This window comes from Sapajus apella, unplaced genomic scaffold (genome assembly GCF_009761245.1).
Source record: "Sapajus apella isolate SASKATOON/1434 unplaced genomic scaffold, GSC_monkey_1.0 scaffold159, whole genome shotgun sequence".
Taxonomy (NCBI): Eukaryota; Metazoa; Chordata; class Mammalia; order Primates; family Cebidae; genus Sapajus; species Sapajus apella.
In genome coordinates, this window is record NW_022437099.1 from 2,374,558 (window position 1) to 2,443,794 (window position 69,237).

General features: G+C 49.8%; 3 protein-coding genes across 18 annotated transcripts in view; all 3 read left to right on the top strand.

Moving 5' to 3' along the window:
* The first annotated feature begins 23,785 nt into the window (after positions 1 to 23,785).
* ZDHHC4 (zinc finger DHHC-type palmitoyltransferase 4) lies at positions 23,786 to 37,886 on the top strand. 6 transcript variants are annotated; one of them, XM_032266464.1, is made up of 9 exons: positions 23,786 to 23,873; positions 24,914 to 25,089; positions 26,910 to 27,033; positions 28,133 to 28,206; positions 28,910 to 29,088; positions 29,970 to 30,095; positions 32,064 to 32,308; positions 37,028 to 37,105; positions 37,212 to 37,886. In XM_032266464.1, the coding sequence occupies exons 3-9, from the start codon at positions 26,917 to 26,919 to the stop codon at positions 37,503 to 37,505; spliced, it is 1,113 nt and encodes a 370-aa protein (XP_032122355.1). In that variant the 5' UTR covers positions 23,786 to 23,873; positions 24,914 to 25,089; positions 26,910 to 26,916; the 3' UTR covers positions 37,506 to 37,886. The 6 variants fall into 6 exon arrangements, with proteins under 6 accessions (XP_032122355.1, XP_032122357.1, XP_032122356.1 ...); XM_032266465.1 differs by having other exon boundaries at positions 23,862 to 24,094; XM_032266466.1 differs by lacking the exon at positions 24,914 to 25,089.
* Positions 37,887 to 39,002: 1,116 nt separating this feature from the next.
* Positions 39,003 to 58,445, top strand: CUNH7orf26 (chromosome unknown C7orf26 homolog). 7 transcript variants are annotated; one of them, XM_032266539.1, is made up of 7 exons: positions 39,008 to 39,487; positions 40,696 to 40,917; positions 43,804 to 43,969; positions 48,370 to 48,897; positions 51,332 to 51,371; positions 57,226 to 57,286; positions 57,654 to 58,445. In XM_032266539.1, exons 1-7 carry the CDS (start codon positions 39,296 to 39,298, stop codon positions 58,170 to 58,172), a joined length of 1,728 nt encoding a protein of 575 aa, XP_032122430.1. In that variant the 5' UTR covers positions 39,008 to 39,295; the 3' UTR covers positions 58,173 to 58,445. The 7 variants fall into 7 exon arrangements, 6 of the variants coding, with proteins under 6 accessions (XP_032122436.1, XP_032122430.1, XP_032122431.1 ...); XM_032266540.1 differs by having other exon boundaries at positions 48,472 to 48,897; XR_004265024.1 differs by having other exon boundaries at positions 39,245 to 39,487; positions 57,226 to 57,538; positions 57,654 to 57,723.
* Positions 58,446 to 65,994: 7,549 nt separating this feature from the next.
* The window catches only part of ZNF853 (zinc finger protein 853), a 9,433-nt gene continuing 6,190 nt past the window's right edge, over positions 65,995 to 69,237 (top strand). For 2 of the 5 annotated variants that reach the window (XM_032266548.1, XM_032266550.1), the window contains exons 1-2: positions 66,001 to 66,581; positions 67,545 to 67,662. In XM_032266548.1, the coding sequence (XP_032122439.1) occupies positions 66,570 to 66,581; positions 67,545 to 67,662 (130 nt within the window). In that variant the 5' untranslated portion in view covers positions 66,001 to 66,569. Of the gene's footprint in view, positions 66,582 to 67,539; positions 67,663 to 69,237 lie in introns of all 5 variants that reach the window. The other 3 variants (XM_032266549.1, XM_032266551.1, XM_032266552.1) reach the window with 3 other exon arrangements.

Below are 69,237 nucleotides of genomic sequence, written 5' to 3' on the forward strand. Positions count from 1 at the left end.
CTGGGCCACTGTCTCTTCCCTCACCTCCCCTGGAAGCAGGAACGCAGGGTCTTAACCGGGAATAACTGGGCTAGCTCAGATCATGAGAAAGGTATCTCTGGGTCCCCGATCTCAGATGAGTGGATGCTGTGCCCCCAGCCCGGGTCCACTCACCTTTCTCGCTGATGACTGCAGTGACCCCGGAGTTCAGAGCACAGTGCTCACGGGACACCCAAGGACACTCGCTTGCAGTCAACCGTCTGCTGCTCAGGGCCTTGGCATCTGTTACTGATGCACCCGCGGTGACAGCTGGAGTTTCTAAGGCAAAGTGATCCTCTGGGTAACACGAGAAGGCCCCAGTTACCAGGTGGACCAGCAGGATGGCTGGATGGGCTTGGCCAGGGCCCAGGCCGGCTGGCCCCGGCTGCTTACTCCTGGTGGAGGTGAGCCACGGCTGGGGCCCATCCCATCCACGAGGTCCCAGAGCATGTTTGGTAGGTCAAGAGGATTCAGCGGTGTTGCTTTGGGGTGGGTGTGTCACTTGGTTTAACGGGAACAGTGATGCTGGAGGGGACTGTGAGACCCAAAAGGGCATGGGAATCCAGTTCCCACAGAGGACACCAAAGTGGGAGACCTACAGGCTGAGAATATTGGCAGGAGAAGGGGAGACCCAGGCTAGCAAAAATTGTCTTGAGGCCAGGTGCAGTGGCTTACACCTATAATCCCAGCACTTTGGGAAGCTGAGGCAGGAGAATCACTTGAAGCCAGGAGTTCAAGACCAGCCTGGGCAACATAGCAAGACCTCATCTCTAGAAAAAAATAAAAATAAAAATTAGCCAACCGTGGTGCACACTGTTAGTCCCAGCACTTTCGGGGGCCAAGGCAGGTGGGGCTTGAGACAAGGAGTGTGAGAACAGCCTGGGCAATGAGGGAGACCCCATATCTACACAGAAAATTTAAAAATTACAGCCGGGCACAGTGGCTCACGCCTGTAATCCCAACACTTTGGGAGGCTGGGGTGAGTGGATCACTTGAGGTCAGGAGTTTGAGACCAGCCTGGCCAAGGTGGTAAAACCCCATCTCTACTAAAAATACAAAAATTAGCCAGGTAAAGTGGGGTACACCTGTAATCCCAGCTATTTGGGAGGCTGAGGCACCAGAATCAGTTGAGCCTGGGAAGCAGAGGCTGCAGTGAGCCAAGATGGCACCACTGTACTCCAGCCTGGGATGACAGAGTAAGACTCTTTTTCCCCACTCCCAAAAAATTAAAAATTAGCTGAGTGTGATGGTGCATGCCTGTGATCCCAGCTCCTCAGAAGGCTGAGGCAGGAGGATCACTTGAGCCCAGGAGTTGGAGGCTGCATTGAGCTACCATTGGCCACTGCACTCCAGCCTGGGCACCAAAGCAAGATCCTATCTCCAAAAAAACCAACCAAACAAACAAAAATAAATGATCTAAATGCAGGGAAAAGCTAATTACCTAAGTAATTTTGGAAATGAATCAAGTTTATACAAGTAAAAGCAAAAGGAATTGCATATTGCACTGTACTCTACTCGGTAAAGTTTTTTCCCACGGGGTACAGGGAAACAATTCTGAAATTGTACTATATGTGCATGCTGAAATTGAACAGTTAAGTAAGGGGACTTGGCTGGGTGCAGTGGGTTATGCCTATAATCCCAGCACTTTGGGAGGCTGAGGTGGGCAGATCACCTGAGATCAGGAGTTCGAGACCAGACTGGCCAACATGAGGAAATCCCATCTCCACTAAAAATACAAAAAAACTTAGCTGGGCATGGTGGCATGCACCTGTAATCCCAGCTACTCAGGAGGCTGAGGCAGGAGAATCGCTTGAACCCAGGAGACAGAGGTTGCATTGAGCCGAGATTGTGCCACTGCATTCCGGCCTGGGCAAGAAGAGCAAAACTCTGTCTCAAAAAATAAAATAAAATAAGTGGATGGTGGGAGCCAGGTTTTTTTTTGCTAGAGTGAGAGGTCACAGATAAGTAAAGTAGGGGAAGCTAGAATGACTCGTGGTTCTGGATTAGAGTTGGAGGCATCAGGCCTGATGCAATGGCTCACGCCTATAATCCCAGCACTTTGGGAGCACTGGTTAAACCTGAATTCATACTGATGATCCCAACTTTTTTTTTTTTTTAGTGCAAGCGATTCTCCTGTCTCAGCCTCCCCAGTAGCTAGGATTACAGGCACCCACCACCATGCTCAGCTAATTTTTGTATTTTTAGTAGAGACAGGGTTTCACCATCTTGGCCAGGCTGGACTTGAACTCCTGACCTTGTGATCCACCTGTCTCAGCCTTCCAAAGTGCTAGGATTACAGGCATGAGCCATGGCACCCGATCTTTTTTTTTTTTTTTTTGAGACAGAGTTTCACTCTGTCACCCAGGCTGGAGTGCAGTAGCGCCACCTCGGCTCACTGCAACTTCCACCTCCCAGGTTCAAGCAATTCTGGTGCTTTAGCCTTCCAAGGAGATGGGATTACAGGCGCGTGCCACCAGGCCCAAATGATTTTTTTTTTTTTTTTTTTGACGGAGTCTCACTTTGTCATCTAAGCTGGAGTGCAATGGTGCGATCTCAGCTCACTGCAACCTCCACCTCCCTGGTTCAAGCAATTCTCCTGACTCAGCCTCCTGAGTAGCTGGGATTACAGGTGTGTGCCACCATGCCCAGCTAATTTTTGTATTTTTAGTAGAGACGGGGTTTCACTATGTTTGTCAGGATGGTCTCGAACTCCTGACCTTGTGATCCGCCCACCTTGGCCTCCCAAAGTGCTGGGATTACAGGCGTGAGCCACCATGCCCAGCCTCATTTTTGTATTTTTAATAGAGATGGGGTTTCACCATGTTGGCCAGGCTGATCTTGAACTCCTGGCCTCAAGTGATCCACCTGCCTCAACCTCCCAAAGTGCTGGAATTACAGGTGTGAACCACCATGCCTGACCAACAACACAAATGTTCCTGATACCAGATGGGGAGGTGGGGGCTCCCCTAAACAACAAGCAATTCTCCAATGGACACCAGGTGAATGTCCTGTAATTCTGTATTTGGAGATGGGACCTAAGGAACTAATTAAGGACAACTGTGGTCATAAGGCTGAGACCCTGATCCGATAGAATTAGTGCCCTTAAAAGACACCAGGCCTGGCTTGGTGGCTCATGCCTGTAATCCCAGCACTTTGGGAGGTCGAGGTGGGAAGATTGCTTGAACTCAGGAGTTTAAGACCAGTCTGGGCAACATGGCAAAACCGCATCTCTACAGAAAACACAAAAATTAGCTGGGCATGGTGGCATGTGCCTGTAGTCCCAGCTTCTTGGGAGGCTCAGGTGGGAGGATCACTTGACCCCAGGAGGTTGAGGCTGCAGTGAGCTGTGATTGGCCACTGCACTCTAGCCTGGGCAACAGAGCCATACCTTGTCTCTAAAAAAAGAAGAAGAAGAAAAAAAAAGAGAGATACCAAAGAGCTCACTTACTGTCTCTTAGGGTGTGGCAAGAAGAGATCATTGAGGACGCAGTAAGAAGGCGGCAGTCTACAAACCAAAAAGAGCCCTCACCAGGAGCGCAATTGGCCAGAACCTTGCTCATGGCTCTCCTGTTTCCAGAACTGTCAGCAAATAAATTTCTGCTGTTTAAGCCACTCAATCTCTGGTGTTTTGTTATGGCAGCCCAAACTAAAACAAATGGAATGGGTAGTGCTATGGTCTGAATGTTTACATTTCCGAAAATTCATGGTTTGAAACTTAATTTCCAGTCTGATAACAATTAAGAGGACCTTTTTTTTTTCTTTCTTTTTTCGAGACTGAGTTTCTCTCTTGTTGCCCACCGCAACCTCTGCCTCCCGGGTTAAAGCTATTCTCCTGCCTCAGCCTCCCAAATACCTGGGATTACAGGCATGTGCCACCACACTTGGCTAATTTTTTTGTATTTTTAGTAGAGACGAGATTTCTCCATGTTGGTCAGGCTGGTCTCGAACTCCCGACCTCAGGTGATGCACCTGACTCGGCCTCCCAAAGTGCGGGGATTACAGGCATGAGTCATGGTGCCCAGCCAAGGGAGATGTAAATTAGAAGGATTAGTGCCCTTATAAAAGAGGCTTCAGGGAGGCTGTCTGTCCTTTCACTATGTGAGGACACCATAAAAGATACCACCTATGAGGAACTGGTTCTCACCAGACACCGAATCTACCTGCACCTTGATCCTAAGCCTCCCAGCCTCCAGGATTGTAAGCCATTAAGTTTGATTATTTTTATTTTATTTTATTTTTTTCTGAAATGGAGTCTTGCTCTGTCACCCAGGCTGGAGTGCAGTGGCACAATCTTGGCTCACTGTAACCTCTGCCTCCCAGGTTCAAGCAATTCTCCTGCCTCAGCCTCCTGAGTAGCTGGGATTACGCACCACCATGCCCAGCTAATTTTTTGTATTTTTAGTAGAGATGTGGTTTTACCGTATTGGCTAGGCTGGTCTTGAACTCTTGACCTCAGGTGATCCGCCCACCTCAGCCTCACAAAGTGCTGGGATTAGGGGCATGAGCCACTGTGCCCAACCAAATTTTCATTATTTATAAATTACCCAGTTTATGGTATTTTTGTTACAGCAGCCCGAATGGGCTAAGACAAGTGGGTTGTATACTTACTTGAAGAAGCTGCCAAATCATTTTCCATAATGGTTGTACCATCTTACATTCCCATCAGCAGTATCAGGTAACTCCATATTTTTAGTATCTTGGAGAGACATCAGTGTGTGAATGTAAGAAGACAAAGAGCATGCCAAGTCACCCACGTGACCGCCACTGTTTATGTCAATTACCATGCAGTGCAAATTAAGCAGCCTGTTAAGCGTGTGGAACTGTGATCTCATATGTATTCTATTACAACATCAGACTTTTTTTCAGTGAGGATATACTGTGAACTCACCAGCAGTTTATAATGTAAATGATATAAGAAAACACATATAGACAAATCTATCTCACACACACACACACACACACACACACACACACACACACACACTAACCTGGAGAGCCTCTTTGGGTAAAGCATTTCTGGAAAACATCCCAGCTCAAGCTCAATTACGGTGACCTAGACAACATAATGAGACTCCATCTCTACTAAAAAAAAAAAAAATTAGGTGGGTGTGGTGGTGCCTGTAGCCTCAGCTACGAAGGCGGCTGAGGCAGGAGGATCACTTCAGCCCAGGAAATTAAGGTTGCAGTGAGCTGAGATCATGCCACTGCACTCCAGCCTAGGTGATGGAGTAAGATTTTGTGTCAAAAAAAAAAAAAAGGCCAGGCGCATTGGCTCACGCCTGTAATCCCAGCACTTTGGGAGGCAGAGGTGGGCGGATCATAAGGTCAGGAGATTGAGACTATCCTGGCTAACACAGTGAAACCCCGTCTCTACTAAAAATACAAAAAATTAGCTGGGTGTGGTGGCACGCACCTGTAATCTCAGCTACTCAGGAGGCTGAGGCAGGAGAATTGCTTGAACCCAGGAGGCAGAGGTTGCAATGAGCTGAGATCACACCACTGCACTCTAGCCTGTGCAACATAGCAAGACTCTGTCTCAAAAAAAAAAAAAAAAAGAGAGAGAGAGAAAAGAGTAGCTCCTTGTGGCCTACTAGAGCACTGCCTTGTCTGTAAAATAAAATAAAAAGTAGAAAAACAAAATAGTCTTGGTGCAGTGGCTCACGCCTGTAATCCCAGCACTTTGGGAAACAGATCACGAAGTCAAGAGATCAAGACCATCCTGGTCAACATGGTGAAACCCATCTCTACTAAAAATACAAAAATTAGCTGGGTGTGGTGGCGTGTGCCTGTAGTTCCAGCTACACAGGAGGCTGAGGCAGGACAGAAGAATTGCTTGAACCGGGGAGGCAGAGGTTGCAGTAAGCCGAGATTGCGCCACTGCACTCCAGCCTGGCGACAGAGCAAGACTCTGTCTGTCAATAAATAAGTAAAATAAAATTTGAACCAGAACTCACCCTCTTTTCACCAGTTTTCAGACTACCACGCTGGTGCAAGCGGCCATCATTCATCTCTTGGAATGGTTCCAACACTTCCTCCTTGATCTTCCCTTGCCCCCTGCAGTCTGTTGTCAACGTAGCACCCAGAAGGAGCTGTTAGAGAAGTCAGGCTGGGCACGGTGGCTCATGCCTGTTTTCCCAGCACTTTGGGAGGCAGAGGTGGAGGATCCTTTGTGCCCAGGGTTTGAGACCAGCCTGAACAAGATGAGGAACTCCATATCTGCCGCCCCTCCCCCCACCATGCCAAAAAAAGGAGAGTCAGATCCTGTAGTTCCTCTGCTCAAATTGTTTTTTTTGTTTGTTTTGAGGCAGTCGCCCAGGCTGGGGTGCAGCCTTGGTTCACAGCAACCTCCACCTCCTGGGTTCAAGCAATTCTCCTGCCTCAGCCTCCCAAGTAGCTGGGATTACAGGTAGCCTGCCACCATGCCCCGTTAATTTTTGTATTTTTGGTAGAGACAGGGTTTCATCATGTTGGCCAGGCTGGTCTTGAACTCCAGACCTCAAGTAATCTGCCTGCTTTGGCCTCCCAAATTGCTGGGATTACAGGCTTGAGCCACTGCACCTAGCCTGAAACTTGTTTTTGTTTGTTTGTTTGTTGTTTATTTGCTTGTTTGTTTTTCTAGAGGAAAAGATCTTGCTCTGCTGCCCAGGCTAGTTTCGAACTCCTGGACTCAAGCGGTCCTCCCGCCTCTGCCTCCGTAAGTGTGTTGGGATTACAGACATGAGCTACTGCACCCAGCTCGTATGCTCAAATTGCTCCCCATCACTTAATCCTCACCTGGCCTGCAGGACCCCACCCAATCAGGTCTTTGCACCTCTCGGACTTTTCCCCCTGCTAGAGGACCCTTTTCCTGCTCACTCCTTGCTGAGGCCAAGCATTGAGCTCCCACCTCAGGACCTTTGCACAAGTTCTTTCCTCTGCCTGGACCATTCCTCCCACATGTCTGCATGCCTCCACCTCCCCACTCCCAGTCTCTGTGCAGATGTCTCCTGTTCCACAAGCCTACCCAGACCCCCTCTGCTCCCCTTCCCTAATTTCACTGAGGGGAGTGGAGGAGGCATCTGACATGCCCCCAGGTGTCCTATGGATTCATCCTGTTTATTGTCCTCTCCAACCATGAGAATGCAAACTCTAGAAGGGCAGATATTTCTCTCTGCTTTGTTTATTGCTGTATCTGTGGTACCCAGAATAATGTTTGTCAAGCCACAGATGCTTAATAAATATTTGTAAAATGAATTAAGACATTAATAAACTCTACACTGTGGCCCCATCCCTTTAACAGAAGAAGTACATCCTCCTGCCCAGGCTGCCCTAAGTAATCTTTTTTTTTTTTTCTTTTGTAAAGGCCAGGTGTTCCTATGTTGCCTAAGCAGGTCTTGAACTCCTGGGCTCAAGCGATCCACCTGCCTCAGCCTTCCAAAGTGCTGGGATTACAGGTGAGAGCCATGAAGCCTGACTTTTTTTCTTTTTTTTGTTTTTTTTGTTTGTTTCTTTTTTTGTTTTGTTTTGTTTTGTTTTAGCCATCAGAAGGCTCAATCTTTTTTTTTTTTAATTAGAGAATTCCTAAGTCTCATTTTTTTTTTTTTTTGAGATGGAGTTTCGCTCTTGTTACCCAGGCTGGAGTGCAATGGCGCGATCTCGGCTCACTGCAACCTCCGCCTCCTGGGTTCAGGCAATTCTCCTGCCTCAACCTCCTGAGAAGCTGGGATTACAGGCACGCGCCACCATGCCCAGCTAATTTTTTTTTAGTTTTAGTAGAGACGGGGTTTCACCATGTTGACCAGGATGGTCTTGATCTCTTGACCTCATGATCCACCCGCCTTGGCCTCCCAAAGTGCTGGGATTACAGGCGTGAGCCACCGCGCCCGGCTTTTTTTTTCTTAAGAGACGGGGTCTCTGGCTAGGCATCGTGGCTTACGCCTGTGATCTCAGGACTTTGGGAGGCTGAGGCAGATGGATCACCTGAGGTCAGGAGTTTGAGACCAGCCTGGCCAACATGGTGAAACCCCATCTCTACTAAAAATACAAAAAATCAGCCAGGCATGGTGGCAGGTACCTGTAATTCCAGCTACTTGGGAGGCTGAGGCAGGTGAATCTCTTGAACCCAGGAGGTGGAGGTTGCAGTGAGCTGAGATCCCACCATTGCATTCTAGCCTGGGAGACAGAGTGAGACTCCACTAAAAAAAAAAAAAAAAAAAAACAGAGAGAGACAGGGTCTAGCTGTGTCTCCCAGGCTGGGGTTACAGTGGCATAGTTATTGCTCACTGCAGCCTCCAACTCCTAGGCTGAAGTGATACTCCTACCCTAGCCTCCTGAGTAGCTAGGACTACAGGTGAGCATCTTCGTGCCAGGTTAACTTATTATTATTATTGTCATTGTTTTTATAGAAATGAGTAATCGCTGTGTTGCTCAAGTTGGTCTCAAACTCCGGGGCTCAGGTGATCCTCCCACTTCAGCCTCCCCAAATGCTGGGATTACAGGTGTGAGCCACTACAACCAACCCAGGAATCTTTTTTTTGAGATGAAGTCTCCTTTGTCACCCAAGCTGAAGTGCAAAGGTGTTATCTCGGCTCACTGCCACTTCCGCCTCCTGGGATCAAGCGATTCTCCTGCCTCAGCCTCCTGAGTAGCTATGCTTACGGGCAGGCACCATCACGCCTGGCTAAGTTTTGTATTTTTAGTAGAGATGGCATTTCACCATGTTGGCCAAGCTGGTCTTGAACTCCTGACCTCAGGTGATCCACCCACCTCGGCCACCCACAGTGCTGAGATTACAGGTGTGAGCCACTGTGCCCGGCCAACCCAGGAATCTTAAATCTCTTAAACAGGCCCCGTGTGGTGCACAGGGCACGTTATTTTGTGATTATTATTATAATCACTAGTATTATGCTCTTCTGACAACTCAATCAGGTTTCCCAATGTTGCAGTTTTTCAAAATAAACTTTTTGTGTTAGAGTATAGTTGTTTTAGGTGTACATTCAGTTACTGAGGAACATCTTGGTTGCTTCCAGCTTTTAGCAATTCGGAGTGAATCTGCTATAAACATTTACATAAAGACTTTTTCTTAGACATAAGTTTTCAAATCAATTGGGTAAATACCTAGGATCATGACTGCCAGTTCATATGGTAAGCCTATGTTTAGCTCCATAAGAAACTGACAAACTGTCTCCAAAGGGGTTGGATCACTTTGCATTCCAACAAACCACTCCACATGTCTACAGGCAATGGGTATTGTTTCTGCTGTTGGGTGTGAGGGATTTCAGCCATTCTTTTTGTTTTTGTTTTTGAGATGGGGTCTGGCTCTATTGCCCAGGCTGGAGTACAGTGGCAGGATCTTGGCTAAATGCAACCTCCACTTCCTAGGTTCAAGCGATTCTCCTGCCTCAGCCTCCTGGGTAGCTAGGATTACAAGCACCCGCCACCATGCTCAGCTAATTTTTGTATTTTTAGTAGAGATGGGGTTTCACCATATTGGTCAGGCTGGTCTGGAACTCCTGACCTCAAGTGATCTGCCCACCTTGGCCTCCCAAAGTGCTGGGATTACAGGCATGAGCCACCGTGCCCGGCCCATTTTAGCCTTTCTAATAATAGGTATGTTGTGGTATCTCCTTGATGATCATTTATTTTTCTTGTGATCATCCGCAAACTCTGCAAACTCTGCCTCCAGGTTCAAGTAATTCTCCAGCCTCAGCCTTCTGAGTAGCTGGGACTACAGGCACATGCCACCACACCCGGCTAATATTTGTATTTTTAGTGGAGATGGGGTTTTGACATGGTGGCCAGGCTGGTCTCAAACTCCTGGCCTCAGGTGATCTGCCCACCTCAGCCTCCCAAAGTACTGGGATTACAGGGGTAAGCCACCATGCCTGGACTTTTTCCCTCTTTATAGAGGCAGTGTCTGTCTATGTTGCCCAGGCTGGTTTTGAACTCTTGAGCTCAAGCAATCCTCCTGCCTTGGCCCCCTAAAGTGCTGGGATTACAAGTGTGTGCCATAGTGCCTGGCCTCATCGATGTTTTAATTAGCTGGATGTGGTGGTACATGCCTGTAATCCCAGCTACTCAGAAAGGTAAGGCAAGAAAATCTCTCGAACCCAGGAGGCGGAGGTTGCAGTGAGCTGAGATTGTGCCACTCCACTCCAACCTGGGCAACAAAGCAAGACTCTGTCTCAAAAATAAATAAATAAATAAACAAAAAGAAAATGAAAAAAAAAAAAAAAAGAAAGAAGGAAATTAGCTGGGCATGGTGGTACACACCTGTAATTCCTGCTACTCTGGAGGCTGAGATGGGAGGATCACTTGAGCCCAGGAGTGTAGGGAATCCATGAGCCCCACACAGTGGTACCAGAATGTAGGGATTCATAAGCCCCACGTTGGGCACCAGAATGTAGGGAGACAGCCCTACATCACCCATGGGTACACTGAGTTCAATGATGACAAAGGAATGAGGAAAAAAAACAGATTAAGAGAGACAGTGGGTCCACGGGGCCATCACTTATTACTCTGGAGGAGGCAATGAAGGTCCTGAGTTCTGATCATCCACACTATTTATTGGTTACAATCACTTTGATCTATAGGGCAGGGGTGGAGTGATGGTGGAGTGAATCAGTGAGCCGGAAGTGAATTAGTGAGCTGGAACTGGTATGTCATCCTAAGGATTGGTAACAGTGGTGGTTTGGGAGTTTCACAAAACAAGAACACGTGGTTATCTTTAACTTATTATCCATGTGCTGCTGGTGGAATTCAGGCCTTATAAGGAGCCTATAAGTCTGGCTACGTCATAGTGCTACGAAGGGGTTTTACGTCCTTGAGCACAATGTTTACAGTAACAGAGCCTAGGTCACCCTGCACCAGAACATGGGGCATGGAGAGGCCTTCCTCCTCAAAGGCCTTCTGCGGCCTTTTGCAGTTTGTTGTTCCTTGTTTATATGTTACTCATTACCAATTCATGTAGGCACTCTGTAAGTCCTTTCTTCTTTGCTGCTTTTCCCAACACAGGAGGTCGAGGCTTCAGTAAGCCATGATCTTGCAACTATATTCCAGCCTGGGTGGCAGAGTAAGACCCTGTCTAAAAAAAATTTTTTTTTAATTGTCTTGATTGTTGAGTTTTAAGAGTCTATGTGGTGTATTTTGAAAACAAGTTCAAGGCGCGGTGGCTCAAGACTGTAATCCCAGCACTTTGGGAGGCCGAGGCGGGTGGATCACAAAGTCAAGAGATCGAGACCATCCTGGTCAACATGGTGAAACCCCGTCTCTACTAAAAATACAAAAAATTAGCTGGGCATGGTGGCGTGTGCCTGTAATCCTAGCGACTCAGGAGGCTGAGGCAGGAGAATTGCCTGAACCCAGGAGGCAGAGGTTGTGGTGAGCTGAGATCGCGCCATTGCACTCCAGCCTGGGTAACAAGAGCGAAACTCGGTCTCAAAAAAAAAAAAAAAAAAAAAAAAAAGAAAACAAGTTCAAATCCTTTTCTGTTTGTCTGTTTTAGATACAGAATCTTGCTCTGTTGCCCAGGCTAGAATGCACCTGGTCTAGAAATAGGACTTTTAAACAGGTAATTAAGTTAAAATAGGATCATTAGGGCCAGGCGTGGTGGCTCACGCCTGTAATCCCAGCACTTTGGGAGGCCGAGGCGGGTGGATCACGAGGTCAAGAGATCGAGACCATCCTGGTCAACACGGTGAAACCCCGTCTCTACTAAAAATACAAAAAATTAGCTGGGCATGGTGGCGCGTGCCTGTAATCCCAGCTACTCAGGAGGCTGAGGCAGGAGAAATGCCTGAACCCAGGAGGCGGAGGTTGCGGTGAGCCGAGATCGCGCCATTGCACTCCAGCCTGGGTAACAAGAGCGAAGCTCTGTCTCAAAAAAAAAAAAAAAAAAAAAAATAGGATCATTAGGGTGAATCCTAATCCAATCTGACTGGTGTCCTCATAAGAAAAGGAAAGTTTTTGGGAGGCCAAGGCAGGAGGATTGCTTAAGCCCAGCCTGGACAACATGGCGAGACCCTGTCTCTACAAAAAATTTAATAATAACCTGGACATATTGATGCATGCCTATAGTCCCAGCTACTCAGAAGGCTGAGGTGGGAGAATCACTTGAACCCAGGAAGTGGAGGCTGCAGTGAGCCATGATCATGCCTCTGCACTCCAGCCTGGGCAACAGAGACTCTGCCTCTAAAAAAATAAATACATAAAAATAAGAAGAGGAAATTTGGACACGAACAGGCACAGAAGGTAGACCATGTGAGGACACAGCAAGAAGGCAGTCATCTACAAGCCAAGGAGTGAGGCCTCAGGAGGAACCCACCCCGCCAACACCTTAATCTCAGACTTCCAGCCTCCAGAACTGCGAGAAAATAAATGTCTGTTGCTTAAGCCACGCAGTCTGTAGTATTTTGTTAAGATATCCCCAGCGAATGAATGCATGGCCACAGTGAAATTTTATCAGAATATGGCTAAATGGCACTTTATTCTGGTTTGTGTTGAGAGCCTGGGTAGGCTTTGGCCAAGGACGGCAAAGGAGGACAGACAGGGAATGAGTGGTAAAACCAGACATCCGTTTAAAATTGGCTGGCGTCTCACTCTCTTCCTGCCAAGTGTACCCTGTCACATCCAGCCTCTCTGGACTGAGGAGACAGGGTCCAAACAGATGAATTTTTTTTTTTTGAGTAAGAATCTTGCTCTGTCACCCAGGCTGGAGTGCAGTGGTGCGATCGTGGCTCACCAGAATGTAGGGATTCATAAGCCCCACGTTGGGCACCAGAATGTAGGGAGCCAGCCCTACAGCACCCATGGGTACCCCGAGTTCAGTGGTGACAAAGGAATGAGAAAAAGACAGATTAAGAGAGACAGTGAGACCAGGGGGCCATCACTTATTACTCTGGAGGAGGCAATGAAGGCCCTGAGTTCTGATCATCCACACTATTGGTTACAATCACCTTGATCTATAGGGTAGGGGTGGAGTGATGGTGGAGTGAATCAGTGAGCCGGAAGTGAATCAGTGAGCTGGAACTGGTGTGTCATCCTAAGCACTGGTAACAGTGTCAGGCTCAAGCTGTCCTCCTGTCTCAACCTCCTGAGCAGCTGGGATCAGAGGCATTCACCACCATGCCTGACTGATTTTTTATTACTTCTAGAGAATGGGTCTTGCTATGTTGCTCAAACTCCTGGGCTCGAGTGATCCTCCTGCCTCAGCCTCCCAAAGTGCTGGGGTTATAGGAGTGAGCCACCTCACCCGGCCCAAGCAGGGGATTTGTATCTTGCAGTCAGACACTCCTATCCAAAGCCTCTGTGTCTGTTTCTGTGTCCTCAAGACCTCAGATGACAAAGGAAAAGGGATGAGTGACAGCTTGCAAGGTTGGGGGTTGGTCCAGATGATTGTCCACCACAGTGACTGACAACTGAAGTTGATCAATGATTATTTTGTATTTTGGATGGAGTCTTGCTCTGACACCCAGGCTGAAGTGCAGTGGTGTGGTCTTGGCTCACTGCAACCTCCGCCTTCCAGGTTCAAGTGATTCTCCTGCCTCAGCCTCCTGAGTAGCTGAGGTTACAGGTGCCTGCCACCATGCCCAGCTAATTTTTTATTTTTAGTAGAGATAGGGTTTCACCATGTTCACCAGGCTGATTTTGAACTCCTGACCTCAGGTGATCCACCCACCTCAGCCTCCCAAAGTGCTGGGATTACAGACATGAGCCACTGTGCCCGCCACTGACTGATTTTTTATTACTTGTAGAAAAGGTATTGCTATGTTGCTCAGGCTGGTCTCAAACTCCTGGGATCAAGTAATCCTCCCACCTCAGCCTCCCAAAGTTCTGAGATTACAGGCGTGTACCACCATGCCCAGTGAATTTTTGTATTTTTAGTAGAGATGAGGTTTTGCCACATTGGCCAGGCTGGTCTCAAACTCCTGACCTCAGGTGATCCACCCTCCTCGGCTTCTCAGCTTGCTGGGATTACAGGTATGAGTCACTGTGCCCGGCCAATGTAACAGCATTTTGAAGGCAGGCTTGATGGTTAGCCCTGGGCTCTGCTATGGCTTTCACCAACAACCCGCGTAGCATATTAGCGCCATTAATACCAGCTACTGTAACAACCAACCAATAATCTCAGTGACTTTACATAATGAAGTTTCATTGATGACCACATCAAGGTCCAGTGTGCTGGCCTGTGACCCCTGGTGTCTGTGGGAGCCTCTCTGAGCCCTGTCACTTCCACCTCAAAGTAAGAACAGCCCATGGGTATGCCTGGCTTCAGCTTGTCTTAGGTTCACATTCTCTTCTTCTTATTTCCCTTTGTAATCTTTTTTTTTTTTTTTTTTTTTTTTGAAGTCTTGTTCTGTCACACAGCCTGGAGTACAGTGGTGCGATCCTGGCTCACTGCAACCTCTGCCTCCCAGGTTCAAGCAATTCTCCTACCTCAGCCTCCCAAGTAGCTGGCATTACCAGCATTAGCCACCATGCCCAGCTAATTTCTGTATTTTTAGTAGAGATGGGGTTTCACCATGTTGGTCAGGCTGAACTGGAACTCCTGACCTCAAATGATCTGGCCGCCTTGGCCTCCAAAAATGCTGGAATTACAGGCGTGAGCCACCGCGCCTGGCCCTGCTTCTAATCTCTTTAAAGTTATGTATGTATATATGTATGTATGTATTTGAGACAGGGTCTTGCTCTGTTGCCCAGGCAACAGAGTGCAGTGACATGATTATGGTTCACTGCAGCCTCAAATTTCTGGGCTCAAGCCATCTTCCCACCTCAGCCTCCTGAGTAGCTAGGACTCAGGAGTGCACCATCGAGGCCAGCTAATTTTTGTATCTTCTTGTTACTGAGGCTGGTCTCGAACTTCTGGCCTTGAGTGATTCTCTCATCTTGCCCTCCCAAAGTGCTGAGATTACAGGCATTGGCCACTGTGCTCAGCCTCTTAGAATTAGTTTACCTTGTTTCTGTGCGCCTCTGTAAGCCATCTCTAGTCCTGCCTAGAATAAAGCAGGTTGACAGAAATCAATGTAGTGTGCCAGGCATGCTGGCCCCTGTGATCTCAGCATTTGTGGATGCTGAGGCAGGAGGATTGCCTAAGGCAGTTAGTTGGAGACCCGTCTGGGCAACATAGCAAGATCCTATCTCTAAAATTTAAATGAATAAACTGGCCAGGCGTGGTGGCTCACACCTGTAATCTTAGTACTTTGGGAGGCTGAGGTGGGCAGACCACTTGAGGTCAGGAATTGAAGACCAGCCAGTCAACATGGTGAAACCCTGTCTCTACTAAAAATACAAAAACTAGTCCGGTGTGGTGGCAAGAGCCTGTAGTCCCAGCTACTCGGGATGCTGAGGCAGGAGAATCAATTGAACCCAGGAGATGGAGGTTGCAGTGAGGTGAGATCTCGAACTCCTGACCTCAGGTGATCCACCTGCCTCAATAAATAAATAAATAAATAAATAAATAAAACTTAAATAAAGAGATAAATAAATATAGTGGACTATGCTTTGACGTTTGCCCTTCTTGTTCCTTCTACCTGCTACTCTTCCCCTCAATAGTCATGCTAGCATTAGCTGGGTATGTGAGTGTATGGGGGTAAAGTGGGGGGAGATTTAAGAGCTACCTTTGGGCGGGCGAGGTGGCTCATGCCTGTAATCCCAGCACTTGGGAGGCCAAGGCAGGCGGATCATGAGGTCAGGAGTTCGAGACCAGCCTGGCCAACATAGTGAAACCCTGTCTTTACTAAAAATACAAAACATTATCCAGGCATGGTGGTGGGCACCTGTAATCCCAGCTACTCGGGAGGCTGAAGCAGGAGAATTGATTGAACCTGGGAGGTGGAAGTTGCAGTGAGCTGAGATCACGCCACTGTACTCCAGTCTGGGTGACAGAGTGAGACTCCATTTCAAAAAAATTTTTTTTCAATGTCAAAGTTGGGGATTTTGGAAGGGAAAAAAATATTTCAAAAGCTTCTGTGTTATACCATAGAGTGGAACTGCTTGCACCAGAACTAATTTTTTTCATCCCCAAGAGCAGTAAAAGTCAGAGCCATGGGCAAAGAGGGTAAGAAGGAGGGTAGGCCAGGCACAGTGGCTCCCACGTGTAATCCCAACACTTTGGGAGTCCGAGGCAGGTGGATCACCTGAAGTCAGGAGTTTGAGACTAGCCTGGCCAACATGGCAAGACCCTGTCTCTAGTAAAAACAGAAACATTAGCCAGGCATGGTGGTGTGCACCTATAATCCCAACTGCTCAGGAGGCTGAGATGTGAGAATCACTTGAACCCAGCAGGCGGAGGTTGCAGTGAGCTGATATTGCACCACCGCACTCCAGCCTGGGCAACAGAGAGAGACTGTCTCAAAAAAAAAAAAAGAAATAAAGAAAGAAAGAAAGAAAAAGGAGGGTAGAAGAGGCAGATTTGCTGTCCCATTGGAACCTGAGTCACAGCAGTTACACTGAGTCCAGTTATGGAGATGTAATCACCCAAGGGGTTCACCTTGCCTGCTGCCTAGACAGAGCCAATTTATCAAGACAGGGGAATTGCAATAGAGAAAGAGTAATTCATGCAGAGCCGGCTGTGCGGAAGACCGGAGTTTTACTCAAATCAGTCTCCCTTAGCATTTGGGGATTCAGGGATCAGAGATTTTACAGATGATATGGCGGGTAAGGGCTTGGGAAGTGGGGAGTGCTGATTGGTCAGGTTGGAGATGGAATCATAGTGGGTCGAAGTGGGGTTTTCTCGCTGTCTTTTGTTCCTGGCTGGGATGGCAGAACTGATGGAGCCAGATTACTCATCTGAATGGTGTCAGCTGTTCCATCCAGTGCACGGCCTGCAAAATATCTGAAGCACTGATCTTAGGTTTTATAATGGTGATGTTATTTCCAGAAGCAATCTGGGGAGGTTCAGACTCTTGGAGCCAGAGGCTGCACAACCCCTAAACTGTAATTTCTAATCTTGTAGCTAATTTGTTAGTCAGACAGGTCCCCAGGAAAGAAGGGTTTTGTTTTTTTTTTTTTGGGAAAAAAATTTTGTTTTTCCCAAAACAAATTTTGTTTTCAATTTTGAATTCAATTTTGTTTCAGTCAAACCATGAGCTGAATTCCTTCCCAAAGTTAGTTCAGCCTATGCCCAGGAATGAATAAGGACAGCTTAAAGTCAGTTAGGTCTGATTTCTTTCACTGTCATAATTTCCTCAGTTAAAACTTTGCAGTGGTAGTTTCAGAGACACCAAGGAGGCTGCATTTGACAACATGACTTTGGGATCAGCTGTATGTGCTCTCCCTTGATGCTGTAATTGCCTGATAGGCTCTTCTTTCGGCTACAGAGACAGAGTCAATTTACTGAGACAAAGGTATTATGGTAAAGAAAGCTTAATGAACACAAGGCTAGCCATATGAAAGGACTAGAATTTATTACTCAAATCAGTCTCCCTTGAAAATTCAGACTAGTGTTTTGTAAAGATAATTTGGCGAGCAAGGGGCTAGGAATGGGGACTCCTCATTGTTTGCACAGGGATGAAATCCTAGGGGGCTGGAGCTGTCTTCTTGTGCTGAGTCAGTCCCTGGGTGGGATCATATAACCAGCTGAGCCCATTTACCAGTCACAGTGGCACCAGCTGGTCCATTACAATACAGGATCTGAAAGTTACCTGGAACACCAATCTTAGATTTTCCAATAGTAATGGTATCTATAGGAGCAATTGGGAGGTTATGAATTTTGTGACCTCTGGAACAATGGCTGGTTATCATTTAAGTAGGCCTACATTTTAGTGGAGTTCGGATTCCTCCCATAAGCCTAATCTTTAGCTGTTTATTAGTTTTACAAAGGTGGTTTAGTCCATGAACAAGGAAGGGTTAGTTATTGGGAAGGGACTTTTATCATCATTTTAAACTAATGCTGGATGCAATGGCTCACACCTATAATCCCAACACTTTGGGAGGCCGAGGCAGGAGGATCACTAGATCCCAGGAGTTAAAGACCAGCTTGAGCAACATAGAGATAACCCGTCTCTACAAAAAGTAAAAAATAACCATGCATGACGGTACTTGCCTGTAGTCCCAGCTACTCAGGAAGCTGAGGCTAGAGGACTGCTTGAGGCCAAGAGTTGGAGGCTGCAGTGAGCCATGATCTGGCCACTGCAATCCAACGTGGGTAACAAAGTGAGACCCAGTCTCAAACAAAATTTTTTTTTAATAAAGTTAAACGAAATTCCTCCCATAGTTAACTTGGCCAATATCCAGGAATGAACAAGGGCAGCTTGGAGGTTAGAGGTAGGATGGAGTCAATTAGGTCAGATTTCTCTCACCGTCATATTTGCAAAGGCAGTCTCAGTCTCCACCCCACTCTTGGGAGTATCATCAGAGAGAGACGGTTTGGGTAAGGCATGCCAGCTGCTGCAATGAGCAAGCTCACTGTCTCTGTGTGTGCAACAACCACCCAACACTAAGTATTCCAGATGGCTCTCCCTCTAGTCCTCTTGCTTCCAGCTAGTGTTCAAAACCCCTTCTGATACTGCAGTCTCAGAGGGATCCCTCTCCTCCAGGCAGCTGAGCTTCCAAAGCCTTCCTACTTCATTCTGGAGGCCCCCAGCCAATGACGTAGCATCTCTAGCCAGCTCTGCAGAGGTTTGTTGGGCCAGAGGAGTTATGAGAACCTGGAGGGCTACAGTGAGCCATTCCCTGGGGACATTTCACAGAGTCTGTGGGAGGCTCATTCCAGGTTTCTTCCATTGGCCTCATCATTGGAGCCTCCCTAGGGAGCTGGCAGTGCATGCCCTCCTTGGCTTCTATGATGTCCCCCTTCCCTGGCTCTTCTCCCACTTCTTTTGCTTTATTTAATTTTTTTTTTTTGAGATGGAATCTCATTCTGTCACCCAGGCTGGAGTGCAGTGGGTTCGATCTCGGTTCACTGAAACCGCTGCCTCCCGGTTCCAGAGATTCTTCTGCCTCAGCCTTCTGAGTAGGTGGGATTACAGGTGCCCACCACCACGCTTGGCTAATTTTTGTATTTTTAGTAGAGACAGCATTTCACGATGTTGGCCAAGTTCATTTTGATCTCCTGACCTAAGACAATCTGCTTGCCTCAGCCTCCCAAAGTGCAGGATTACAGGCGTGAGCTATGTGCCTGGCCAAAAAAAATTTTTTTTAAGATTCGAGTTTTTTTTTTTTTTTTGAGAGAGAGAGTCTCACTCTGTTGCCAGGCTGAAGTGCAGTGGCATGACCTCAGCTCACTGCAACCTCTGAGTCCCAGGTTCAGTTGATTCTCCTGCCTCAGCCTCCCAAGTAGTTCGAACTACCGGTGCATGCCACCACGCCTAGCTTTCTTTTGTACTTTTAGTACAAAACAAAAATACAGGTTTTCACCATGTTGGCCAGGATGGTCTCAATCTCTTGACCTCATGATCCACCCACCTTAGCCTCCCAAAGTGCTGGGATTACAGGCGTAAGCACCACACCTGGCCAAGATGCAAGGTCTTGTCCTGTCGCCCAGGCTACAGTGCAGTGGTGCAATCATAGCTCAATGCAGGCTTGACCTCCTGGGCTCTGGTGATCCTCCCACCTTGGTTTCCTGTGTAGCTGGAACTACATGCCTGGCTAATTTTTAAATTTTTTTGTAGAAATAGGGTCTTACTATGTTGTCCAGGCTGGTTTCAAACTCCTGGCCCCAAGCAGTCCTCCAGACTCAGCCTCTGAAAGTGCTGGGATTATAGGTGTGAGGCGCAGTGCCCAGCCTCCTCCTACGCCTATGAACATCCTCACTTGGCTTTCTTTGCCAGCTCTTCTGTTGGTCCTGGAAGTTGGAGAGTCTCAGCCTCTTCTCTCCTTATACACTCTTGCTTTTCCTAAGGAATTGCATCCGTTCTGAGTGACCTTGCACAACTGTAACTGCAGCTTTGCTTTGTGGCTAAAATTTCCTTCTCCTTCCTTTGCATACACATTCCCTTGAATCTGCACCAGGAGACAGCTGCCAGGAAGGAATTGTATTAATAGATTTGTCTGAGTCTGGGAAATGAAGGACACCTATCAAAATTCCTGCCATGCCCCAAGCATCCCATGTTCTCACTCTTCCACCTTCATTCATCCTGGGTTGAATTTTTTTTTTTTTTTTTTGAGATGGAGTATCATTCTGTCGCTCAGGCTGGAGTGCAGTGGTGCAACCTCAGCTCACTGCAACTTCTTCCTCCCCAGTTCAAGCAATTCTCCTGCCTCAGCCTCCCGAGTGGCTGGGATTACAGGCACCTGCCAACACACTCGACTAATTTTTTGTATTTTTAGTAGAGACGGGATTTTACCATATTGGCCAGGCTGGTCTCAAACTCCTGACCTCAGGTGATCCACCCACCTTAGCCTCCCAAAGTGCTGGGATTACAGGCATAAGCCAACGCCCCCGGCCCTGGGTTGAATCTTAATTTGAAGAGGCATTTTTGACATATTCCTTGCATCATTCCAGATATCACTTATTAGATGCCCACTGGTTAACTGGCTACCTGGCCAGCATCCACGCACCTTCCTAGCAGTGCATACACTTCCCTTCGAGAATCCAACCCCTCCCCTGAGCAACTCGTGCTTTGGGGAAAAATGATCCTCTGTAGCTTCAGCAGGAGGACTTGTTTTACCCAAGACAAAGGAAACATTCCATTTTCCTGGTGGCATCATGGTTAAGGGTGAGTCTATGACCCAAGCCAACTCAATCACACTGAATGTCAGTATTCCTACTTGGACCTCAAGGGAGACCTCCCTACTCTCCCTTCATTGGCTGTGCATGCGGAAGCATGAAGCCCCAGCTATGGCTGGTGACCATCACATAATCAGGAGGAAAGCTGGTTTTCAGATGAAGCCAATCTTCCAGTCACAGAGTGAGGGACAAAAAGAACATTGGTTCTCGATTATGTCACTGAGCTGCTGGTTCAAGTTATTCCTGGGGCCAGCATCATCTCTGGACATTCCAGTGGCAGGGACCAAGATGTCTCTTTTGTTTAATCTAGTTTGAAGGCTGGGCCTTGTAGCTCACGCCTGTAATCCCTGCACTTTGGGAGGCCGAGGCAGGCGAGGTCAGAGGTTCAAGACTAGCCTGGCCAACACAGCGAAACCCTGTCTTTACTAAAACTACAAAAACTAGCTGGGTGTGGTGGCACACACCTGCAGTCCCAGGTACCCAGGAGGCTGAGGCAGGAGATCACTTGAACCTAGGAGGCAGAGGTTGCCGTTACCGGAGACCACGCCACTGCACTCCAGCCTGAGTAACAGAGCAAGACTCTATCTCAAAAGGCGGGAGCAGCAATCACAGTAGCAAAGGCAAAGTGGAAATTTGGGTGTAAACTGGGAACCCATAGATTATACTCCAAGACAGGCCCCACCTGCTGGCCACAGGAATTTTTCTTGGGTGAGAACAAGGATGTATATTTCCTTCTGATATAATTTATCCTTTTCTTTCATTCAGTTGGTACCTTTTTTTTGGGCATCTACCATGAGCTAGGTGCTAAAATAGTTACTACCGATATAATGGTAAGCCAACACAGACCCAGTCCTTTTTTTTTTTTTTTTTTTTTGAGACAAGGTCTTGCTCTATTGCCCAGGCTGGAATGCAATGGCAGAATCATGGTTCACTAAAGCCTCAAATTCCTGGGCTCAAGCAATCCTCCTGCCTCAGCCTCCCCAAGTAGCTGAGAATGCAGTTGTACACCACCACACCTAACTAATTTTAAAATTTTTGTAGCAGCAAGGTCTTATTAGGTTACTCAGCCTTGTCTTAAACTCCTGGCTTCAAGGGAGACTCCCTCCTGGGAACAGCCGTGAACCACCGTGCCCAGCTCAGAAATACTTTTATGTTCCTTTTCTTCTTAATTTCTCCATGGCAAAATTCCTCATGGCCAATAAATCACTAATTGTAAAGAAGCATCATGTGTAATGTGCCTTTTGCAAGAGTAGCTACGAAGTCCTGTATCCTATTTCCAAAGTATACATCCATCATTCCCTTGGGGACAAGAGATGGTGGTGTAAAGCTGGTTGATCCTGTCAACTGATCTCGCAGCAGGTAAAAAACTGATACTGCAGGTCCAGTTTCAGGAGCTGACAGGAGGGGTTAGCAACACTCCAAAGAGGAATTATTTGCTCCATGTGTCATAATCAGTGCAATCCTTTTGATCACACTGAATTAAGTTTTTGGTTTTAAGCTTACTCTCTATTCTCCTACGCTATTTATAAAATGCAGATATCAAGGTTTGCACTTGGAGGTTTTAAAGAAGCTAAAAATCAAACATACCTAGGTTTCAGGAACTGACTAACTGCCAAGAGATTCATCTTTTTTTTGAAACAGGGTCTTGTTCTGTTGCCCAGGCTGGAGTGCAGTGGTGTGATCCACTGCAGCCTTGATCCCCCGGGCTCAAAGAATGCTCCCACCTCAGCCCCCCAAGAAGCTGGAACCACATATGCATGCCACACCCGGCTAATTTTTAAATTTTTTGTAGATACAAGGTCTCCATATGTTGCTCAGGCTGTTCTCAAACTCCTGGGCTCAAGCGATCCTCTCACCTTGGCCTCCTAAAGTGCTGGGATTACAGGCATGAGCCTTGCTTTTTCAATTCTGTGTCCATAAATGTATGAAGACCTTGGATACAATGTGCATAGTAGGAGAAGGCTTCCTGTTGGTAAGCAGTTTTTTAAAAAAGGAAAAGACAAGACATCAAGAAGCTGTAGCAAAGAGACAGGAAAAGAGAAGAGTTTTAAGCCCAGTGTTTGGAGATCAGACATTTCCCCTCAAAGGAGGACAGGCCTGGCTCAGGCCTTCAGAGGCATCAAGAATAGACCCTGGCTTCAGCTGATTCAGAGACGGTCAGAGCAAAGGACGCCCCACAGGGCCTTCTTAGGGCTATGTTTGGAAGCAGCTCTTGTTACCCCAAGCCTGCCTAGCATCAAACAGCCTTCCCTTTTATCCTCAAGGTTTGTGGTCAAGCATTTTCACTGCCCCAGGGAGAGGATATTCAGGGCTGTACAGAGCAAGGTGTCCTTGTCATCGGGAGCAAGGACACACGTTGAGCGGAATCTGACTGATGGGTACACATTGTACTTTCTGCCGCTTCTGCAACGGAAGATGCTGGGACTGTTCAGCTAGATCCCAACAGTGTCGGTGGCTGGAAGCAAACTCTGTCCACCACGCAGACACAGTTTCACAGCCCCCTAAGTGTGACTGCCCTGGGCCACCCGGATCCCCCTGCTTGGCTGAGCTGGGACATGACTGGGCTCTGCCCAGGCCGCAGGGCAGCTTAGTCCGTCACAGCCCCAGCGTTGCCACCCCCACCAGGCCCAGGTCGGTCCTCCTGTAAGTCTCCTGGCAATACTGCTCTAAAATCCCATTTTCAGCCCAGTTCAGGGACTCACGCCTGTAATCTCAACACTTTGGGAGGTCGAGGTGGGAGGACCGCTTGAGCCCAGGAGTTTCGAGATCAGCTTGGGCAACATAGGGTGATCCCCGTCTCTACAAAAAATAAAAATTAGACGGGTGTAATGGCATGTACCTGTGGTCCCAGCTACGTGAGAGGCTGAGGCAGTGAGCTATGATAGCGCCATTGCACTCCAGCTTGGGCGACAGAGCGAGGCTGTTTTTGAATGAATGAATACATAATTAAAAAAAAAAAGTAATAAAATAAATAAAATAAAATCGCACTTCCCAGCGGTTACACCCGGCCACGGAGGTCCCCAGGCTGGCTGCGAGGACACCGGGGAGGTCACCGCAAGTCCAGCACTGCAACTCGCGGCAGCCCTCGCGCGCTTCCGCCGGAAGTCGGCCTCGCAAGGGCGCCTCGCTGACGTCACGGGCTCGCAGGAAGTCTGGTGGCGCGCCCAGGAGGCGCCGGAGCCGAGCGCCTGCGGGTTGGCAGAGGCTGGCGGTAAGGCCGCCTCCGCGGAGCTGTCTGAAGTTTATGCTGTCCCATGATCGTCGGTCTCCTCCCCTGACCCTCCCTTACCCTCTTATGTGTGGGGCCGCCGTCCCACCCCCACCTCCCCCGAGTCCCGGGCGGCCTGTTGTCCCTTCCGAGCCTGCTGCACTCCGCGTTCCTCTACCAGGCTCCAGTCTGCAGGGAAAGCTCCGGCCAGGCCCGTCCAGGAGGTGCCTTGATCGGGGCAGCTTCGGGAGGCCCTAGTGGGGAGGGACAGGGAGGACCCAAGGCTTGGCTTATTTCTTCCCAACCAGCTCTTTCTTTCAAAGTCTTTATTATTATTATTATTATTATTTGAGACGGAGCTTCGCTCTTGTTGCCCAGGCTGGAGTGCGATGGCGTGATCTCGGCTCACTGCAACCGCCTTCGGAGTTCAAGCGATTCCACCCGAGTAGCTAGGATTACAGGCATGTGCCATCACGCCCGACTAATTTTTTTGTATTTAGTAGGGATGGGGTTTAACCATATTGGTCAGGCTGGTCACGAACTCCTGACCTCAGGTGGTCCATCCGCCTGGGCCTCCCAGAGTGCTAGGATTAAAGGAGTGGGCCACCACGCCGGGCCTATTTTATTATTTATGGGGTGCTGCTCTGTGGCCCAAGCTGGAGGGCAGTGGCAGGATCACAGCTCATTGCAGCCTGGACCTCCTGGGCCCAAGCGATCCTCACACCTCAGCCTCCCAAGTAGCGGGGACCACAGGCGCGCTACCACGCCCTGCTGGTTTTTAAATTTTAATGTAGGGACGGTGGTCTCACTATGTTGCCTAGGCTGGTCTCGAACTCTTGGCCTCATGTGATCCTCCTGCCTTGGCCTCCCAAAGATTTGGGAGCAGGCCTGAGCAACTGAGCCTGTGCCATTTCTCCCAAAGTCTTACCCCTTCATGCTGGGGGTGCTGAACATCCCCTACTTCCAAATTCTTTTCCACAATGTATCTGCCTTTGACTGCTACTCTTGTCTTATGTGGGTGTTGAATTGACGTGTCTCTGTAGCCAGATCCAAGCTCTGGAAGAACCGTGTCTGGCAGCTACGGGTTGTGCCACGCTCAGAGTGCTGCCCCAGAGGAGCTGCTGTTTGAATTATCTGTGAATGTGGGGAGGAGGAATGCCAGAGCTGCTGGCTGAAAATTATCCAAGAGAAATGTAGGCTGGGCACCCTGAATCACGCTGTGAGCATTGCTGCAGTTTGTTTGCTCTTAACCCTGTCATGTCATGAATAGTTTCTTGTTTGGTTATCTCACTTGTATTTCCAGCCCAGAATCATATCTGCTAAGATCAAAAGTAACCAGTTCTGATATTTTTGTTTGTTTGTTTTTGAGACAGGGTCTCACGCTGTTGCCCAGGCTTGAATTCCTGTGCTCAAGCAGTCCTCCCGCCTCAGCCTCCTATGTATTGGGGACCAAAGGCATGCACAACCACATACGGCTAATTTTTGTATTTTTTGTAGAGATGGGGTCTCACTATGTTGCCCAGGCCGGTCTTGAACTCCTGGGTTCAAGTGATCCTCCCACCTCAGTCTTCCAAAGTGCTGGGATTATACGCACAAGCCACTATGGTCAGCCAGTTCCAGTACCTTTTTTTTCTTTTCAATTTTTTTTTTTTTTAAACCACTAACCTGGGGAAAAAAATTCCAGTATCCAGTATTTTTTTTTTTTTTTTTTGAGACAAAGTCTCGCTCTGTCACACAGGCTGGAATGTGGTGGCGTGATCTCGGCTCACTGCAACCTCCGCCTTGAGAGTTCAAGCAGTTCTCCTGCCTCAGCCTCCTGAATAGCTGGGATTACAAGCGCGCACCACCATGCCCAGCTAATTTTGTATTTTTAGTAGAGACAGGGTTTCACCATGTTGGTCAGGCTTGTTTCAAACTCCTGACCTTGTGATCTGCCCGCCTTGGCCTCCCAACGTGCCACCGTGCCCAGCCCCGGTATCCAGTATCTTAACACAGTATCCACTTTCCAATTTCTTAACTCAGGCCTGTGTGTTGACTCTGGTTTCAGAGGGTGATCCCTGATGGTTGTGGACAGTGTCCTGGAGGGATGCTTCTTAGGACAGGATGCCTGATTCTGGGTGCAGGGCTCCTCACTGCCTGTAGGAGATGCTTGTTCTCAAGGCATTGTCAGAAGATTCTTTGGAGCACCTCCTGTATCTTTGTGAATATTTAAGGAAGTAAAAGAATGATTTGTGCCTGGAGGCAAGGAAGGTGGATACATTTTCTTTCTTACTTTATTTTGGGTTACCAGGTTGGAGATGCCCCAAAGGCAGGCCACAGAGTTAGAGTGATATTTTTATCTTGCACTGGGGCTGGTGGCTCACGCCTGTAATCCCAGCACTTTGGGAGGCTGAGGTAGGCAGATCACCTGAGGTCAGGAGTTTGAGACCAGCCTGGCCAATGTGGTGAAACCTCATCTTTACTAAAAATACAAAAATTAGCCAGGTGTGTGGTGCACACCTGTAATCCCAGCTTCTAGGGAGGCTGAGGCAGGAGAATTGTTTGAACCTGGGAGGCAGAGGTTGCAGTGAGCTGAGATCATGCCACTGCACTCCAGCCTGGGCAACAAGAGTGAAACTGTTAAAAAAAAAAAAAAAAAGATATGTATGAACGTATATCTTTTTTTTTTTTAAATTGAGACAGGGTCTCACTGTGTTTCCCAGAGTGGTCTTGAACTCCTGAGCTCAAGCGATCTGTGCACCTCGGCCTCCCAAAGTGCTGAGATTACAGGCATGAGCTATTGCACCTGGCCCAGAATTTTATCTTGATGGAGGGAGCTCAGTATCATTTGGGAGGCCCCACAGAGAGGCAGCAGTCCTCTGTTGTGTGTGCCTAAGGATTGGTGAATTCTGTTTGTTTTTCTGCTTTTTGCTTTGAGATGTCATTAAAATCTAGATGAATTCTGTTTTGGTAGCCTTTTGGGAGTTGACGTCTGAGAATATGTGCCATGGAAGAGACCTTTCAGTAGTAGATAGTCACACTCTTTCTGTTCCTTTGTAGCCCCAGGATGGACTTTCTGGTCCTCTTCTTGTTCTATCTAGCTTCGGTGCTGATGGGTCTGGTTCTGATCTGCACCTGCTCAAAAACCCATTGCTCGAAGGGCCTGGTCAGGGGAGGAGCACAGGTGAGGATGATCCTTGGATACCACTGGAGTTTGACTACTGTACTAGTCTAAGAGACTCACCGGGTTCACTACAGGACAAAAAAGAGATGCCAGGCCGGATGCAGTGACTCACACCTGTAATTTCAGCTACCCAGGAAGCTGAGGCAGGAGGATCCCTTAAGCCAGGAGTTTGAAGTTGCAGTGAGCTACGATCATGCTGCTGCCCTCCAGTCTGGACTATAGAGTGAGACCCTGTTTCAACAACAACAAAGATGCCATTTAACTTTATTGATTGATTGATTGATTTCATTGATGGCAGTTGTTATGGAACATTCCACAGCCTCTGTCTGTGTTTTTTGTTCCTGCTGAAAGTCCTCTTTTTTTTTTTTTTTTTTTTTTTGGGACGGAGTTTCGCTCTTGTTACCCAGGCTGGAGTGCAATGGCGCGATCTTGGCTCACCGTAACCTCCGCCTCCTGGGTTCAGGCAATTCTCCTGCCTCAGCCTCCTGAGTAGCTGGGATTACAGGCACACGCCACCATGCCCAGCTAATTTTTTGTATTTTTAGTAGAGACAGGGTTTCACCGTGTTGACCAGGATGGTCTCGATCTCTTGACCTCGTGATCCACCTGCCTCGGCCTCCCAAAGTGCTGGGATTACAGGCTTGAGCCACTGCGCCCGGCCTGAAAGTCCTCTTGTGGTGGTGCTTTGAGAGAAGAGGTTGCTTGGACTGATTTCCTCCGGATTAAATGCTTGTGATTGGGCATGGATGTGAGCAGTGTCCACCTGGGGGGCTTGATGGGTGACTCTGGGGGATGTATGAGCAGAAAGCTCAGCATCGGCTGGCCCCCTCCTTCAGGGATCAAAGTGAGCAAAACTGGGGCAAGCAACCCATGGAAAGGTGTGGACTTGGGAGGGACCTGGGCTAATGCCCAGTGATCTGTGTGTGGACACTGGAACCTGGGATTGAACCCAGGCTGGGGAAAGAGCATCTGAACCACTTCTTTACTCATATACGGAAACAACTTGCTATCACCCCTATTGCCAGCTGTATGTGGAGTGTCTGATTCGTTTGGGAGAAGAAATGAGAAATGAAATTGAGTCTTTCTCTTTGCTTTTCAGATATTTTCCTGTATAATTCCAGAATGTCTTCAGAGAGCCATGCACAGATTGCTTCATTACCTTTTCCATACAAGGTATTTATATTTCAGAGTTTAAATATCCTCCTCTTTTCTGATTTATTAATTGTTGTGATCCTCTAGCTTCAGGAAGCTCCTTGTGGTTTCCAGCATGCTGAGAGAAAGAATGCCGGAAAGAATCATGAGTCCTGAGTTGGAAACCTCTACTTTTGAGACTGAGACTTTTGAGACTGTGGTTTTAACTTGTCTGCTTTTAAATAGTGATATTTAAAGATTGGGAAAATACCGACATGTGTTTCTGTTAAATACATGCAGAATGTTTCACATGGTTTTCTTTTTTTTGAGACAGAGTCTCACTCTGTTGCCCAGGCTGGAATGCAGTGGTGTGATCTTGGCTCACTGCAACCTCTGCCTCTTGGGTTCAAGTGATTCTCCTGCCTCAGCTTCCTGAGTAGCTGGGACTACAGGTGCATGCCACAAGGCCCAGCTAAATTTTTGTATTTTTAGTAGAGATGGAGTTTCACCATGTTGGCCAGAGGATGATCTTAATCTCTTGACCTCGTGATCTGCCTGCCTTGGCCTCCCAAAGTGCTCCCAAGGTGTGAGCCACCGTGCCCGGCCTTACATGGTTTTCTGTGTAATTCTTACTATTATCTCAAGCCCAAAGGAAGTGGTTGGCCCTTAGTTACTTTATTTAGTATTTTATGATTTCTTCAAGTAGAATCCCCCATGAACAAGCCATATGCCTGTTTCCTTTCAGAAACCACACCTTCATTGTCCTGCACCTGGTCCTGCAAGGGATGGTTTATACTGAATACACCTGGGAAGTATTTGGCTACTGTCAAGAGCTAGAGTTCTCCTTGTATTACCTCCTTCTGCCCTATCTGCTGCTAATTATAAACGTGTTTTCATTCACTCTCACTTGTGTAACCAATCCTGGTAAGTTGAGGCAGGGCGACAGCTCCACTGTCTTACTAATAGTGCTGAAAACAAGGAGTGGCCTTGTACACTTCGCTTATGATTGTGCTGAATTCTACACTTTAAATGGGTGAATTAGGTTAATGAGTTATGTCTCAGTAAAGCCATTACTCAAAATGAATTGCTTGGCTGGGTGCGGTGGCTCACACTTGTAATCCCAGCACTTTGGGAGGCTGAGGTGGGAGGTTCACCTGAGGTTGGGAGTTTGAGACCAGCCTGGCCAACATGGTAAAACCCCATCTCTACTAAAAAAATTTAAAAATACAAAAATTAGCCAGGCGTGGTAACACACACCTGTAATCCTAGCTACTACTCTGAGAGAATTGCTTGAACCTAGGAGGTGGAGGTTGCAGTGAGCCGAGATTATTCCACTGCACTTCAGCCTGGGCAACAAAGTGAGACTCTGTGTCCAGAAAAAAAAAAAATAAGTAATTGCTTAAGATATTAAAGATAGTGGCTGGGCACAGTGGCTCACACGTAATCCCAGCACTTTGGGAGGCCAAGGTGGGTGCATCACCTGAGGTTAGGAGTTTGAGACCAGCCTGGCCAACATGGTGAAACCCTGTTTCTACTAAAAATACAAAAAATTGGCTGAGCGTGGTGGTGCGTGCCTGTAATCCCAGCTACTTGGGAGGCTGAGGCAGGAGAATTGCTTGAACCCAGGAGGCGGAGGTTGCAGTGAGCCGAGATTGCGCCATTGCACTCTAGTTTGGGCAACAAGAGTGAAACTCCATCTCAAAAAAAGATATTAAAGATTTCAATTGTGTTTTATCAGGATGGGTTTTGTGACCATCTGCTGCACCATATTACATGAAACTGACATATGTCCTTACTTTTTCCAGGCATTATAACAAAAGCAAATGAGTTATTATTTCTTCATGTTTATGAATTTGATGAAGTGATGTTCCCGAAGAACGTGAGGTGCTCTACTTGTGATTTAAGGAAACCAGCTCGATCCAAGCACTGCAGTGAGTGTGGCTCTCTTGGCTCCAGCAGCACCCCCAACAGCACATGTGTAGGCTTTGTCTGTGAAGGAATGTTTCCTGAATCTATAGTTCACCCCCAGACATGGTGTAGCCACTACTTATAGAGTTGAGATAATGGTTTCTTTCAGATGAATGAGGGTCAGGGTTTGTGTTCTTATGTAGTAGACAGTTCTCATCCCTGGGCATAACAGCCCTTCCCTTACCATAGGGCAGGACGTGCTGCCCACAAGATGTTTCTGTGGGATGTTGTGTTTGCAGATTTCAATCCTGCAAAGCCTAGTCTTCTGGGAGGGCACAAAATTCTAGACCAGTGCTGTCTAACAAAAATAGAATATGACAGGGCACAGCGGCTCATGCCTGGAATCCCAGTACTTTGGGAGGCAGGCTGATCTCTTGAGCCTAGGAGTTCAAAACCAGCCTGGCAGCTTGGGGAAACCCCACCTTTACAAAAAATACAAAAGTTAGTGGGCATGGTGGCATGTGTCTGTAGTCCTAGCTACTTGAGAGGCTGAGGCGGGAGGATTGCTTGAGCCCAGGAGATCGAGGCTGCAGTAAGCTATGATTTAACTGCCGCACTCCAGCCTCAGCAACAGAGCGAGACTCTGTCTCAAAAAAAAAGCCATGAAAAGAAACAATTTTTAAAAATATTTTTCTTTTATTTATTTATTTTTTTCTCTTTTCTGTGGGCACAAAAACAAAAAAAATATTTTTCAAAATGTAGCTGTGCTTGGAGACAGTTTTAATCAGGGTTTTATTTAACCTAACATATGTAAAATACCATTTTAACATGTAATCAGTGTAAAAAATTCTTTTTTTTTTTTTTTTGAGATGGAGTTTCACTCTTGTTACCCAGGCTGGAGTGCAATGGCGCGATCTCGGCACACCGCAACCACCTCCGCCTCCTGGGTTCAGGCAATTCCCCTGCCTCAGCCTCCTTAGTAGCTGGGATTACAGGCACGCGCCACCATGCCCAGCTAATTTTTTGTATTTTCAGTAGAGACGGGGTTTCACCATGTTGACCAGGATGGTCTCGATCTCTTGACCTCGTGATCCACCCGCCTCGGCCTCCCAAAGTGCTGGGATTACAGGCGTGAGCCACCGCGCCCGGCGTAAAAAATTCTTCATGAGATTGTTTATATTCTGCTTTCCATACTAAGCCTTTAAAATTTGGTATGTATTTTATATTTACAACATATCTTGATTTGGACACCAAATTTTCGTTTTAGAATTTAGATTTAATAAAATGTGTATTTAGATTTAATGTGCAGTTGAAAAGGTAGACCCACATATGCAACCTGCATCCAGAAATTCTTAAAAGTTTTCCAATATCTGAATTTGGTAACACAAGAATCATTGTCCTTTACCATCCATGTCTACATTGACATAATGCTTCATCTTAATCAGAAGAATTGACTTTAAAGCAGAAACATCAGCTTTAAAATTATGTCTGTCCAAGTGAAGTAAATTCACTAACTTTGTGTTGCCTCCATGTTCACACTGAATTCAAAGGAGTATTGTAGTAAAACACAACTGTAAATTTGTCAACCGACAAAATGTCCTTTCCATTTTCTGTTTTTTTTTTTTTTTGAGATAGGGTGTCACTCTGTTACCCAGGCTAGAGTGCAGTGGTACGATTATAGTTCACTGCAGCCTTGATCTCCCGTGCCCAAGCGATCCTCCTGCCTAGTCTCTACATAGCTGGGACCACGGGTGTATGCTACCACTACCTCAGATGTTTTTTGTAGTCAGATTGCAAGTGCTCAATACCCACATTTGGCTGGTGGCTCCTGTACTGGACACTGCAGTTCCAAAAGCTTAGTTTGGAACTAAGCAGCTGCCATTTCCCCCGATCATACATCCAGTGGTCAGATTGTGAAAATCTCAGCAGGTGTGCGGTTTCCTTGTCTCATCAGGCACCATCCCAGCACTTTTCCCCTCATTTTTGTGCAGGTGTGTGTAACTGGTGTGTGCACCGTTTTGACCATCACTGTGTTTGGGTGAACAACTGCATCGGAGCCTGGAATATCAGGTACTTCCTCATCTACCTCCTGACCTTGACGGCCTCGGCTGCCACTGTTGCCATTGTGAGCACCGCTTTTCTGGTCCACTTGGTAGTGATGTCAGACCTATACCAGGAGACTTACATTGATGACTTTGGACACCTCCACACTATGGACACGGTCTTTCTTATTCAGGTAATTATGCTGTAGGTTTCTGACTTCAAGTTTCAGAGTTGCAAAAAGGTCATTTATTTTCCCAGTAAAAGCATGAACTTAGGTGGGGCATGGTGGCTCATGCCTGTGATGCCAGCACTTTTGAAGGCCGAGGTGGGAGGATCACATGAGGCCAGGAGTTAAGGACCAGCTTGGGCAACACCCAACCTGTCTACAAAAAATACAAAAATGAGGCCGGGCACGGTGGCTCAAGCCTGTAATCCCAGCACTTTGGGAGGCCGAGGCGGGTGGATCACGAGGTCAAGAGATCGAGACCATCCTGGTCAACATGGTGAAACCCCGTCTCTACTAAAAATACAAAAAATTAGCTGGGCATGGTGGTGCATGCCTGTAATCCCAGCTACTCAGGAGGCTGAGGCAGGAGAATTGCCTGAACCCAGGAGGCGGAGGTTACGGTGAGCCGAGATCGCGCCATTGCACTCCAGCCTGGGTAACAAGAGCGAAACTCGGTCTCAAAAAAAAAAAAAAAATACAAAAATGAGCTGGGGTTGGGCACAGTGGCTCATGCCTGTAATCCTAGTACTTTGAGAGGCCAAGGCAGGCAGATTGCCTGGGCTCAGAGTTTGAGACCAGCCTGGCCAACATGGTGAAACCCTGTCTCTGCTAAAATACAGCAGATTAGCCGAGTGTGGTGGCATGTGCCTGCAGTTCCAGCTACTCGGGAGGCTAAGGCACAAGAATCGCTTGAAGCCAGGAGGCAGAGGTTTCAGTGAGCTGAGATCTCGCCACTGCACTGCAGCCTGGGTGACAGAGCAAGACCCTGTCTCCAAAACTAACAAACATGAAGTTTTTCCTTTTTCTTTTTTTTTTTTTTTTTTCTGAGATAGAGTCTTGCTCTGTCACCCAGGCTGGAGTGCATTGATACAGTCTCGGCTCACTGCAACCTCTGCCTCCTGGGTTTAAACAATTCTTCTGCCTCAGCCTCCTGAGTAGCTGGGACTATAGGCGTGCACCACCATGCCCAGCTCATTTTTGTATTTTTAGTAGAGACAGGGTTTTACCATATTGGCCAGGCTTGTCTTGAACTCCTGACCTCGTGATCTGCCTGCCTTGGCCTCCCAAAGTGCTGGGATTACAGGTGTGAGCCACTGTGCCCGGCCATTAAGTATTTTCTTTTTCTAAACTGGTATAAAATTCACATATTGGGCCGGGCGCGGTGGCTCACGCCTGTAATCCCAGCACTTTGGGAGGCCGAGGCAGGCAGATCATGAGGTCAAGAGATCAAGACCATCCTGGTCAACATGGTGAAACCCCGTCTCTACTAAAAATACAAAAAATTAGCTGGGCATGGTGGTGCGTGCGTGTAATCCCAGCTACTCAGGAGGCTGAGGCAGGAGAATTGCCTGAACCCAGGAGGCGGAGGTTGTGGTGAGCCGAGATCGCGCCATTGCACTCCAGCCTGGGTAACATGAGTGAAACTCCGTCTCAAAAAAAAAAAAAAATTCACATATTGGGCTGGGTGTGGTGACTCGCCTGTAATCCCAGCACTTTGGGAGGCCAAGGTGGTCGGATCACCTGAGGTCAGGAGTTGGAGACTAGCCTGGCCAACATGGTGAAACCCCGTCTCTACTAAAAATATAACAAAATTAGCCAGGCATGGTGGTCGGTATCTGTAAACCTAGATACTTAGGAGGCTGAGGCAGGAGAATCGCTTGAACCCAGGAGGCGGAGGTTGCAGTGAGCCAAGTTTATGCCACTGCACTCCAGTCTGGGCAACAAGAGCAAAACTCTGTCTCAAAAAAAAAAAAAAAAAAATTCACATATAAAATTCACCCTTTAAAGTATACCATTCAGTGGTATGAGTATATTCACAGAGTTAATGCAACCCTTACCACTATCTAATATCAGAACATTTCATCATCCGCAAAAGGAGACTTTCCCCATTCCCTCCTCCCCCAGACCCAGGTAATCACTAATCTACTTTCTGTCTTTAGGGATTGGTGTTTTCTGGACCCTTCATGTAAATGGAATCGTGCAATATATGGTCTTTTCCACTGGGTTCTTTATTGTGGCACAAGGTTTTCAGGGTTAACTCATGTTGTAGCATGAATCTACTTTATTCTTTTTTTTGTTTGTTTTTGAGACAGAGTCTTCCTCTGTCACCCAGGCTGGAGTTCCGTGGCGAGATCTCGGCTCACTGCACCCTCTGCCTCCCAGGTTCAAGCGTTTCTCCTGCCTCAGCCTCCCGAATAGCTGGGAATACAGGCGCCCACCACCACACCCAGCTAATTTTTGTACTTTTAGGAGAGACAGGGTTTTACTGTGTTGGCCAGGCTGGTCTTGAACTCCTGACCTTGTGATCTACCCGCCTCAGCCTCCCAAAGTGCTGGGGTTACAAGCGTGAGCCATCACACCCGGCTCCGTTTTTTTTTTTGAGATGGAGTTTTGCTCTTGTTGCCCAGGCTGGAGGGGGCAATGGTGTGATCTTGGCTCGCTGCAACCTCTGTCTCCCGGGTTCACGTGATTCTCCTGCCTCAGTCTCCTGAGTAGCTGGAATTATAGGCATGTGCCACCATGCCTGGCTAATTTTTGTATGTTTAGCAGAGACGGGGTTTTACCATGTAGGCCAGGCTGATCTCTAACTCCTGACCTCAAGTGATCCACCCACCTTGGCCTCCCAAAGTGCTAGGATTACAGGTGTGAACCACTGCACCTGGCCTCACTTGATTCTTTTTTTTTTTTTTAATGACTGAATAGCGTTCCATTGAATGGATAGACCAAATTTTATTTATTTGTTCATCAGTTGATGGACATTTTGGTGTTTTCAGTTTTTGGCTATTTTTGAATAATACTGCTATGAACATTCAAGTTTTTTGTATGGACATATGTTTTTACTTCTCTTGGGTAAATTCACCTAGGACTGGAATTGCTGGGTTGTATGGTAACTTTTTTTTTTCTTTCAAAAACAGTGTCTCACTCTGTCACCTAGGCTGGAGTGCAGTGGTATCATCACAGCTCACTATAACCTGGAACTCCTGAGCTCAAGTGCCCCCACCTTGGCCTCCCTAAGTGCTGGGGTTATAGGTGTGAGCCAGCATGACTGGTCCAGAATAACTTTTGATTTGAAGTTTTTATGTAATAATGACAGTCTTTTGTTATATTGGTTTTCTGTTTGTGGTTCTTTTGGATCTTGGGAATGGGGTTTTAGGTTTTTAGGGGTTTTTTTGGTATAGAAAAGTTTAGACATTCTTTCTCATCAAATCTCTCTTCTTTGTAACTTCAACTAGAAAGTCTCCTCCAAGAGTTTTGTTAAATGTTCTCTTGTCACTTTCAAAAATATTAAACTTTCTAAATTCTTCATTTTGCTTATTGCAAAAATAACTTAGAAAACTTTAAGCAGCCCTGTTCCTGTCGTCACACACCACTGACACAGCCAGTTTTGTTTTTACCCAAACAAGATCACAGTGTAATCCTTGCATCTCACCTTTCTCATTAGTCAATATATTAAATCTTTTCAGAGTCAGTACATAGAAATTGACATCATTTTTAATAGCTCCTTTTTTTCCCATTGTGTGACCATCCCAGAGTGTTACCCTTCCTGATGGATGGACAGTTAACTTGTTTCTTCACAAGGTACGGTGGTTTACACCTGTAATCCCAACAATTTGGGAGGCGAAGGCGGGAAGATCACTTGAGGCCAGGAGTTTGAAAGCAGCCTGGGCAACAGAGCAAGACCCTGTTTTTTTCTTTGTTTCTTTTTTTTTTTAAGATGGAGTTTTGCTCTCGTTGCCCAGGCTGGAGTGCAATGGTGCGATCTCAGCTTATTGAAGCCTGCCTCAGCCTCCCCAGTAGTTGGGATTACAGGCCACCATGCCCAGCTAATTTTGTATTCTTAGTAGAGACAGGGTTTCTCCATGTTGGTCAGGCTGGTCTCAAACTCCTGACCTCAGGTGATCTGCCTGCCTCGGGGTCCCAAAGTGCTGGGATTACAGGCATGAGCCACCACACCTGGCCGCAAGACCCTGTTTCTACTGATTTTTTATTTTATTTTACCTTTAGAGACGGGGTTTCACCATGTTGGCCAGGCTGGTCTTGAACTCCCAACCTCGTGATTCACCCACCTCAGCCTCCCAAAGTGCTGGGATTACAGGCATGAGCCACCACGCTTGGCCTATTTTTTATTTTTATTTTTTGAGATGGAGTCTCACTGTGTTGCCTAGGCTAGAGTGCAGTAGCACAGTCTCAGCTCATTGTAACCTTCACCGCCCAGGTTCAAGCGACTCTCCTGCCTCAGCCTCCTGAATAACTGGGATTACAGGCATGTGCCACCACCCCTGGCTAATTTTTATATTTTTAGTAGAGAAGGCCATGTTGGCCAGGCTGGTGTCAAACTCCTGACCTCAAGTGTTCGGCTCACCTTGGCTTCCTCAAGTGCTGAGATTACAAGTGTGAGCCACCCTGCCTGGCCCCGGTTTCTCTTTATTAAAAAAAAAAAAAAGAAAAGAAAAATCTTGTTTCTTTTGGGAAGAGGGGCTGATAAAATCAGTGATACAATGAATATCCTTGTACATCTATTTTTGGGGTTGTATTTTGTTTTAAGACATTGATCTCTTTTGTCCATCTGGATTTTGTTTTGATGAATGAAGTCTGCATTCTTTTATAGCTAGCTAACTGGAATAGCACATTTCCTGAGTAAACTTTCCCTTCTCCCTGCGTGTGACCACTTCATTCATCCCATAGGAAACTCTTGTATGTACTGGGATTATTCCTGGGCTGCTTGTCAGCTGTTTATGTTCAGTTTGTCACATTTGGACACAGGTAGGTGGGCTGAGGAAGCAGCGCTGGTGGCTGGGCAGGACCAGGGTTGGCGGGTATTCACCCTCATGGATGTCACAGTCCAGCACTGCTGTTTCTCTGCCCCTAGTACCTGTTCCTGACCTTTCCACGGATTGTCTTCATGCTGGGCTTTGTTATGGTCCTGAGCTTCCTCCTGGGTGGCTACCTGTGCTTTGCTGTGTACCTGGCGGCTACCAACCAGACTACTAACGAGTGGCACAGAGGTGACGGAGCCTGGTGCTGGCATTGTCCCCTTGTGGCCCAGCGTCTGTCAGCAGAACCCCAGGTCCACCAGAACATTCACTCCCACGGGCTTCGGAGCAACCTTCAAGAGATCTTTCTACCTGCCTTTCCATATCATGAGAGGAAGAAACAAGAATGACAAGTGTGTGACTGCCTTTGATCTGTAGTTCCCATTTATTTACACGTGGATTTGCTCGTTTTCCGAGCATGGCTTGTTTTCATTTCTGCTGTGCTTATCAGTCACTTTCGGTCGGCAAGGGAGAGGGGAAAATGAGTGTTGATTGAGTGCCTCATCTTTGCCAGTGTGGTGGGAGGAATCCCCCTTGCTTACCTTCTTTTGAAACTTGGCATCTCTGAAGTCCTAGTGTCAAGGAGATCAAGATACAACTTCTCAGTGGTTCCAGGTGACGCTGAGACCTTGGTGTCTCTAAACTCTGGGCATGTGGACAGGAGGGGCTTGTGGCCGTGTCTCTGACCTGTCTCTGAAGTGCAGGAGGGTCTCATTGACTCAGTGTCTGCACATTATGCCTAGCTGTACTCTTTTATGCCTTCTCTATTCGCCTCTCTTCCCCCAGGGGATTTTCATCTCAACAACAGAGTGTCCTCAACCAGGCCTGCCTTCCGGCCCAGTATGGCCTTGTACACCAGGACATTCCTGCATGTGTGGCCTCCTGCCTGCCCTCCTCTGGCCATATTCAAGTCCTTTTTGCCCAGTTGAAAAATTGTGAAAGTGAACTGCCACCTAGTTCAGAGAGGAGAGATGATAGCCAGAAAAGGGGTCTTAGTGCAGAAGGTCTTTTGAGTGGGAGGGCACTGAGAACCAGCTTGGTTGGGAGACCCCCTCCAGGTGGGCTGAAGGTATCTGAGAGGCAGACACCCAGACAGCACTACAGAGTGGATCTATCCTGGGGACCAACAGCCTGAGAGCCTACGGGGCTGACAGCTCTCCAGACAGGGCTCCCAGCAGATTTTCATCCACGTATGTGCTCTTTGACAGGTGACTCTCATTAATACACAAGTGTTCTACATATACACATAAGAATATACCAAGTAGGCAGCTGTTACCTGCCTACCACTAATTACAAACTAAAAGTATCTTCCACATGGGAACCATGGGGGCAGGCTAAACTTAATGTTCCTCAACAGGAGGGCTCTGAGGAGCAGGGAGCAGGTGTTCTGCACCTGCTAGGCCAAGGAGCCAGCAGCCAGAGAGGTCAGGAAGTGGGAGTCAGGGGCAAGGGGCAAGGAGAGCTGTTCTCAGCTCTCCTAGCTGAGAACAGATGGAAACTTGAAGACCGGTAGCTGGGGCGGCCAGGGAACCCAAGTCCGCTGGGTTAAGCCAAAGCCGGACACCACCCCGCATCCTTCCTGGTGGTGGAAAGCACAGTGAAATCAACCAGCGGCGGCTCTGAACGCGACGCAGAGCCCGCGAGGGAGCCTGGGCAAGGCATAGCGGGCTTGCCTCGGCGGTTGGGCAGATTCCGAAGGCGAGGGCGGGCTTGGGGCCTGGGGGCGGGGTCCACCTGGGGCCGCGGCGCGCCCTTCATCGCTAGCTCCGCCAGGGGTCGCCCTCCGGAGAGCGCTCCTGGGCCGGGCCTGCGCTTGGCCCCTGCGGGCCGCCGTCTCCGCGCCTGGCATTCGCCGTCTTTCGGCTGCGCGGCGGCGGCTCCCAGCGGCGCCGCAGTCGGACCTTCGGGTGTCCGCTTGCTGGCGACGGTGGCGGCAGCGGCGGCGGCGATGGCGCCCTGAGCAGGGAGGGAGCAGGGAGCAGGCAGCGGCAGGCGGGCCAGCGGGCGGGTGCCGCGGCCCAGGCCTGGGGTCGGGGCGGAGGCTTGGGTCGCGCCTCTTTGTCTCCACGGGCAGCGGCGCAACCCCGGGCCCCGGGCGGAAGTGAGACGCGCTCGGCGCGGGGGCCGTGGCTACCGCACCATGAGCGACATCCGCCACTCGCTGCTGCGCCGCGACGCGCTAAGCGCGGCCAAGGAGGTGCTGTACCACCTGGACATCTACTTCAGCAGCCAGCTGCAGAGCGCGCCGCTGCCCATCGTGGACAAGGGCCCCGTGGAGCTGCTGGAGGAGTTCGTGTTCCAGGTGCCCAAGGAGCGCAGCGCGCAGCCCAAGGTGCGGCCCGAGACGGTCGGGTGCTCGGGGCCCCGCAGGCAGGCGGGAGGGCCCTTTCCCCGGCAATTCAGGGTTGTGTCAAGCCCCGGGCGTCTCGCGTCCAGGAGACCCGCGCTCACTCTCGGCCTCGCTCCTGCAGCAGCCCCCAACCCTTCTCCGGGTCCTGCAGTGTGGCTCAGCTGCCTGTCCACTCTGCGGGGCGTGTGACAGCCGAGTCTCGGTGTTAGAGGGACAAATTCTGGCAACTGCCCGCTCCCTAGAGGTCTGCTGGGCTTTACCGAGAGGCTCAATCCGTTCTGGGTCATCCTGAGCCCTCCAGGAGGATGGATAATAATCTGTATGGCTTTCTCCTTACATCTTTTCTTTTTTTTTTTTTTCTCTCTCTCGGGTTTTTTTTTTTTTTTTTTTTTTCTTTCTTTTTTTTTCTGAGACAAGGTCTCACTCTCTTACTTGGGCTGGAGTGCAGTTGTGCAATCACAGCTCACTACAACCTTCAACTCCTGGGCTCCAGAAATCCTCCCGTGTCAGCTAGCTCCCTGAGTAGCTGGGACTACAGGCATGCATCCCCATGCCCAGCTAATTTTTGAATGTTTTGTAGAGATGGGGCCTCCCTGTGTTACCCAGGCTGGTCTCAGACTCCTGGGGTCTCAGACTCTGGGGTCTCAACCCTGGGATTAAATTTGGAATTACAGGCGTGAGCTACAGCGCCAGGCCTGCATGACTTTTGTCTGAGATTAACAGCAAAGATCTACTCTCTGAGTCCTGAGCTTCACGAAGGGTGAAAAGTTCTGTGGGGTGGGGGGGATACTGTTATCACCTGTTTTCTTTTTTTCTTTTTTTTTTTTTTTGAGACGGAGTCTCCCTCTGTCACCCGGTGGGAGTGCAGCAGGTGTGATCTCGGCTGACTGTAACCTCTGTCTCCCAGGTTCAAGCAGTTCTCCTGTCTCAGCCTCCCGAGTAGCTGGGATTACAGGTGCCTGCCACTATGCTCAGCTAACTTTTTGTATTTTTAGTAGAGATGGGGTTTCACTGTGTTGGCCATGCTGGTCGAACTCCTGACCTTAGGATTCGCCCACCTCTGTCTCCTAAAGTGCTGGGATTCAGGCGTGAGCCACCACATGTGGCCTATTTCCTGTTTTCTTAATATATGACTTAATAAGTACGTTACAGCCACATTTCTTAACGTTTTTCCTGGATTTGTTTTGCAGAGACTGAATTCACTGCAGGAGCTTCAACTTCTTGAAATCATGTGCAATTATTTCCAGGAGCAAACCAAGGACTCAGTTCGGCAGATTATTTTTTCATCCCTTTTCAGCCCTCAAGGGAACAAAGCCGATGACAGCCGGATGAGCCTGTTGGGAAAGTTGGTCTCCATGGCGGTGGCTGTGTGTCGAATCCCGGTGTTGGAGTGTGCGGCTTCCTGGCTGCAGGTACTGCTCAAGAGAGAGCCTCGGCCTGGCCGGGTGTCTCATGCCTGTAATCCCAGCTCTTTGGGAGGCTGAGGCAGGTGGATCACTTGCGGTCAGGGGTTCGAGACCAGCCTTACCAACATGTTGAAACCTTGTCTCTACTAAAAATACAAAATTAGCTGAGCTTGGTGGTGCATGCCTGTAATCCCAGCTATTTAGGAGGCTAAGGCAGGAGAATCAGTTGAACCTGGGAGGTAGAGGTTACAGTGAGCCGAGATGATGCCATTGCATTCCAGCCAGGGTGACAAAGTAAGACTCCATCTCAAAAAAGAAAAAAAAGAGAGAGCGCGCGTGCAAGTGCCTCCCCCTGCCTCTCTCAAGAGGAGTTTGCTGTTCTGAATTCTCAATTGGATTTCTGGAGTAGTCTTTTTTCTTAATTGCCATTTTTTTAGGCCATGCTTGGTGGTTCACACCTGTAATCTTAGCACTTTGGGAGGTTGAGGGGGGCAGATCACTTGAGGTCAGGAGTTGGAGACCAGCCTGGCCAACGTGGTAAAACCCCATCTTTACTAAAAATACAGAAATTAGCCGTGTGTGGTGGCATGCCCCTGTGGTCCCAACCACCTGGGAGGTTGAGGCAGGAGAATTGTGTAAACCTGGGAGGTGGAGGTTGCCATGAGCTAAAATCGCACTACTGCACTCCAGCCTGGGTGACAGAATGAGACTAGGTCTCAAAAAAATTTTTTTTTATTTGTTTTAAATGAGGGTGGTGTGTTTCTTTCTTTCTTTCCTTTTTTTTTTGGCGACAGGGTTTCAGTCTGTCCACCAGGGTGGAGTGCAGTGGCTCTGTCTTAGCTCACTACAACCTCCGCCTCCTGGGCTCAAGCCGTCCTCCTGCCTCAGTCCCCTGAATAGCCGGCACCACAGGTACACACCACCATGCCTGGCTAATTTTTGTATTTTTTTTTTTTTTTTTTTTTTTTTGAGACAGAGTTTCGCTCTTGTTACCCAGGCTGGAGTGCAATGGCGCGATCTCGGCTCATCGCAACCTCCGCCTCCCGGGTTCAGGCAATTCTCCTGCCTCAACCTCCTGAGTCGCTGGGATTACAGGCACGCGCCACCATGCCCAGCTAATTTTTTGTATTTTTAGTAGAGACGGGGTTTCACCATGTTGACCAGGATGGTCTCGATCTCTTGACCTCGTGATCCACCCGCCTCGGCCTCCCACAGTGCTGGGATTACAGGCTTGAGCCACCGCGCCCAGCCCAATTTTTGTATTTTTTGTAGAGAGAGTTTCACCATGTTGTCCAGACTGGTTATGAGCTACTGAGGTCAAATGATCCTCCTGCCTCCACCTCAGCCTCCCAGAGTGCCAGGATTATAGGCATGAACCGTTGTATCCAGCCTAAGAATAGGATTTTAAGAGTAATTTAGTGAGTACTGCTGCGAACCAACATTTTCATCATTGATAGTTCACAGACTCTCCTGAATCTCTTAAATGTGATAGCAACTATTAATTTTTACCTGTGGCGTTTCACCTGGTGTCCTGTAGGGTTACAAAAGTTGTGGTTTCCTCACCTGAAAGCAGAAATGGCATTTCCTAAGTAAACTGTAAAGCAAGAGTTGACAGGCTTCGTGTGGTGGCTCACGCCTACAGTCCCAGCACTTTGGGAGGCCAAGGTGGGCAAATAATCTGAGGTCAGGAGTTCAAGACCAGCCTGACCAACATGGAGAATCCCTGTCTCTACTAAAAATATAAAATTAGCCAGGTGTGGTCATGGGGGTGGGCACCTTGTAATCCCAGCTACTCTGGAGGCTGAGACAGGAGAATCACTTGAACCTGGGAAGCGGAGATTGCAGTGAGCTGAGATCGCATCACTGTGCTCCATCCTGGGCAACAAGAGCAAACCACCAAAAAAAAAAAAAAAAAAAAAAAGTTGATAGATGTTTTATTTAAAGGGTAAGATAGTGAAATAGCTTAGGCTTTGCAGGTCATGTAGTCTCTTTCACAGCTGATCACCTCTGCCCTTCTAGCACAAGAACAGCTTTAGGCAGTAGGCAAACGAATAAGCATGATCATGTCTCAGTGAAATTTTGTTTACAAAAACAGGTGGGACAGATTTGGTCTGTGGACTTTTTGTGTGTGTGCGAGATGGTCTTGCTCTGTTGCTCGTGCTGGAGTGCAGTGGTGTGACCATGGGGCTCGCCGCAACCTCACCCTCCCCAGGCTCAAGTGATCTTCCTACCTCAGTCTCCTGAGTAGCTGGACTACAGGTGTGTGCCACCACACCCGACTAAATTTTTAATTTGCTATAGAGATAGGTTTTTGCTATTTTACTCAGGCTGGTCTGGAATTCCTGGGCTAGAGTGATCCTCCTGCCTTGGCCTCCCAAAATGTTGGGATGATAGGCATGAGCTATCGTACCCAGTCTGGTCAGTGGCTTTAGATTGCCCACTGCTGCTTCAGAGTAAGCCTTTAATATCTTTTTTTTTTTTTTTTTTTGAGGTGGAGTTTTGCTCTTCTTGCCCAGGCTGGAGTGCAGTGACGTGATCTCGGCTCACTGCAACCCCCACCACCTGGCTTCAAGCAACTCCCATGCCTCAGCTTCCCAAGTAGCTGGGATTACAGCCATGCTCCACCATGCCTAGCTAATTTTGCATTTTAAATAGAGACAGGGTTTCTCCATGTTGGCCAGGCTGGTCTCGAACTCCTGACCTCAGGTGATCCTTCCGCCTCGGCCTCTCAAAGGGCTGGGATTACCGACGTGAACCACTGTGCCCAGCCACATTAACATCTTTTCCTGTCTTGGAAGTGGTTCTGCCAGTTCTGGTGGTGGACACCTCATGTGCATAGTTGCTGGTCTACTCACAACACCTGTAGTGACGTGAACTGTGGCTTCTTTCCAGCGGACGCCTGTGCTCTACTGTGTGAGGTTAGCCAAGGCCCTCGTGGATGACTACTGTTGTTTGGTGCCAGGATCCATTCAGACGCTGAAGCAGATATTCAGTGCCAGCCCGAGATTCTGCTGCCAGTTCATCACCTCTGTTACTGCACTCTATGACCTGTCGTCAGGTAAACTTCAAACAGGTTATTTCTGTGAAAGAAGCTTCAGCCGGTGGCCTCAGTTTTATTTTCTGCTGAATACCCAGGGGACGCATCCAGTGAATGCTTTGGCCATTTTGTTTCTGAAATGTGTAGTTTTATTTTTATTATTTTTTGAGATGGTGCCTGTCTCCCAGGCTGGAGTGCAGTGGTGTAATCTCGGCTCACTGCAACCTCTGTCTCCAGGGTTCAAGCAATTCTCCTGCCTCACCCTCTGAGTAGCTAGGGCTATAGACATGCACCACTACACCTTGCTAATTTTTAAAAATATTTTCAGAAGGCCGGGCGCGGTGGCTGAAGCCTGTAATCCCAGCACTTTGGGAGGCCGAGGCGGGTGGATCACGAGGTCAAGAGATCGAGACCATCCTGGTCAACATGGTGAAACCCCGTCTCTACTAAAAATACAAAACATTAGTTGGGCATGGTGGTGCATGCCTGTAATCCCAGCTACTCAGGAGGCTTGAGGCAGGAGAATTGCCTGAACCCAGGAGGCAGAGGTGGCGGTGAGCCGAGATCTCGCCATTGCACTCCAGCCTGGGTAACATGAGTGAAACTCCGTCTCAAAAAAAAAAAAAAAAAAATTTTTAGTAAAGACGGGGTTTCACTATGTTGGCCAGGCTGATCTGGAACCCCTGACCTCAAGTGATCCACCTGCCTCAGCCTCCCAAAATGCTGGAATTACAGGCGTGAGCCACCATGCCTGGCCATGTGTGTTTTTAATTTAGGCCAAAAGCTAAAGTTGTGGGCCACCTGGATGTGTGCAGTGCAGTTGGCTAAGATGGAACTATCCTTAGTGATACCCATTTGCCTCAGGTGCAGTGGTCCAAGTGGCAGACAGCCCAGAAAGCGAGAGTCTGGTGTCTGGTGAGGCGTGACCTACTCCCTGGACATATGACTGATTTTTTATCATTCCCCTAGTTTAATTTTTTTATTTTTTTGGATACAGAGTCTTGCTCTGTTGCACAGGCTGCTGGAATATGGTGGTGTAGTCATAGCTCACTGTAGCCTCAAACTCTTGGGCTTAAGTGATCCTCCCACCCCAGCCTCTCAGGTGGCTGGGACTCTGGGCACACGCCACCACGCCCAGCTACCAAAACCTGCTTTTCTGCTGCTGTTTTGGTTTCCTCCTTCTCTACCCTTGGCTCTTGCTGCTCACAGGCTGACAGATAGTCTCTTTCTCTTCATGGTCTGATAGCCAAACTGGCAGTTTGAAAGCCTTGAGTGTCTGTCGTTTTTATTTAGTCCAGTGTTGGTCTCTTGCCAGCCTCCTGACCATTTTTTAGCCTTTTATCTGTTACCCTTTTTCTTTTCCTTGAGGAATCTCACTCTGTTGCCCAGGCCGGAGTGCAGTGGCACAATCTTGACTCACCACAACCTCTGCCTCCTGGGTTCAAGTGATTCTCCTGTCTCAGCCTCCCAAGTAGCTGGGATTATAGGTGTGCACCACCACACCTGGCTAATTTTTATATTTTTAGTAGTGATGGGGTTTCACCATGTTGGCCAGGCTGGTCTTGAACTCCTGACCTCAGGTCATCCACCCACCTCAGCTTCTCAAAGTGCTGGGAGTACAGGTGTGAGCCACTGAGCCTGGCCACCTTTTTTGTTGTTGTTCGGCGTTTTAGCTTTCTTGAGAAACTTTGTGTGGAAATATTGTGAACATGCAAGTGCATGCCATTTCATATGCTAATTTCCTACTCCTTTTCATCGCAGTTTGCCTGCGGAATGGGAGGCAGGCCTTGCGGAGCAGTGCCACACTGCCACAGTGGGGTTTCCCTTGGTTCTCTCCTCCAAAGTCTTCCTAGGAGCTGTTAACAGCTGGGAGCGGCATTCAGGCAATAGGAAAGATTTCACTGAAGCCAGCTATGGCATCATAGTTGCCTCCTCTTTTTTATTTTTTTGAGAATGAGCCTCACTCTGTCACCTAGGCTGGTGTGCAGTGGTGTGATCTCAGCTCATTGTAGCCTCTGCCTCCCGGGTTCAAGAGATTCTCCTGCCTCAGCCTCCCAAGTAGCTGGGGCTACAGGCATGCACCACCATGTCTGGCTAATTTTTGTATTTTATTGGAGTCAGGGTTTCACCCTGTTGGCCAGGCTATTCTCAAACTCCTGACCTCAAGTGATCTCCCTGCCTCGGCCTCCCAGAGTGCTGGGATTATATGCATGAGCCACCGAATCCAACCTGCCTTTTAAGTCATTGGTTATTCCAGTCCAGTGAGTACAGAAATTGGCCTTACCATTGGGAAGGGATGAGTTAGCATATGGAACAGGAAAGAATATTCAAGAATAGCACTGACACACCAGAGCAGGTCTGAGACACAGTGTTTTTCTCATAAGCCACTGTGGCAGTTGAGGTGTTGGTGATTTCTCAAGTCACTGCCACACAGCAGTGACCCTGGATGTCACCATCAGAATGGTGATGGAAGCCACTCTTGGTCACTTCAGTAACAGGAGAGCATTCTTGGGAAGCCTATGTCTTCAATACCACAAAAAGGAAGATACCCACGTAATAATATCTCCTCTTTCCCGAATGGTGCTAAGAATATGGGACTCTAAGGCAGCGGGTGGAGACTGAGGACTCACGAAGTGCACATTCTGATATGTGTGCTGAGGGCATGCCTGCACAGATGCATGCGTGCACACACATGTACACACTCTGCCTACAGGCTGGTGGTGATTCCTCAGCTCCTATCTGAGCGGGGCAGGGATACACTGGAGAGGTGGCAGGACCCTGGCATTGCCCAGACAGAAACATCTCCATGGAATCAAGAGGCTGCACACATAGCCGGGCGCCGTGGCTCATGCCCGACATCCCAGCACTTGGGAGGCCGAGGCAGGTGGATCACCTGAAGTCAGGAGGTCAAGACCAGCCTGGTCAATGTGGCGAAACCCCGTCTCTACTAAACATACAAAAATTAGTTGGGTGTGGTGGCATGCACCTGTAGTCTCAGCTACTCAGGAGGCTGAGGCAGGCGAATCACTTGAACCTGGGAGGCGTAGGTTGTAGTGAGCCAAGATCACGCCACTGCACTCCAGTCTGGGCGACAGAGCAAGACTCCATCTCAAAAAAAAAAAAAAGAAAAAAAAACCACGCACACAGGACAGCAGCTGCTCCCTGCTGTAGCCATCGTCTCCCTGCAGAGGTGGCTGGGGCAGTTCATACTCCAACTGTTGGCAGGAATCATCTCAGGTCGGGGGCATGGCTTGAGAGAGGAGGCTGAAGGCCCACTCCTGTGCACACAGCCAGCCTAAGGGTGTTGTACACCAAGCCCCGGATTAGCAGTAGCCTCACCAGGCTGCTGAGGTCAGATCTGGGCCATATGCTGTGGTTTTGTTTTGTTTCGTTTTGTTTTGTTTTCTGAGACAGGATCTCACTTTGTTGTTCAGGCTGTTGTACACTGGGACATCCGTAACTGATTGCAACCTAGACCTCCCAGGCTCAAGTGATCTTCCTACCTCAGCCTCCTGAATAGCTGGCAATATAGGTGTGCACCACCACTCCTGGCCGATTTTTAAGAATTTTTGTAGATACTGGGTCTCACTATGTTTCCAGGGCTGATTTTGAACTCCTGAACTCAAGTGATCCTCCTGCCTTGGCCTCCCAAAGTGCTGGGATTATAGGTATGAACCTGGGCCACATACTTTTGATGAATCCTGGGAAATCACTTGAGGTGACTGTGCCTCATTTTCCTTGTCCTTTGTATGAGATAATAGCTGGGGTTTGGAGGGTTAGACGAGGTCATCTGTGTAAAGGATTGAGATCTGTGCTGGGCTCAGGAAGCCCAGAGTGTCACCACCTGTTCTTCTCTGTCGTGGCCGCAGAGCCTGCCAGGTCTGAGGGATCACATCTCTGATGGTTGCTTAGATGAGGGTTCTAGATTTGGGGTTGGGACAGCCCTTGGCAGCTGACAGATGACTGACAGGACTCTGAGCTGCTCCCTGAAGGCCACCATTGCTGTACTGTCACTGTCCCATACAGGAGACGCTGAATGCAGGGAGGATACATAGGAGGGAAGGGGTGACGTGTGGCAGTATGGGATATAAAAAGTTTGGAATTTTATGTAAATTAACATGCAGGAGGAAATTTCTCCAAAGCATGGAGTTCCCGGGAATTGTAGAGTTAGGTATTTCTGGAGCCTCTCCCTTGCCCCAGAGTCCTGGGCACTGGGATATGACGTTGACTAAGACGACAGTTCCAGTCTCCGTGGAGTGGACGTTCTAGGAAAGGAGACAGAAAATAGCTAAGCCAGGAAGCGTGATCGGACCATCAGGTGGGCAGTGCCATGAGCCCTGGAGCCCTGCTTCCTTGTCTCCACTTCCTGCCCCTGTTCTCGAGGCCAAGAGCGCTCCTGACCTAATGGTCTTTGTTTGCAGATGACCTCATCCCACCTATGGACTTGCTTGAAATGATTGTCAACTGGATTTTTGAGGACCCAAGGTTGATTCTCATCACTTTTTTAAATACTCCGATTGCAGCCAATCTGCCAATAGGATTCTTAGAGCTCACCCCGCTCGTTGGATTGATCCGTTGGTGCGTGAAGGCGCCCCTGGCTTATAAAAGGAAAAAGAAGCCCCCTTTAACCAATGGCCATGTCAGCAACAAGGTTGCAAAGGACCCGGGCATGGGAATGGACAGAGACTCCCACCTCTTGTACTCAAAGCTCCACCTCAGCGTCCTCCAGGTCCTCATGACGCTGCAGCTGCACCTGACTGAGAAGAATCTTTATGGGCGCCTGGGCCTGATCCTGTTCGACCACATGGTCCCACTGGTCGAGGAGATCAATAGGTTGGCAGATGAACTGAACCCCCTCAACGCCTCCCAGGAGATTGAGCTCTCGCTAGACCGGCTGGCGCAGGCTCTGCAGGTGGCTATGGCCTCAGGAGCTCTGCTGTGCACGAGAGGTGGGTGCCTCCCTGGCCCAGGCCTCCACTGCCCCGAAGAAGGAAAGGGGCCGCTGGACAGACACTGTTTTGCTTCATTTAGGACTTCTTTTCATCTTGGTGAACACAGGAGGAAGGGGCCCCAGCCATGCCCCTGGCACTCCACTCTCCTTGCTCACCCCAGCAGGGTCCTAATATCCCACAGACGGGAGGGGTTCACTGTCGCCCAGGACTGGGGACTCCTCGAGAGCCTGGATAGTTTTCCTTCCGGAGAACCCTTTTTTATTTTATTTTATTTATTATTCTTTGAGATGGAGTCTTAATCTGTTATCCAGGCTGGAGTGCAGTGGTGTGATCTCAGCTCAGTGCAACCTCCATCTCCTGGGTTAAGCAATGCTCTTGCCTCAGCCTCCCGAGTATCTGGGACTACAGGTGCCCGCCACCACACCTAGCTAATTTTTGTATTTTTGTGGAGACGGTTTCACTATGTTGGCCAGGATTGTCTTGAACTCCTGACCTCGTGATCCACCCACCTCAGCCTCCCAAAGTGCTGGGATTACAAGCGTGAGCCACCTTGCCCAGTCCCGTTTTTCTTTTTCAGTGACCTTTTTTATTTTCATTTCTCTTTATTTTTATGAGACAGGGTCTCTCGCTATGTCACCCAGGCTGGAATGCAGTGGCACGATCATAGCTCACCATAGCCTCCAACTCCTGGGCTCAAATAGTCCTGTGCCTCAGTCACAGAGTAGCTGGGACTACAAGTGTGTGTCACCACACCTAGCTAATTTTTTTTTTTTTTTGGAGACAAAGTTTTATTCTTGTTGCCCAGGCTGGAGTGCAATTGCACCATCTCGGCTCACTGTGACCTCCTCCTCCCGGGTTCAAGCGATTTTTCTGCCTCAGCCCCCACAAGTAGCTAGGATTACAGGCACACATCATGCCCAGCTAGTTTTTGTATTTTTAGTAGAGATGGGGTTTCACTATGTTGGCTAGGCTGGTTTCAAACTCCTAACCTCATGATCCGTCTGCCTCAGCCTCCCAAAGCGCTGGGATTACAGGGTGTGAGCCACTGTGCCCAGCTCCCCCTGCTTTTTTTTTTTTTTTTTTTTTTGACAGTCTTGCTCTGTTGCCCAGGCTGGAGGGCAGTGTCACGATCACAGCTCACTGCAGCCTCAGCCTCCTGGGCTCAAGCCATCCTCTCACCTCAGCCTCCTGAGTAGCTAAGACTACAGGCACGTATTGCCACACCTTGCTAATTTTTATGTTTTTTGTAAAAATGAAGTCTCACTATGTTGCTCAGGCTGGTCTCAACCTCCTGGTCTGAAGCGATCCTCCTGCCTTGACCTCCCAAAGTGTTGGCATTACAGGCAGAAGCCACTGTGCCAGGCCTTATAGCCTGTTTTGAGGGTTCCTTAATTCTCCTGCATTTCAGTGCTTGGACTATCCCTGGATAATGATATGGTGCCAATGGCACGCTTGGGTTTGCTTTCTAACAACTGATTCACTAAAAAGGGTTGCCTCTGGTGCCAAGGGATGGTCCTGGTTTTCTCATGTTATTGCTTCTCTTAGAATGCCTTGGGTGCTTGAATGCCCAGAGAGAGCCCCGCCTCTGGGCTTTTTCCAGGCATCTGACAAACTGCCAGCAGGGCTGCCTCCTTTCCTAAGTGTCATTTTTTGTTTGGGGAATTTTTTTGTTTTGTTTTCTTTTCTTTTTGGAGACAAAGTCTTGCTCTGTCCTCCAGGCTGGAGTGCAGTGATGTGATCTCAGCTCACTCCAATGTCTGCCTCCTGGGTTCAGGTGATTCTCCTGCCTCAGCCTCCTATATAGCTGGGATTACAGGCTAATTTTTGTATTTTTAGTAAAGATGGGGTTTTACCATGTTGGTCAGGCTGGTCTCAGACTCTTGACCTCGTGATCCGCCTGCCTCGGCCTCCCAAAGTACTGGGATTACAGGCATGACCCACTGCACCCAGCCTTGGGGGATGGGTTTTTTAAAGCAAAAATTGAAGACAAGGAAAACCCAGATTTTTTTTTTTTTTTTTTTTTTGAGACTAGGTCTTGCTCTGTTGTCCAGGCTGGAGTGCAGTGGCTCGATCTTGGCTCATTGGAACCTCACGCTCCCAGGTTTAAGCAATTCTTCTACCTTAGCCTCCCAAGTAGGTGTGATTACAGGCACCTACCACCATTTTTGTGTTTTTAGTATAGACTGGGTTTTACCATGTTGGACAGGCTGGTCTCAAACTCCTGACCTCAAGTGATCCAGCCGCCTCAGCCTCCCAAAGTGCTGGGATTACAGGCATAAGCCACCACGCCCAGCCAGAACTCAGTTTCCAAACACTAGGGAAATGTAGTGTGAAGCACTCTTGCTGTCTTGCTGGCATCCTTGAACATCAGTGTGTATTTCACCATGTTGTCTCCAGTATGTTTGTTAATCTTATATCTCCTTAATTGCAGATGACCTGAGAACCTTGTGCTCCAGGCTGCCCCATAATAAGTAAGTATCTTCCAGACTTCTAGCTGGGCCTGCTTGCTGGGGCAGGGTGGCGGGAGGTGAGGCAGGGTGGACCTCTTTGTCCTGGGTTCTTTGGGGAGAGCCCGCTAAGATCCTGATGATAAGTGGGACATGGATACGACCAGTTAACGAACGTGAACAGAACTCAAGTAGAAAGTAAACCTGAAAAATGGTCATTTTGCTGGGAGTCGGTGAAAGAAGCCAGAGCCCGCTCCAGATCATGGAAATCTCCCTAGTGAGCGTGCAGGTGGCCCTCTGTCGGTGACATTGTGAACTGCACAGCCCTTTGGGAATACAGCAGAGCCATGGCTCTAGAGCCTGGTACAGGTCGGCTGCCAGCGCTTGGCCATTGGGTGGCATGGACCTGGGTTCTGAGCATGGCCCTGTCTGGGATTGGCTGTGACGCTTGGGAAGTCTCTTGACCTGTCTTTATGCCTCAGCTTCCCCCCTTGTAAAAGTTCCCTGACTCAGGGTGGTACTGAGGATAAGAGGCAGTGGTGTTTGTGAATTTCTTATCCGACTCCTTGCCACATGGAGACCTCCACAAATGCAGTTGTTGGGTGAAAAGTAGGAACTGTGGTCAGATTCTGGTGAGAAACTTGACCTTGTCACTTCCACAAGTCCATATGCCCTTGGGCAACTTCCCGGCCATCTGCCTGAAGTCCTCATCTGTAAAATCAGAAAACCATGGGACCCACCTAATGTCCCTCTTGCTTCCCCTAACTTTTCACTGTAAGGTTTTTTATGAGGATTAAATGAGTAAAAACGGGCCAGGGCTGGATGCAGTGACTTACGCCTGTAATCCCAGCACTTTGGGAGGCCAAGATGGGTGGATCACCTGAGGTCAGGAGTTCAAGATCAGCCTGGCCAACAGGGTGAAACCCATTTCTACTAAAAATACAAAAATTAGCTGGGTGTGGTGGTGCATGCCTGTAGTCCCAGCTACTTGGGAGGCTGAGGCAGGAGAATTGCTTGAACTCAGGAGGCAGAGACTGCAGTGAGCTGAGATTAGGCCATGGCACTCCAGCCTGGGCAACAAGAGTGAAACTCCATCTCAAAAAAAAAAAAGGCCGGGCTCGGTGGCTCATGCCTGTAATCCCAGCACTTTGGGAGGCTGAGGCGGGCAGATCACAAGGTCAAGAGATCGAGACCATCCTGGCCAACATAGTGAAACCCCATCTCTACTAAAATACAAAAATTAGCTGGATATGGTGGCATGCACCTGTAGTCCCAGCTACTCAGGAGGCTGAGGCAGGAGAACTGCTTGAACCCAGCAGGTGGAGGTTGCAGCGAGCTAAGATCGCGACACTGCACTCCAGCCTGGTGACAGAGCGACACTCTGTCTCAAAAAAAAAAAAAAAAAAAAAAGCCAAGATGTGGCTCATGCCTGTAATTCTAGTACTTTGGGAGACTGAGGCAAGAGGATCACTTGAGGTCAGGAGATCGAGACCACCTTGGCCAACATGGTGAAACCCTATCTCTACTAAAAATACAAAATTTGCCGGGCATGGTGGCGTGCACCTGTAATTCCAGCTACTTGGGAGGCTGAGGCAGGAGAATCACTTGGACCCTGGTGGCAGAGGTTTATAGTGAGCCAAGATTGCGCCACTGCACTCAAGCCTGGGTGACAGAGTCAGACTCCGTCTCAAAAAAAAAGACTGGGCACGGTGACTCACGACTGTAATCCCAGATCTTTGGGAGGCCAAGGTGGGCGGATCACCTGACGTCAGGAGTTCGAGACCAGCCTGGCCAACATGGTGAAACCCCGTCTCTACGCAAAATACAAAAACCAGGCGTGGTGGCGGGTGCCTTGTAATCCCAGCTACTTGGGAGACTGAGGCAGGAGAATTGCTTGAGTCCTGGGAGCAGAGGTTGCAGTGAGCCAAGACTGGGACATTGCACTCCAGCCTGGGCAACAAGAGCAAAACTCTGTCTTCAAAAAAAAAAAAAAAAAATGGCTGAATATGGTGGCATGCACTTGTAATCCCAGCTGTTGGGGAGGCTGAGACAAGGATTGTTTGAGCCCAGGAGTTTGAGGCTGCAGTGAGCTATGGTCAACACTGTACTACTTGGGCAACAGAGCAAGACCCTGTCTCTTTTTAAAAAATAAAAAGTAAAAACTCAGCACTTAGACTAGTATTTGGTCTATAGCGAATATCTGGTAAGTGTCAGCTACTTTTTTTTCTTTTTGAGACAGAGTCTCATGTTGTTATAGAGTCTGGAGTGCAGTGGCAGGATCTTGGCTCACTGCCAGCCTAAGCCATCCTCCCACCTCAGCTTCCCAAGTAGCTAGGACTACAGGTGTGCACCACCATAGGCTAATTTTTGTAGGCACAAAAAATGTTTCATACAGATACAGTGTTACTAGCTAGCAAAGAACTAGAAACAACCTGTCCTACAACATAGTGATACTTAGTAAATTAGTTGTGCTACATCAGGAGGATGGAACATTAGGTAACTGCTAAAAAGTTACTGCTCTGGAGGAAATGTGGATAATGGAAAGCAGAACTCCTGTGTACATGGACAGGGTTTATCCAGACGACAAAGTGGACTGGTAATGTTCTTTCTTTAGAGCCCTCACACTGGTTTTAGCAAGGAGAAGCAGGCTTCCAGGGCAAGTGTTGGCAGGCAGTGTGGACAGAGGGGCAGCGAGTGGCTCGGCGGCCCTGGGGGTGCACACAGCCTCTCGGCCTGGCCGCCTGGCTCTGTCAGATGCAGTGGCAGAGCACTGGGCAGTGCTTGCAGGCTGAGACAGGAACACGCATAACTCCAGTCCAGGGTTCAGCTGGATGCTGGTCCACAGCCCACAGAGGAACTACGTCCTTGTTCGGGAGTTAGGGACTCCCATCTGCACCACACTCATGCCAGTTTCTGCAAGGGAGGAGCTGGGGCAGGTGTCTAAATGGGTACAAAGCCCAACGGGGTGGAAGGGAACAAACAGTCTCCAGGGGCCCACACTCTTCCCCTCGTTTCTTTTTTCTTTCTTTCCTTTTTTAAGTTGTATTTTTAAATTTTTATTTTATTTTATTTATTTATGTATTTTAGTCTAGTCAAGTGAAGCAGTGGGAGTGGCGAAGGAACAAAGAAATCTAACTGGTTGTGATAAATTAGTTGTAAACACCACTGCCCTGGGACCAGCCTGTTTTTTTTTTTTTCTTTCTTTCTTTTTTCTTTTTTTTTTTTTTTTGACAGAGTCTCGCTGTGTTGTCCAGGCTGGATGGAGTACAGTGGTATAAGCTCAGCTCACTGCAACCTCTGCATCCTGGATTCAAGCAATCCTCCTGCCTCAGCTTCCCAAACAGCTGAGATTACAGATGTGCACCACCACGCCTGGCTAATTTTTGTATTTTTAGTAGAGACGGTGTTTCGCCACGTTGGCCAGGCTGGTCTCAAACTCTTGACCTCAAGTGATACGCCTGCCTCTGCCTACCAAAGTGCTGGGATTATAGGCATGACCACTGTGCCCGGCCTCTTCTTCCTTTTTTTTGGTCTGGGTTCTAGAAGCTTCCACAGCATTGGAGAACATTGTTGGTTTCAGCTGGCACCTTTCCCCTCCTGCAGGAATCCCTTTGTGATAGTTCTCTCCTTTTCCCACTGCTTAATTATTCAACATTTTAGTATTTTCGGGAATTATAAAGGCAGTGGGATACAAATCCTTGTATCATGAGTCTCATAACTAGGGGTATGCCCTGGAGCCCCCTGGAACTACTCACCAGTCCCCTGCTGGTCCTGCTCTGGAGCCTCTGACTCTGTCCCTTCCAAGGAGCTGGTGGCCACCTATCCTGATGCCGATCTGGGGAGCCCTGAGTTCCCAGGGGCAGTCCTGGCACTGCTATGGGGGAAGGTCAGGGTCACCTGAAATAATACCTCTTTGTTTTTTTGTGTTTTTTTTTTTTTTTTTTTTTTTTTTGACAGAGTCTCGCTCTGTTGCCCAGGCTGCAGTGCAGTGGCGTGATCTCGGCTTATTGCAACCTCCACCTCCCGGGTTGAAGTGGTTCTCCTGCCTCAGCCTCCTGAGTAGCTGGGATTACAGACACCCACCATCATAGTAGAGAAGGATTTTCGCCATGTTGGTCATGCTGGTCTCGAACTCTTGACCTCAGGTGATCTGGCCACCTTAGCTTCCCATAGTGCTGGGATTACAGGTGTGAGCCACCATGCCTAGCCTACCTCTTAGATTCCTGACGTTCTCCATGTTTGTCATCTTCCCAACTAGACTGGAAACTTCTTTAAGTGCTTTCTATTTCTGGCAGGGTGTGCAGGTTCCAATCATCACATGACTGAAATTTGGCCCTTGCTGTACCTCTTCCTTGGATTGGTTAATCTCTCGCTAAATTACTTACCCAGAGTTATTTAAAAAGTAATAACAGAAAGAAAAGTGGCTCAGAAGAGCTTTGGGCACTAAAATGTACCAGCCCTCCACATACCCTCTGTTTACTGCCTGAGCCCCTCCTGGGAGCCCTGCGCCCAAGCCTTTGTACTGGGGGACTTGGGGGTTCAGTCCGTGACAGACTAACCCCTTGATAGAGCAAGGGGTCGGCAGAGAGCAGGCAGGGCCCACAGAAGGGTGAAGTGGCCTGGAAAACGGGCTGTTGTGGAGCCCAGTTAGGGCAGTGTGCAGAGACAGACAGCCTTGGCTGAGTGACGGTGTGAGCAGGACCTGGCAGGCTGGCCGTGGTGTTGGGAGAGACCAACACAGGCTGCTGACACAGGACCCAGCCAGGGTGGGATCCTGGGGCAGGTCAGGAGAGGGGTGAGCAGAGCCTGTCTGTCTGCAGCAGAAACTTCTGATGGGGGAAGTAAGGGGAAGGCAGGATAGGGAGGAGACCTGGGACCTGAAGCCGGGAGGGCCCCAGAGGGCCTTTGTTTTTTCTTTGAGACAGGCTCTCACTCTGTCTCCCAGGTTGGAGTATAGTGGCGCAGTCATGGCCCAGGGCTCACTGCAGCCCTGAACTCCTGAACTCAAGTTGTCCTCCTGCCTCAGCCTCCTCAGTAGCTGGGATTAAAGGTGTGTGCCACCACGCCCAGCTAATTTTTAATTTATTTTCTATAGAGATGGGGTCTCACTGTATTGCTCTGTCTGGTCTTGAACTCCTGGCCTCAAGCAGTTGGCCCCCAAAAGTGCTGGGATTGGCTGGGCGTGGTGGCTCATGCCTATAATCCCAGCACTTTGGGAGGCTAGCTGGTGGATCACCTGAGGTCAGGAGTTTGAGATCAGCCTAACCAATATGATGAAACCCCATCTCTTAAAAAAAGAAAAAAAAAGTACTGGGATTACAGGCCTGAGCCAGCAGACCCCACCAAGAGGGATTCTGATTGGGGAGAACCCATGAGGATTTGGTCCCTTCCGGTTGACATAGCACGGGGTGGGCAGGATGCCCCAGCTGGGGGAGCTGGGGTGATGAGCCAAGCCAGGGAGTCTGGGGGTTTGGGGGATCATCCTGAGGAGGGTGTCGTTAGAAGGTAAGGGCCATGAGAAATTCTTTCAGAAGTCTGGGAAGGGACCCGGCCTTGGGAAAGCCTTGTTGAATTTGGGGGGAGGAGGATTCCAGGAAGTGGGGGCCGTGGGTGTGCTGTACCACCGGGAGGGGAGGTCCAGGCCTCTCGGGCCCACGGTCCTTGGTGGGAGGGGGTGGCGGATGGGGAGGGCGTGCAGCTGTTCTCAGAGCCCTGGTGCTGGGTGCTGGGCGGGGTGGGTACCCAAGAGTAGGGGAGTCTGAAGCTGAAGCTGCACGGGGCTGGGTGGGAGGTGGGCAGGTCCCGGAGGTCCATAAGGGCTGGGTCCAGGCCTGGGCCGTCCCCGAGGGGGCCGCACCGGACTCATTCTGAATTTCAGGACTCTGAATTTCTGGGTCGTTTGCAAGGCCAGCTTCCTGGGGCTTCTGCTTGGAATTCAGGTAGGACGCGGTCTTCACGGCTCTGAGGAGACTGTGGCCGGCTGTCCTGTGTGTCGCAGCGCAGCAGAGAGCCGCAGAGGCTGACATGGAGGCTGCGGTCCGGGACGCAGAGGGCGCGGGTGCCGTGGGGGCCGCAGCGGGAGCTCCCGTGGGCCACGGGCCCTGCGCAGAGCCCGCTCCTGCGCATCTTCACCTGCAGGGTCTTGGCACTGCCACTACTGCTCCGCGTCCACCGCCTGGACCCCCCGAGTGGTCCGTGCCTGCGTCGGTGCCTCTCCCGGGCGGGGTGCGGGGGAATGGGGCCCGCCTGCGGTGTGCACCTGCGAAGTCCCAGAGCCCGTGCTGACGCTTCTCCTTGTGTTCACAGCCTCCTCCAGCTGGTGATCTCGGGCCCAGTGCAGCAGCCGCCTCACGCCGCGCTCCCCCCGGGCTTCTACCCCCACATCCACACGCCCCCGCTGGGCTATGGGGCCGTGCCGGCCCACCCTGCCGCCCACCCCGCCCTGCCCACTCACCCCGGGCACACCTTCATCTCGGGCGTGACGTTCCCCTTCAGGCCGATCCGCTAGGCTGGCCTGCGTGTGCCTTCTGCACCCTCGCTGGACGAAGCCTTCTGAGAAGGAAGGGGTGGTCGGCCCCCCAGAAGAGGACGTCGGGGAAGCGGCAGGGCAGCCCCTCCCCGCTGGCAGAATCGTCTGGGTGCGGGAGCTTTGACGTCACGGAGTCCAGGTGCTTCCCACCCGGTCGCATTCTTAGACATCCAGATTGGATGGTGAAGGGAAGAGTCCAGCCCTCTGCCGAGAGGCTGATGCAGGCATTTTTAAAACATGCCGATGCTGGGAGTCTCTGTTCTATAGGCATTTCAGACACACAGCCTGTGTGGTGAGGAGTGTGATGGCAGGAGCCGCAGGTGCAAGCCCGTGTGTGTCTGGCCTCTTTCCTCGTGAAGATGATGTGTCCCCACCAGATAAAGCAGGCTCTTTCTGCAGCCCCGGGAGCTGAGCCCAGGCTGCCTATAGTGACCACAAGCTTGTGTGCAGCACCGCTCAGGGAAGCTGTCAGGAATCCCCCTTACTTCGGAAAGGAATTTCTTTGCTTTGTTGGGGGTGTCTAAATTTTCCTTTCATATGTTCAAATAAATTTTTTCTAAACAGTCATATATACTTTATGGAATGTATTTTTAATGGCTTCATAAATGTTGCTTCCAGCTGCAGGGATTTCCTTCCCAAGCTTTTTTTTTTTTTTTTTTTTTGTTACGGGGTCTTGCTCTATCGCCCAGGCTGGAGTGCAGTGGTGTGATCTCGGCCCACTGCAACCTCCACCTCCCGGGTTCAAGCGATTCTGGTGCCTCAGCTTCCCTAGTAGCTGGGACTACAGGTGCACTCCACAATGCCCAGCTAATTTTTTGTATTTTTTACGGAGATGGAGTTTTGCTAGGTTGCCTATGCTGGTTTCAAACACTTTAACTCAACCGATCTGCCCACTTTGGCCTCCCAAAGTGTCAGGATTACAGGCGTTTGCCAGTGCCCTGGCCGCCTTTCCAATGTCTTAGGATTGTGGTAGTTATATTTCTTTTTGATGGAAACAGCTTGGACACCCATGCACCCAGCTAAGCCAGGCAGCTGAGGTCAGTGAGCATACGGCACTCCAGGTCTTTTTTTTTTTAAAGGCAGGATTTCACTCTGTCACCCCGGCTGGAGTGCAGTGGCGTGATCTCAGCTCACTGCAGTCTCCGCCTCCCAGGTTCAAGCGATTCTCCTGCCTTAGCCTCCCGAGTAGCTGGGACTACAGGTGCCCGCCAACATGCCTGGCTAATTTTTGTACTTTTAGTAGAGACGGGGTTTCACCATGTTGGCCAGGCTGGTCTTGAACTCCTGACCTCAGGTGATCTGCCGTCGTCTGCCTTCCAAAGTGCTGGGATTACAGGCATGAGCCACCATGCCCGCCCTGCTTCAGGTCTGTTTGCTTTGTGTCACATTTCTTCCCTCAGGTACAAAACACAGCCCTCAAGGATCTTTTTCCTATTGCAAAGGGGAAGGTGTCTGCCTGGAGTCCTCCCATAACTGACTTCAGGAGGAAGGAAAGGTTAGGAACCATGTCACTGTGGCTCTCCCAGCCTGAAATGAGAGATGGAAACAGCAAACAAGGAGCATTAAAATATTGAGCTTACCTTTTGGGGATGAAATTTAACCACCTGTGGTCAGGCACAGCGGCTCACACCTGTAATCCCAGCACTTTGGGAGGCCAAGGTGGGCAGATCACTTGTGGCCAGGAGTTCAAGACCAGCCTGGCCAACATGGTGAAACTGACTCTTAAAAATACAAAAATTAGCTGGATGTAGTGGTGTGTGCCTGAAATCCCTGCTACTTGGGAGGTTGGGGCAGGAGACTCACTGGATCTCGGGAGGCAGAGGCTGCAGCGAACTGAGATTGTGCCACTGCACTCCAGCCTGGGTGACAGTGAGATTCTGTCTCAAAAAAAAAAAAAAAACAAAAAACAAAAAATTGGCCAGCCGTGGTGGCTCAAGCCTATAATCCCAGCACTGTGGGAGGCTGGGGCAGGCAGATCACCTGAGTTCAAAAGTTCAAGACCAGCCCAGCCAGCATGGTAACCTCATCTAAAAATACAGAAATTAGCCAGGCATGGTGATGTGCACTTGTAGTCCCTGCTACTCGGGAGGCTGAAGCAGGAGAATCGCTTGAGCCAGGACTTGGAGGCTGCTGTGAGCACACCATGGCATTCCAACCTGCACAGCATAGCAAGACCTTGTTTTGAAAAGAAAAAGATTGAAAAGAACCTCTCATGTTGCTTCCATGTTCGAGACGCTCGCTTACCATTTGGGCCGTTGCAGCTCCATCTCAGAACATGGACTGCACCAAAACTTTCCAGGGGTGAGATATGTCTCAGCTGCTCTCAGACCCAAGACAGTTCTTCCACAATAAAAAAGGAAGACAAAAAATGTGGGAAATAAAGCAACTGCAGACTCCCCTGGCTGGTATGTTTAGTACTGTGTAATTAAAACAACCTATTAAAAATGTAGGCTGGGAGTGGTGGCTCAACACCTGTAATCCCAGCACTTTGGGAGGCCAACGCGGGTGGATCACAAGGTCAGGAGTTCAAGACCAGCCTGACTAATATGGTAAAGCCCGTCTCTACTAAAAATATAAAAATTAGCCAGGCGCGGTAGTGCACGCCTGTAATTCCAGCACTTTGGGAGACCGAGACAAGTGGATTACCTGAGGTCAGGAGTTCGAGACCAGCCTGACCAACACGGAGAAACCCCATCTCTACTAAAAATACACAATTAGCAGGATGTGGTGACACATGCCTGTAATCCCAGCTACTTGGGAGGCTGAGGCAGGAAAATAGCTTGAACCCGGGTGGCAGAGGTTGTGGTGAGCCAAGATTGTGCCATTGCACTCCAGCCTGGGCAACAAGAGCAAAACTCCATATCAAAAAAAAAAAAAAAAAAAAAAAAAAAAAGCAGAATGGTCCTGTGACCCAGCAAATCTAGAAACAAAAAGGGATGATCAAGGATTTTTGCTGCACTGTTGTTTTTAAAGTCGTGGTTTTATTAAGATATGATTCACATACCCAGTTCATCCATTTAACATGACAATTCAGGCCAGGTGAGGTGGCTCACACCTGTAATCTCAGCACTTTGGGAGGCCGAGACAGGTGGATCACCTGAGGTCAGGAGTTCGAGACCAGCTTGGCCAACATGGTGAAACATTGTCTCTATTAAAAATATAAAATTAGCAGCCAGGTGAGGTGGCTCATGCCTGTAATCCCAGCACTTTGGGAGGCGGAGGTGGGCAGATCACGAGGTCAAGAGATCGAGACCATTCTGGCCAACATAGTGAAACCCTGTCTCTACTAAAATACAAAAAGTAGCTGGGCGTGGTGGTGTGCACCTGTAGTCTCCAGCTACTCAGGAGGCTGAGGCAGGAGAATTGCTTGAACCCGGGAGGTGGAGGTTTCAGTGAGCCAAGATCAAGCTACTGACATCCAGCCTGGGAAATGAGGAGGGGGGAGAGAGGGAGGGGAGGAGAGAAGAAGAGAGGAAAAGAAAAACATGTAGAAAAACATGTACAATTTGGCCAGGTGTGGTGGCTCACACCTGTAATCCCAACACTTTGGGATTTCACCATGTTGCCCAGGGTAGTTCTCAAGTGATCCTCTCACCTCGGCTTCCCAACGTGGCTGGGATTACAGGCATGGGCCAAGGCATCTGACTTGAGGTTGTCAAAAGTCCCAGCCTGCATGGCTACCAGCACTTCAAGATGGTGTCAGAGGAGCCTCAGGAAGCCCCAGTTCAATCTAAGCCTCAGCAAATGAACACTGAGATTTTGCTTGGAGGATCCCAATGCCATCAGATGGAACTGCCCCACACTGGGGTCCTGGCAACCCTCATTCTTTTATCTTCATTCAGAGCTTTAACATCAGAGAACACGTGGTTCTGGGTCACTGCAGTGGATACTTTGATTAGTTGTTTTTGTTTTGACATAGTCTCACTCTGTCACCCAGGCCGGAGTGCAGTGGTGTGATCTTGGCTCACTGCAAACTCCACCTCCTGGGTTCCAGCAATTCTCCTGTCTTACCCTCCTGAAAGCTGGAATTACAGGTGCCTGCCACCATGCCTGGCTAATTTTTGTATTTTTAGTAGGGATGGGTTTTGCCATGTTGGCCTGGATGGTCTCAAACTCCTGGCCTAAAGTAATCCACCCACTGGGGGGGTACGGGTCCCAGGCTGACAGCGGGCAGCAGCCCCAACAGCAGCCTGCCCAGTGTGAATCCCCAGGGAGGAAGCCCCTGGAGGGACGCCCCCAGGAAACAGTGAAGCAAATGTCTTCCTGACCAGACTGACCAGGTGGAAAGTTGAGTTGGGAGCTATTTATAGAGCCAAAAGAGGATGTGGGAAGGCTTATTAAAAGACTCTAGGCTGGGCGCAGTGGCTCAGGCCTGTAATCCCAGCACTTTGGGAGGCTGAGGTAGGCAGATCACGAGGTCAGGAGTTCGATACCAGCCTGGCCAACATGGTGAAACCCTGTCTCTACTAAAAATACAAAAAATTAGCTGGGTGTGGTGGCACGTGCCTGTAATCCCAGATACTTGGGAGGCTGAGGCAGGAGAATCATTTGAATCCTGGAGCCAGAGGTTGCAGTGAGCCGGGTTCGCGCCATTGCACTCCAGCCTGGGCAACAGGGGAGACTCTGTCTCAAAAAAAGATTAAAAGATTCTAGCTGGGGCTGGGCATGGTGGCTCGCGCCTGTAATCCCAGCACTTTGGGAGGCTGAAGCGGGTACATCACTTGAGGTCAGGAGTTTGAGACCAGCCTGGCAAACATGGTGAAACCCTGTCTCTACTAAAAATACAAAAATTAGCCGGGCAGGGTGGTGTACACCTGTAATCCCAGCTACTCAGAAGACTGAGACAGGAAAATCACTTGAACCTGGGAGGTGGAGGTTGCAGTGTGCAACACTCCATCTCAAAAATAAATAAATAAAATATTATAGCCAGCTGCGGTGGCTCACGCCTATAATCCCAGCACTTTGGGAGGCTGAGGTGGGAGGATTGCTTGAGGCCAGGAGTTCAAGACTAGGTTGGGCAACATAGGGAGACCCCATCTCTACGAAAAAATACATTAGCTGGATGTGGTGGTACATGCCTGTAGTCCTAGCTACTTGGGAGGCTGAGGTGGGAGGATCACCTGAGCCTGGGAAGTTGAGGTTGCAATGAGCTGTGATTGTGCCACTGCACTCTAACCTGGGCAATGGGAGTGAGACCCTGTCTCAAAAACAACAAAAAGCTCAATGGGAGGAACTGTGTTTGGACTGGGTGGGACTCGTCTCTGGGGCAGAAGTGAGCATGAGCCTGGGGCAGGGAAGCACAGCCTACAAGGTGTCAGAGAAGGGACCAAGAGGAAGGGGACCCAAGGTGTTTCTCCCTGGACATGATGGCAGAAGTGTCTCACACTGCCCAGATGCCAAACGTGATGAGGGTTTAGTGACATGGACATTGCAGGTGACATCAGGGGGAGTTGCCTGGCTGGGGTGAGGCCAGGTCAGAGAGTAGAAGGAGGGATGGGCAGATGAGAATATGGCAAAAAATGTTTGGCTGTCAAGGGCAGGAGGGAGAAGTGGGTGGCTCTTTATTTTATTTCATTTTTTTGAGATGGAATCTCGCTCCCGTCATGCAGGCTGGAGTGCAGTGGCAAGATCTCAGCTCACTGCAACCTGCGTTTCCTGGGTTCAAGTGATTCTCCCTCATTAGCCTCCCAAGTAGTTGGGATTACAGGCATGCGCCACCATGCCTGGCTAATTTTTGTATTTTTAGTAAAGACAGTGTTTTCGCCATGTTGATCAGGCTGGTTTTGAACTCCTGACCTCAGATAATTCACCCACCTCAGCCTCCCAAAGTACTAGGATTACAGGTGTGAGCCACCATGCCTGGCATGGGTAGCTCTTTTCTATTTTACAGACAGAGTCTTGCTCTGTTGCCCAGGCTGGAGTGCAGTGGCGTGATCATGGTTCACTGCAGCCTCCAAAGCCAGAGCTCACACGATCCTCCTGCCTTGGCCTCCCAAAGTGCTGGGATTACAGGCATAAACCACTACATCTGGCCAGGGTAGCACGTTAAGAAGGGACAGCCCTGAGGATGTGTAAATGCTGCCAGATAGAAGCCAGCAGAAGGAAAGGCTAAACACCTGAAGAGGGAGGGGCCCCCTCAAGGTACAAGGTCTTGCAGGAGGCAAGAGGAGGCAGGTGCACACCTGCCTTTATCTTAAACCCCTGGCCTTATCCTCTTTATCTACTCCCCTATCTGTTCATCCTTATCCTGCCTAGCAGGCTGCCATCTCCACTTCACAGATCCAAGGCAGTCATTTACCTGCAGTTACCTGGCTGCAGAAAGGTCCCATGACCCCGGATGACTCTGTCTCCAAAGCCAGGTTCTTGCTGTACTTGTTCTAGCCTGGGGCGGAAGCCACCAGAGTGCTGGCTTTTCAGGTAAGGACCAGAGAGGGGAAGCCTTGAACTCCAGTGCCTGTGCGGGAGATTCCAAAAACAGGACAAGGTGGCCACCTGTGCCACAGTAGTGTGAGCCCAGGGACAGGATGAAGGGAGGGGACTGTGCACCCTGAGGGCTCTTGTGGGGGGGGTGGCATTCCTACTGCACCCCAGGTCACCAGATCTTTGGATTTTTTTTTTTTTTTTTTTTTTTTTGAGATGGGGTTTCCCTCTTGTTGCCCAGGCTGGAGTGCAATGGTGCAATCTCAGCTCACCGAAACCTCCACCTCCTGGGTTCAAGCGATTCTCCTGCCTCAGCCTCCCGAGTAGCTGGGATTACAGGCACTCACAACCACGCCCGGCTAATTTGTATTTTTAGTAGAGATGAGGTTTCTCCATGTTGGTCAGGCTGGTCTTGAACTCCTGACCAAAGGTGATCTGCCCACCTTGGCCTCCCAAAGTGCTGGGAATATAGGTGTGAGCCACCATGCCCGTTGTGTTTGCTTGTTTTTAGATGGAGACAGGGTTTTTCTCTGTCACCCAGGCTGGCTTGCAGTGGCGCGATCATAGCTCACTGAAGCCTTGACCTCCTCCTGGGCTCAAGCGATCCACCCACCTTGGCCTCCCAAGTAGTTGGGACTACAGGCTACTTCTTAGTAGCCCAGCTAATATTTTAAAACATTTTTTGTAGAGATGGGGTCTTGCTATGTTGACCAGGCTGGTCTCAAACTACCAGCCTCAAGTGATCCTCCCGAAGTGCTGAGTTTACAGGCGTGAACTACCATGCCCTGCCCCCAGATCTTTGGGTTTTTCTAAAGAATTTGAACATCTTAATTTGAATTTGAATTCTCCAGGTTAGAGAGGTTTGTGCTCCGAGGACAGTAAAGTTAGGTGGCGTAACTTAAAGACGGGGTTAGTGAAGGTTTTGCTTGGAGAAGACCCCGACCCAGGCAAGAAGCCGCTGGCAAAGTAGGTAAAGAGGAGAGGGTGGGGGAGGTGGGAGGGCCTGACCACCAGCCATGTGGCTAGCGGAAGGCAGCAGGGGCGCTGGGAGGGAGGATTCCAGCTCTGCCAGTTCTCCAAGGTGGCCCCATTTGATCAATGCGGGTCACAGTACCCGAACAGGGGGAGGGTGGCACGCAATCCGTACTGGCCTGCCCTCCCCTCCCCAGTCCAGGGGTCCAAGAGGAGGGCTCCAAGGTGCGGACCTGGGTGGCCTCTCCAGGGCCTGCTGGGGCCGGGCCCGGATGGCGCCTACTCCCTCCCTCTCCGAGTGTCAACGAATTGAGTGCTAATTAGCCACAATTTGTACCCCGGCAGGGAAGACCCGAGGCCACGCCTGTCCTCCAGAGGGTTGCAGGAATCCGGCTGGGCACCCCCCACCCAGACACCCAGGCAGCAACAGTCGCCAACCGTGGTGCGCGGACACGCGCAGCGGGGATGCGGCACAGCGCGCGCTGCGCTCGGCACCGGCCGGCCCGGGACGCCCCAGGGGCCGCCGCATCGTGTCCCCCGGGCGGGGTGAGTGGCCGGGCCGGGAAGGGTTAAGCTCACCGAGCTGCGGCTGCCTAGAGCGGCGGCGGCGGCGGCGGCGGCGGCGGCGGAGGGGGCCGGGGCGCGGGGGCGCGGGGGCGCGGCTGCAGGGGCGGGGGACAGGATGCGGATGCCGGGGGGACTTCCTGTGCCGGCCCCCGCGCCCCCGCCCCCGGCCCGGCCCGCGGCCCGCACGGACGCACTCCCGGGCGGGCGGGCGAGCCCAGCGGGACCCGGCCCGGCCGCTGCGCCCGCCCCCCCCTCCCCTCCCCGCCCCGGCCCCCGCGCGGCCCGGCCCAGGCCGCCCGCGGGCTCCGGGCACCTGTAGCCCCCGAGGACCCGCGGCTCCTGGCCGCCGCCAGCCCCAGGCGGGGCCACCCCGCGGTGCCGACCCCGGGCGCCGGCCTGGACCCGGCTGCCCGCCACGGTCCCGCGGGGCCGGCCCTGAGCTCCGCGCTGGATTCGGGGTGCTGCCTCCCCCCCCGGCCCCCACCCGAGAGTCTCCGCCAACTCCTGCTCGGCCGCTCCTCTCGGCCCCTTCCCTTGGCCCAGGGCGACCTCGGCAGCCCAGACGGCACGGACCCTCCCGAGTGCCCAGAAAGCCCCTCGGGTGCCCCGGTGCCTCCCGGCTCTTTCTGGATGGAGGCGTCTCCGGAAGGAGCCGGCTGCACGCCGTGGCCTTCACCTCGCAGCCTCTGCTGACCACACCTCCCCTAGCGCAGAGGCTGCCCCGGGAGCAGGAAATGCTCCACCAGGTGAGGCCACCGGGAACGTGTCCCTTGAGAGGGTTTGGGCTGGATGGCTCGAGGCTAGAGGGGTCTGGAGTTGGCCTGTTTAGGGGAGAGGGGCCAGCTCTGCACGGGCCAGGGCGGACTCTCAGGAGCACCTGGGCACAGGGCCAGGCCGTGGGTGACAGTGCTCTGAACACCTGCCTTGCCAGGGAGCTGGGGTGGCACCTGATACACGTGGCCTGCTGGTGGCCTTGTCAGAGCTGGCCAGGGAGGCAATAGAATTGAAAGGGGCTTGCGCGCGGTGACTCACTCCTGTAATCCCAACACTTTGGGAGGCCGAGGCAGGAGGATCGCCTGAGGCCAGGAGTTCGAGACCAGCCTTGGGCAACAACGTCTACAATATAAAAAACATAACAATTTGCTGGGCTTGATGGTGCGCACCTGTAGCCTCAGCTACTTAGGAGGCTGAGGCAGGAGAATTGCTTGACCCCAGGAGGCAGAGGTTGCAGTGAGTGGAGATCGAACCACTGCACTCCAGACTGGGTAATACAGAAAGACCCTATGTCAAAAAAGAATTGAAGGAGGCAAGTTATTGATGGACAGTCTCTCTTTGACCCCAGAGCCCCCTACCCTGAATGTCTTTTGGTGACTCCAGCTTCCCTCCCTTGTGAAGGGCTGATACCCACAGTTGTGTCTCAGTGGGGCTACCCCACTCTTTGTACCCCTGTGAAATATCAGGAGAGGTAGCCCTGCCTCTGTGCAGGCAGGAACAGGGTCCCGTGCAGCTGCCACCTTCCTGACCCTGAGCCTCCAGGCCTCCCAGACTCCCTGGTCTTCGTTGTGGCCTGGATGGTCCTGTAGTTGCAGCAGGGGTGGAGCTGACTGCTCTAGGTGGCCGGAGGCAGAGGTGGAGGGCCTGTGCCACCTGGCGAGGGCTCCAAGCATGCCAGCCCATCTGAACCGCCTCCTTCCTTTCTCTCAGCACAGCCGACTCCCGGGAATCCGGGTCTGACTGCCAGGATGGAGGTGGGGCCAGCCACTGAGACCTTCGTGCTGGAACTTCGATGTCTTGAAGATGGGGGCCCAGGGCCTGACACCCTCTCAGGTGAGGGCCTGGGGGGGATCCCTTGACAGAGCCCTATGGCTTCCTGCTGTGACAGAAAGAGGCCCAAGCGTGGCAGGCAGGCCGCATGGACTCACACCAGCCAACCTCAGCTGTGCTGAGTAACACCGGCAGCCCTGCCTTGAGATTTTCCAAAGTGGCTGTGTCAGGCAGGCTGAGGCCAGGCGATGAGGGGCTCCCCGGCCCCCATACTGGCTGGAACTTATTGCTGTGTTTCCCTGGCAGCCAGGGAGCCTCCACCATCCTCCTACCTCGCTCCAGCTCCTGACTCAATTTCCACTCAATTTCCTAGATCGGATTCAGGCACTGATAGGTTCTTTTCCTGTCCCTCCTGCCTCAGATGTTGGCTCTGTGGATTCTTCTCTCTGGTGGCTTCTTAAGCTTGTCCACTTTCCCTTGACCTCTGCTCACATCTGTTTTTCTCTACCTGATGCCCAGGGGCAGATGTGGTACTGTAGAACCTCCCAAGTCCTCTTCCTCTGGGACCCACTCTGGGCAAACCTTCTTTGGTGACCACGCTCATGAGAGCTAGTTTCCATTCTGTGCTTTAAGGGTGCTGAGTGGGGGGCTGGGGCAGGGTGGGACAGAGCATGAAAAGGACCAAGGGAATTGGAGGGGTGGGATGGGGATGTGTGAAGTCAAGAAGGATCCTTCTGGCCAGGCATGGTGGTTCATTCTGTAATTCCAGCACTTTGGGAGGCTGAGGCAGGCAGATCACTTGAGGCTAGGAGTTCAAGACCAGCCTGGCCAGCGTGGTGAAACATCGTCTCTACTAAAAATACAAAAATGAGCCGGCTGTGGTGGGTACCTGTAATCCCAGCTACACGGGAGGCTGAGGCAGAAGAATCACTTGAACCTGGGAGGCAGAGGTTGCAGTGAGCCGGGATCATGCCACTGTACTCCAGCCTTGGTGACAGAGTGAGAGTCCCTCTGACTTGGAAATTTAACTGACAAAACCTTGGGAAGGTATACACATGAACATTGAACTAGATGTTTACTAAAATGCCTTCATTAAAAATGCTGGGGTCTGGCTCAATGGATAACACCTTTACAGGTGTGAGCACTTTGGGAGGCCAAAGCAGGTGGATTGCTCAAGCTCAGGAGTTTGAGAGCAGCCTGTGCAATGTGGCAAAACCCCGTCTCTACAAAAATTTTTTAAAAATTAGCCAGGCATGGTGGTGTGTACCTGTAGTCCCAGCCACTTCGGAGGCTGAGATGGGAGGAACGCTTCAACCTGGGAGGTTGAGGCTACAGTGAGCTGAGATTGCGCTACTGCATTCCAGCCTGGGTGACAAGAGCGAGACCCTGTCTCAAAAACAACAGTAAAACAAACAAACAAATTAAAAAAAAAAAAAAAAAAAGACCTGAAATTGCTGCCCTAAGGAGTCAGAGTGGCCTGTGGTCAAGACTGCACCAGGAAGGAGGAGATTCACACCGAGGCATGATGTGCCCCATTGCTCCCAACAGGGATGGGAGAAGGGAGTGTCCATGCGACACTGGACTTGCCGGGGGGACAGTTTTCACCTTGTCTTCTTCTACCACATGCTTTCCCCCAGC

Coding starts and splice junctions, on each gene's coding strand:
- ZDHHC4 (XM_032266461.1), top strand. CDS start 23,907: ATGCTGTCCCATGATCGTCGGTCTCCTCCCCTGACCCTCCCTTACCCT. Junction 29,089..29,969: donor CACTTGTGTAACCAATCCTG/GTAAGTTGAGGC, acceptor TACTTTTTCCAG/GCATTATAACAAAAGCAAAT. Junction 32,309..37,027: donor ACACGGTCTTTCTTATTCAG/GTAATTATGCTG, acceptor TTCATCCCATAG/GAAACTCTTGTATGTACTGG.
- CUNH7orf26 (XM_032266539.1), top strand. CDS start 39,296: ATGAGCGACATCCGCCACTCGCTGCTGCGCCGCGACGCGCTAAGCGCG. Junction 40,918..43,803: donor GTGCGGCTTCCTGGCTGCAG/GTACTGCTCAAG, acceptor GCTTCTTTCCAG/CGGACGCCTGTGCTCTACTG. Junction 57,287..57,653: donor GGCTTCTGCTTGGAATTCAG/GTAGGACGCGGT, acceptor TTGTGTTCACAG/CCTCCTCCAGCTGGTGATCT.